The 72,089-nt window shown below is 38.8% G+C and overlaps 1 protein-coding gene across 2 annotated transcripts; it reads left to right on the forward strand.

The window, feature by feature from the left end:
• Window positions 1-3,264: 3,264 nt before the first annotated feature.
• UPRT (uracil phosphoribosyltransferase homolog) lies at window positions 3,265-35,902 on the forward strand. Of its 2 annotated transcripts, XM_049767314.1 has the most exons (8): window positions 3,265-3,659; window positions 23,727-23,769; window positions 25,475-25,544; window positions 28,111-28,173; window positions 30,316-30,384; window positions 30,789-30,950; window positions 31,686-31,784; window positions 35,643-35,902. In XM_049767314.1, exons 1-8 carry the CDS (start codon window positions 3,283-3,285, stop codon window positions 35,747-35,749), a joined length of 990 nt encoding a protein of 329 aa, XP_049623271.1. In that variant the 5' UTR covers window positions 3,265-3,282; the 3' UTR covers window positions 35,750-35,902. The 2 variants fall into 2 exon arrangements, with proteins under 2 accessions (XP_049623271.1, XP_049623272.1); XM_049767315.1 differs by lacking the exon at window positions 30,316-30,384.
• The last annotated feature ends 36,187 nt before the right edge of the window (window positions 35,903-72,089 follow it).

Here is a 72,089-nt window from a genome sequence, read left to right on the forward strand (position 1 = left end):
TTGGTACAACTGTTTAGTCACTTGCAAAAAAGTGAACTCAGATCTACCATCTAAGACCATGCACAAAAGTCAAATCCAAATGGATTAAAGACCTTGATATGAGGCCTGAAACCATAAGGTATATAGTACAACACATAGGCAAAACACTCCTTTACATTGAGACTAAAGGCATCTTCAAGGATGAAACAGCACTCTCTCTGTACAAGTGGAAGCAAAGATAAACAGATGGGAATAAATTAAGCTGAGAAGTTTCTGCACCTCAAAGGAAATAGTGCCTAGAATACAAAAGCCACCCACAGAATGGGAGAAAGTATTCACCCAATACCCTTCAGATAAGGAGCTAATATATAGAAAATATACAGGGTACTGACAGAACTTAACAAGAAAAACATCTAACCCCATCAAAAAATAGATAGAAGAAATGAATAGACACTTTGTTAAAGAAGAAATTCAAATGGCCAAACGGTACATGGAATAATACTCCACATCACTAATCATCAGGGAGATGCAAATCAAAACAACAAATCATCTCACACAACAGAGACTGAAATACATCACAAATAAGAAGAACAATCAGTGCTGGAGGGGATGTGGAGTGAGGAACTCTCATTCACTGCTGATGGAAATGCTGTCTCATTTAGCCTAAATGGAAAACAATATGGACATTCCACAAAAGACTGGAATTGAGCTCACATATGATCCAGCTATACCACTCCTAGGAATATACCCTAGGATCGCAGAAACACAATTCAAAAAATCCGTTCCTCACATCTATATTCATTTCAATGCTATTTACAATAGCCAGTCTCTGGAAAAAAATGAGATGTCCTTCAACAGATTAATGACTAAAGAAACTGTGGTTCATATACAAAATGGAATATTTTGCAGCTATCAGGAGAGATGAAGTCATGAAATTTTCCTATGTATTTATGTACATGGAATCTATTATGCTTAGTGAAATTAGTCAGCTGGTTAGACATAGACACAGAATAGTTTCACTCATCTATGGGTTTTAAGGTAAACAAAAGACATTATTGTAGCAATGTCCAGAGACAACAGAGATGAGTGCTGGATGAAGCTCACCATGTAGAGTGGTGAATTTAGTTAACTATCATGACAATGTTAATGAGTGAGAGATGTAGAATGCCTGTCTTGAATACAGTCAGAGGTTGGGGAAGGAGGGAGATGGGGTGTGTTTGTGGTGGAAGTTTGCACTGGTGAAGAGGGGTGTTCTTTTTAGGAGTGAAACCAACTATAATCAAGTATGTAATCATGGGGCTTAAATAAAGAAAAAAAAAGGAAAAACAAGACAAATGAAGAAAACTACTTGGTGAAAGATGCACAGATTTTCAAAAGTGTGAGATTACAGTTCTGGGCTGCAATTCTTATCATTTAACTGATTTAAAATATGTAATTGAGGGGCCGGAGAGATAGCATGGAGGTAGCACATTTGCCTTGCATGCAGAAGGATGGTGGTTCGAATCCCAGCATCCCATATGGTTCCCTGAGCCTGCCAGGAGCGATTTCTGAGTGTTGAGCCAGGAGTAATCCCTGAGCGCTGCCGAGTGTGACCCCCCAAAAAATATATGTAATTGCAACTAAAGTGTACTGACACAAAGCAGAGACAATGAGCGAAGAGATAATTACTATTATACCAATACAAAAACAACAAAAGCAGATAAAAATTCCAGATGAAGTCTCATTTTCCACATAAGGCATGGATATTCCTATTATCTGTCACTCATACTTCCCAGAATCTATGCTTTGCTTTTGTTATGTTTTTGTGTGGAACAAGGAATTTTAAAAACTGACTTTTTGAAAGAGAAAATATGATTACAGGATGTCAAAATCACACAAGCATTTAGGGGTCAAATAGTTGATACATCTCATCTATGAATGGAATGGACCAAGTACAGAGAGAGGGGTGGTATGTGTGTGGGGTGTGTGTGTGTGTGTGTGTGTGTGTGTGTGTGTGTGTGTCTGTGTCTGTGTACCAGAATTAGAAGATTTCTGAAGATTTTTATAGTCTGTGGCTCTATAAAAAGCGAGCCTGCATGGTCAATGAGAACTAATGTTTAAAACAATTCACAATAGATTGGTTGCTTGTTAAAAATAAAGCTGCTTAGAACCAATGTCAGCTCTAATGAATTAGATTTTCAAGGAAGAACATGACAATTTACATTTTTTGTGTGATTTTTGGGTCACACCTGGCAGTGCTCAGGGGTTACTCCTGGCTCAATGCTCAGAAATTGCTCCTGGCAGGCCCGGGGGACCATATGGGATGCCGGGGTTCGAACCGATGACCTTCTGCATGAAAGGCAAGCGCCTTACCTCCATGTTATCTCTCCGGCCCCGACAATTTACATTTTTAACAAGCACTTGTCCATATACAGAGTGACGTTGAAAAGCACCGCCATGAACATGGCTATCTTAAGCCTCTATAGGGTGTTTGAGCTCTAAACAAACAAAAACATACTTTAAAACCCGATGTAGTGGATCTGAAATATTTTAATTTAATTTTATTTCATTTTTGGTTTGTTTTTGGGTCACACCGGCATTGCTCAGGGGTTACTCCTGGCTCCACGCTCAGAAATCGCTCATGGCAGGCTCGGGGGACCCTATGGGATGCCGGGATTCGAGCCACCGTCCTTTTGCATGCAAGGCAAACGCCCTACCTCCATGCTATCTCTCCAGCCCCTGAAATATTTTAGGGGCGCTCAGGGATGATTCCTGGTTCTGCGCTTAGAAATCGCTTCTGACAGGCTCGAGGGACCACATGAGATGCCGGGGCGGCGTGGGGGGGGGGTAGATTGAACCGGGTCAGTTCCTGGCCCGCAGCGTGCAAGGCAATGGCCCTACTGCTGTGCTATCACTCGGGCTCCTCATTTCCTACAATGAATCACGTTGAATGTCTAGTTCTCCCTGCTTCTACCACTCACCCTTAGTACTGAATGCCCAATATTTTAGGATGCAAAAGACCCTAAACCTAGCGTCCACAGCTTCACCCCCACGTGCCCGGCTAGTCGTGGAAGCCCACATAGAGACGTGCTAAGGGTTAAAGAGTGGTGTTCTGCGGAGTGGCAAGGAGACGAGCCAATAGAAGGGCTGGGCACACCGTGGACCGTTGTAGGCGGAGCTGAGAAACGACGGGGGTGGGGGGAGGCCGCGGGGTAAAAGGGCGCGGGGGGAGGGGACTTTGGGGCGCGCACCGTTGAACGGTGTCCCTTTTCTTTTTTTTTTAATCTGGAGGCCTTGGTCGCGGGGCTAACCCGGACTCGGTGTATGGCCACGGAGTTTCGGCGTGTGGACCCCATGCCCTGCCACACCCCGCAAGTGAGATCGCTTTCCACCCTGAGCCTGGACGTGCCGCGACCCGGAGACCGACTCCCCGATCATGCCGAGGGGAACAGCGCCGCCGTCGCCAAGCCCGCTGTCTTCGCCGGGTACGCCCATTCCAGCCGGCCCGACCCGTGGGCCCCCGAGGCCTGCGGCGGCCCCGCTCTCGGCTCCGAGGGGAAAGGCGGCGGTGGCAGCGATGACGCAGTCGCCAGATACTTCTTCCTCGGCGACTGTGAGCTCTCGCAGCAGATCGGGACGCAGCTCAAGCTGCTCCCCATGAACGATCAGATCCGCGAGCTGCAGACCATCATCCGGGACAAGTGAGCCGAGAACGGAAGGGAAAAGGGAGGTGGGGGCCCCTCGGGACCGTCCTGGGATGGGAAGTTCAAGAGCGAAGTGTTTGAGTGTTCTTGATTTCGGGAAACTGAGGCCGGGAGCTCAGACATCCCTCCGCCTTTTTATTTATTGGGTTGTCATGATAACGGGCTCCAACCCTCTTCCTTAGTCCCCATGTTTAACTTCGCCTCGTGTAAGAAGGAGGGTGCCTTTTAGTAGCCTCAGGCTTCCTCTGTCTTCTGGGCAGCTTTCTCTGGCAGTTACTTGTTCCCCTGTAATCCTCGGATAAGGAAGCCCTACTGCCTAAGTAAACCATATAACCCCAAAATGGACACTCCCAGGGTTATGCTATATTTCCAATCACCACAGACTTACGCATAGAAATAAAGTATAATTACAGGGGAATTTTTATTGTGCTCCACAGCCATTCTGTCCGTTTAGTTTTGCTAGTAGCAACTATGTCATTTTGTAAAGCCTTACAAATTTGATTCAGTATTACCGAGTCATTTGGAAACTGATGAATCTTTCAGCTTTTATCCGAATTGATTTAATGTTCTGATCCCAGTATAGTAAGTGGAAGCACTATCGCTGACTCTCCCTGTCTTGCAAACCCATATGATTAAAACTTGTTAAAATGCCACTTTGAGGAACTATAAATTCATGTTGTCGACAGGGTTCCTCCATGGAAATATGTATCATGATTGAGTAAACTACAGCGGGTTTCTTTTCTGATTTTATTTTAAGAGAATAGTTACTGCAGGTCAAAGCATATGTTTTTCAGTAAGTTCTTTGATCCTGTAAAATGGCCACGAAGTCAGAATGCCACTCCCTGAATCAAACTAGTAACTCTCTCATGAAATTACTGTAATAGGCTTCTAATTTGTTTAACTACGGTTTTCCTCTCTTTCATATGTATTCTCACACTACAGCAAATCTTTTTTTTAACATAATACTTTGTTGAGTAACTGCCCTATTCAGCTGCCTTCTTTGTTTTCCCCAGTCTACCTTATAGAGTATATGGTTCTTATTTTATATTGGGCTACTTCTAATGTTTCCTAGGAGCTGTTCTGAAACATCCCCGCTTCTTCCTTTATATGAAATTCTCTTTAGTCTTCTGCATGTTCAAATCCTATCTATTAGTCAAGGTCTATCTCTGCCTTGAAGTTTTCCTTTACTTCTTTCTCCTTAAAGCTCTTCCCTGACCTTTAAAACACAAAAGTCAGCTTCCATTTTATAGTTACCTGTCCATCTCTATCACATACTAGATTTAAGTTTCTTCAGAGAGGAAATTAGAGCTTTTACATTTTTTTATCTTAATCATGCTTAAATATAATTCACTCATTGTTAAATTATTTTTTTGGGCGGTCACATCCGACAGCGCTCTGGGGTTACTCCTGTCTTCACACTCAGAAATGACTCCTGGCATGCTGGGGGGTGGGGCGGCCATATGGGATGCCGGAATTCGAACCGATGACCTTCTGCATGAAAGGCAAACGCCTTACTTCCATGCTATCTCTCCGGCCCCGTTAAATTATTTTTAAACACATTAAAATTAATGTAATTTTAATGAGCCAATATTGGAAACTGTTGTGGTGATGCTATCTAGTAGATGAAATGGAGTATTTATTTGGTAGTTGTGAGGGCTGCTAAAATAAAATTTGTTTGTAAAACAAATAAAGTAAGATGATGATTCTTCTTAGAGGCTAGAGCAATAGTACAGTGGGTAGGGAATTTGCCTTACACATGGCCCACCTGGGTTTGATCCCTGACATCTCATATAGCCCTCCAAACAAGTCCAGGAATGGTCCCTGAGCACAGAGCCAGGAGCAACCCCTGTACTGCCGGGCATGGCCCATGAACAAAAAAAAAGATGATTCTTGTTTTTATTTTTATTTATTTATTTTCTGGGTTTTGGGTCACACCCAGCAGTGCTTAGGTGTTACTTCTGGCTCTGTACTCAGAAGTTGCCCATGGCAGACTCAGGGGACCATATGGGATGCCAGGATTCAAACCACCATCCTTCTCTATGTCAGGCAAACACCCTACCTCCATGCTATCTCTCCGGCCCCTGATTCTTGTTTTTAAATAGCAAGTGTTACTAACCTTGAGTATTGAATCCCACAGCAACTGTAGATGAATTCCAGGTTTTATCAACCCCACAAAAATACCTGGAAAAAGTTTTTTAATTTAAAACATTGTCATTTATGGAGTCGGAGAGATAGCATGGAGGCAGGGCATTTGCCTTGCATGCAGAAGGACATAGGTTCGAATTCCAGTATCCCATATGGTTCCCCCGAGCCTGCCAGGAGTGATTTCTGAGCGTAGAACCAGGAGTAACCCCTGATTGCTGTTGGGTGTGACCCAAAAACAAAACAAAAAAAATGTCATTTACAAAGTTTTTCATAGTTAAGTTTAGACACATAATGTTTCGGCACCAGTGTCAACCTCTCTCTCACCAATGTTCCCAGATTCCATCCCATACCACTACAAACTTGCCACAGCTTGCCATCCTAAAAGGCACCTTTTTCAAGTTTGGTTGTTAAAGTTTGGCTCTAGTAATTTCATTGTTAGATACTCTGGCTTGGATATTTAATTCTGTCCTTTCTTAAAACCACTAAAGCACCTGGGTTTCCTTGTGCAATCATCATCACAGTTAATTTTAGAACATTGTCATGACCCTAACAAGAATCTATATAACAGTGAGCATCCCCAACCCACACAAAGTCCTACACAACTTATATACCTTTTGTCTATATTAACTTGGCCATTGTAGACATATTATATAATGGGCTCATAGAACTTTTGTCATTTACAATTAGTTTCATTTAGTTTATTTTCAAGATCATCCATTTTCTGTTAATGCACAACATTTTTTTTTTGGTTTTGGGTCACACCCGGCGGTGCTCAGTGGTTACTCCTGGCTGTCTGCTCAGAAATAGCTCCTGGAACACATGGGGGACCATATGAGATGCCGGGATTCGAACCAACCACCTTAGGTCCTGCATCAGGTGCTTGCAAGGCAAATGCCACTGTGCTATCTCTCTGGCCCCTTAATGCACAATTTTTTAGATGAGTAAAATTATATCATATGGATATGCTACATTTTTAAATCTACATCAGGTTATGGATATTGGGTAGTTTCTTCTCTTATGTATAATACTATTATGGATGCTATATATAACATAAATATAATATATAATGCTACTATAAATATTTGCATATATGTCTTTTAATGAGGAATGGTTCTGCTACAAAGCAGTCTTCATGATTATTTTCACTATGAACTATTAATAAAGGACTTGGAGAGGCTATGGCATTCAGCATTCATATTATAACGTTAATTCATATTATAATGTCAATGCCCTACTCAGAGACTGGCTTTCAATTATAAAATGGGCATAGGATCTGAAAAACATTTCTTTTAAGAAGATGTATAATAGACATAAAAAGGTGTTTCTCATCTTTTATTATTAGGAAAATACAAATGGAAACAATAGATACCACCTCACAAATGTGAAAAAGACTATTAACCAGCAAAACATAACAAACACATCTTGGACAGGATTTTGAGAGAAATCGGTTATAAGTTGGTTATAAGTTTCTGTGGTCATTATGGAAAGCAGATAGGAAATTCCTCAAAAATTTAAAATACAAAAGACCTGTGAATAAGTGATCATCAACAAAGGAATAGATAAATAAGATGTATTCTATATAATGGATTAATATTTAAAGATAAAGAGGGCCCGGAAAGATAGCACAGCGGCGTTTGCTTTGCAAGCAGCCGATCCAGGACCTAAGGTGGTTGGTTCGGATCCCAGTGTCCCATATGGTCCCCCGTGCCTGCCAGGAGCTATTTCTGAGCAGACAGCCAGGAGTAACCCCTGAGCACTACCGGATGTGGCCCAAAAACCAAAAAAAAGATAAAGAAAGACAAATTCCTGCTATTTATAATACCATAGACATAGAGGTTATTTATGCTTTATGAAACAAACCAGCAAAAGAAAAACACTATAGTGTTTTTCTAACATGTGGTATATAAAGAAAGCAAACAAATGATTTAAATGGGGTAAAAGTGAACTTTTGGATAAGACATATTAGTAGTTTGAAGAGGGGAAAGAGATGAGAGGGTGGGTAAATCAAAGACAAAGGGACAGATATTTTAATTGTCAGTATATCATTGATGTAACATTGCATTAAAGCTAAAAGTTTCAGATATATTTTATTGCAAATAAACATGTATATATGTATGTATATATAAAAGAATAGTTCACCAAGCAGAGTAAAATTCTAGCCTTTAAAACGTATCTTAGTTTCTTCACAGTTCTTTTGAGAATAATTCTTTAATAAATATCGAATTGCAAACTTCTCTTTCCATTAGAGACTTTTTAATTTTTCAGAAAAATGTATTCTGAATAGAGATAACTGAGTATAGTGAATTTGTATTTTTAATTTTTATTTATTTATTTATTTATTTTTCGTTTTGGGGTCACATCCAGCAGCGCTCATGGGTTACTCCTGGCTCTATGCTCAGAAATCGCCCCTTGAAGGCACAGGGAGCCATATGGGATGCTGGGATTCGAACCACCATCCTTCTGCATGAAAGGCAAACTTACCTTACCTCCATGCTATCTCTTCGGCCCCTGTATTTTTAATTTTTGAAGAATTTTCTACCTGCTTTCCATATGATGGCAGGCTGGACTGGGGGTGGTATGGGATAGATTCTGGGAATATTGGTGGAAGGAGGTTGACACTGGTGGTGGAATTGTTGCTGAAACATTGTATGCCTAAAACCCAAATATGAATAATTTTGTAAATTACAATAATTTACATAAAATGAAAAAAACTTATTATAGTTATTGATAAAATTACTTAGGTCAATATTTAGTATTTAGGTCTGTGTTCATATGCCTTTATCCTCAAAAATGAGTAATAGCACAGTTTGCCTTGCACTAGCCTCAAGATAAACCCAGATTTGATCTCTGGCATCCTATATGATCCCCTGAACAAATTATCCCCAGGAGTAATTTCTGATCACAGAACCTGGAGTAAACCCCTAGCACCTCTGGGTGTAACCCCCCAAAAAACCCCCAAAAATGACATCTCTTTATGCACATCAAGACATGTTTATCTCTTTTAGAGACCTGAACTAGGATGGCTATGATGAGAGGAACTGCATTTCTGCATAAGTTTTGTTATAGAATGTGCTATCAGTTATCATTACTCTGGGGTTTTTTTTTTGGGGGGGGGGTCTATGCTTTTCTATATTTTGATGTGACATGAATGTGAAATATGGAACTGTATGATAATAGAGATCACTGGAATACTGTTTTTTTTTTGTTTTTTTTGTTTTTGTTTTTGTTTTTGGGCCACACCCGGTAACGCTCAGGGGTTACTCCTGGCTATGTGCTCAGAAGTTGCTCCTGGCTTGGGGGACCATATGGGACACCGGGGGATCGAACCGCGGTCCGTCCAAGGCTAGCGCAGGCAAGGCAGGCACCTTACCTTTAGCGCCACCGCCTGGCCCCTGGAATACTGTTAAACCATATAATTCTTTTAATATTGATTATCTAGTTAGGAAATGCTTTCTTTTTATAATTATTTAAGTACCATGGTTACATGGTTACATGTTCATGATTAAATTTCTATCATACATATATACCAACCACCCTTCACCAGTGTCTACTTCCTGCCACCAATGTACCCAGTTTCCCTCCCATTCTCTCCCAACCTCCCCACTGTCTGCCTCTTGGAAGACATTTTACTTCTCTCTCTCTTTCACTCTCTCTCTTCCTTTTCCCCCTTTTTGACACTGTGGTTTGCACCATTGTTAATGAAGGGGTATGTATCATGTATATCACATTAGGGCATGGGTCTAAAACTCAATTTACCTGGGGGCCGCAGGAGGCAAAGTCGGGGTGATCCTTGAGTGCAAAGTCAGTAGTAAGCCTTGAACATTGGGAGGTGTGACCCAAACAACTAAAACAAAACAAAACAAGATTCCTCTAGGGCAGGGCCACAAAATGTACGGAGGGCTGCGAGTTTGAGATTCCTGCTATAGGGGAATGTGTTGTTTTTTGTTTTGGGGCCACAACTGGTGGTGCTCAGGGGTTACCTCTGGCTCTGCTCTTAGAAATTGCTCCTGGAAGGCTTGTGGGGACTATTATGGGATGTCAGGGATCAAACCTGGGTCTGTCCTGGGTTGGCTGCATGCAAGGCAAATGCCTTGCCTCTGTGCTATCACTCCAGCCCTTTGGGGAATGTTTTCTGAATTGACTCTGACATGGGATAGTGGGAGTTGAGACAGAAGAACTAGAAGATGTAAATAAATAAAGCAGGTAAGATTGAGAACATTGTCTACACTAATTTAAAATACCTTTTTAATGTAGAATATTTGTAACAATATTGGTTGCATTACTGAATATCAAGGAAATATTTTCTCCATTTAAGAATGAAAGAATAAAAAAAAGAATGAAAGAATATAAACACGGTGTGCTCAAAAAATTTATTCAGTCACATATAGGTCATTGGTGAATTTAGGAGGAGAAATTAATTCTTTTGTCTCCAGATTTTTTATCTGCAATGGTATAAAACACATAGCCTTTTTTCCTGAATCCTGTATATACTATACCAGAAAATTCTGAGTGTCATGCACTTGGCCTTGAATAAAGTTTATGATCTTATGTTTAAGGGAGTATAATATTTTCTTTTTTTTTTTCTTTTTTTTTAGTTTTTGGGTCACACCTGGCAGCACTCAGGGGTTACTCCTGGCTCTCTGCTCAGAAATCGCTCCTGGCAGGCTCAAGGAATCATATGGGATGCCGGGATTCGAGCCACCGACCTTCTGCATGCAAGGCAAATGTCTTTACCACCATGCTCTCTCTCCGGCCCGGGAGTGTAATATTTTTATCTCTCAGGGTTTTTTTTTCTTTTGTCTCCTGAAACATTTAAGCTGTTTCCATGAGCTTTAAATATTTTCTATATATATTTTCTACATTAGAGGGGCTTTGCCAGGGCATCAGCAAGAAGCATGAATGAAAGTTGAGCAATTTTAGAGAATGAAGTCTGAAATAGCACTAAAAAGGAATGCATTTGGGCCAGAGTGGTGGTACAAGCAGTAAGGCATCTGCCTTTCCTGCACTAGCCTAGGACTGATTGCAATGCAATCCCCTGGCATCCCATATGGTATCCCAAGCCAGGAACGATTTCTGAGCTCATAGCCAGGAGTAACCCCAGGTGTGTCCCCAAAACCAAAAAAAATAAAAGGAGTGCATTTAGCTGTGACCTTTTTTCCCTTATGGCATTCTTTTTCTTTGGAGAGGAGGCAATTAACCCCAGGATGATGCACATCATGTGCAACTCTAATGTGAGCATAATATAAAGTTCCTAACCAAGATGGTACACCTGACCTTCTGAGGGAATTTTTTTTTAATATTTTGGAGGGGATGGAGCTATAAGACAGCAGGTAAGGTAAGGTGCCTTGCACACAGCTGACCCAGGTGCTAGAGTAACTTCTGGGCATTGCTGAGTGTGGCATGAAAGTTTTGGGGCTCCTCTTCTTAGTTGTTTGATTTGTTTTGGGTGGAATCTGAATTCCTATATGTTACGATACTACAGTGCTGTATGGTTGTAACAATACCACAGTGCTGTGCCCTAGACAACTGTTTTTCAAAGGAAACCCCTTGTTCCTAGCATGGAACTTGCCAGACCTCAGGTTTTGGGAATAGGTAGGATCCAGGGATTCTGCCCATTAAACAAGTGGTAAATAGATTTTGGTCTGGCATCTGGCATCATCCTGTGATGGGAAGAATCTCAAATTTTCCCCTTCAACTTTATTTTGGGGGGTCACACCCAGCAGGGCTCAGGGGTTACTCTTGGCTGTGCGCTCAGAACTTGGCCCTGGCAGGCACGGGGGACCATATGGGATGCCGGGATTCCAACCACCATCCTTCTGAATGTAAGGCAAACGCCCTACATCAGGGGTCTCAAATTCAATTTACCTGGGGGCCGCAGGAGGCAAAATCGGGGTGAGGCAGGGCTGCATAAGGGATTTCGCTTACAGAATATTCGCAATTAAAAAAATCGCAAAAAATCGCATTAAACATTTGCATATCCTGAACAGAACTGCTCAGGGTATGTGAATGTTTAATGCAATTTTTTTCTTACTAATGCTATTTTTATTGCGATTATTCGGTAAGCGAATAATCGCGAATACTGCGATATTTGAAGGCCAACTACGGGCCACAAAATGTTGTACGGAGGGCTGCAAACGGACCGCGGGCTGCGAGTTTGAGTCCCCTGCCCTACATCCATGCTATCTCTCTGGTCTCTCCCCTTCAACTTTTATGAAACCAAATTTTCTCCACAGAAGAAAACTTAGATGTGTAAATTGTTTAAAACATGGACATAATTTTGCTTTTCCATATGAAGTTTCAACATACGTTTAGGTCAGGAGGGAGGAGTTTATCTCTAAGCTATACATGATGTACACATATTACATGTAAGAATGTAATATTCATTGAACATACATTAGCAGTATTTTGCTAACTATACTGGGAAAACTGGCTTGGCACAGTATATAAAAATAAAATAAAAATAAAATAATAAAATAAAATAATGGAATTACTGAGGGCACATGTGCTCCCTGGGACATGAACATGATCCCTGCATGCACATTGTCTCCATCATGGTCCCTCTTGAAATATATACTTTCCTACTTTATTTCTGGGTTATATACAGGGGCTTTCCACTTTTGAAGAAGCTCACACTCTCTCTTGAGCACATTACTCTCGCCTCTTCTTATCCTTTCCTTCTCATTCCTCAATACCTCCCCAAAAAACCTGTTTTTACTTTTAAAAAAATTGAATTACTGAGGTCTGTCTGGGTTTTAATATAACAGTGTTTTTTTCTTACCAAACTTTAAATTTTTGAAATCTGAGGTACAAGTGAGTAAATAATGCCACATTAATTTATGAACTGTTGAAAAGCTGTGGCTTTGATGACTTGCACTGGGCAAGTTGAAATAGCAAGTTTAACTTTTCACATCTGATTAATATTTTCCCAAAGGACTTCACTGTTGAGTTGTTTAGTTTTTGAGGGTAAAGGGAGGAGGAGAAAAATAATTTATAAGTTATCTGAAAACCATTAAAAGCCATGGTGCTAGTTTTTCATTTAATGATCACATAATTACAAATTATATAGCTATAATTATGCATGATCTTTATAAAGCATATTATACACAAATAGTGTTTAAAATTTTACTGACATTTTACTTGACTACCTTTATTTCATTTTTTGCAGTTTATATTCCTACCAATCTAAATCACAAGGAGGCAGGTATAATTAAATTAGTTTATGGGCTAGAGAGATAGTACAATGGGTAGGACTGTTGCATTGCATACTGTCGAGCTGGGTCTGATCCCAGCACCAAATAGGTTCCCTAAGTCCCACCAGGAGTAATCTGTAGACATAAAACTAAGAAGAAGAAAGTCCTGAGCATCAGCAAATGTGGCTCAAAACCTAAAACATGAATAAATACAGAAATAAATAAAATTAATCGAGAAGCTCTTTTTTTTTCTTCAGCGAACATTGCCTTACTTGAACTGAATATAAATAATGGTTTTGGTCAGGGACTGAGAGAGTTTCATTCAGAGTAGGAAGTACCCTGCAGTATCTCACCTCTCTGTAAGCCTCTTTTCCTTACTAAATAATAGTAATACGTTTTTATTTAAATGACAACCATAAAATCACTATTTCTTTTTTGTTTGTTTGTTTTTTGGGCCACACCCATTTGATGCTCAGGGTTTACTCCTGGCTTGGGGGGACCATATGGGATGCCAGGGGATCGAACCAAGGTCCTTCCTTGGCTAGCGCTTGCAAGGCAGACACCTTGCCTATAGCCACCTCTCCGGCCCCATAAAATCACTGTTTCATGTAATATATTTATAAGCTCTAGGGATTTTTGTGTGGATATTTTTATAGGACAATTCTGATTATGTATAGTCAAGTTTCTAATTTTGGGGGTTAGTTTTTTTGTTTGGAAGCACAGGCAGCAGTGCTCAGGAGTTACTTCTGATCTGAACTCAGGAATCTGGTGGGTTTGAAATCACTCCTGGAGGGCTTGGGTAACCATATGGGATGCTGGGGATTAAACCCAGGTTCGCCACTTACAATGCATTCACTCTACCTGTTGTACTACTGCTCTGGCCCCTCTAAGTTATTTTATTTAGTTGCATTTCCATCATACAATGTTCCAACACCCATCCCTTCATTTGCCATGACTAATTTTCCCAGTTACCTTTCCGTTGTCCCATCCCACCCCACTCCACCACAAAATTAAATACGCCAAATTGATAAAACCAAATTAAGTACCAATCCAATATTTAATTTATATACAATTTACTGTCCCCTAAGTGTCTGAATCACTAATGTCATTTTTTTTTTGGTTTGGGGATCACACCCCGTGATGCTTAGGGGTTACCCCTGGCTATGTGCTCAGAAATCGCGCCTGGCTTGGGGGACCATATGGGACGCTGCGATTGAACCGAGGTTCATCCTGTGTCAGCTGCATGCAAGGCAAATGCCCTATTGCTGCGCTATTGCAAAAGATTGTGTGGGGGGTGGGGGAATTTGGGCCACACCCAGTGCACTCAGGGGTTACTCCTGGCTCTGAGCTCTCTGGCCCCACAAATTCCATTTTAATCTACTTCCCAATTGTTTCAGTCCTCCATTAAAATATTTTTTAATTTTTATTTTGATCATATTGGCTTACATATCTTTCACAGTAGTATTTTAGGTACATATTAACATTGAAAAGATTAACCTACATTAAAATATTTTATTTGAAGCTCTGAGACAATTAGATAAGACAAATGTCCCTATGTAGTTTTTATTTATTTTTATTTTTATTTATTTATTTATTTTTTGGTTTTTGGGCCACACCCGGCGATGCTCAGGGGTTACTCCTGGCTGTCTGCTCCGAAATAGCTCCTGGCAGGCACAGGGAACCATATGGAACACCGGGATTCGAACCAACCACCTTTGGTCCTGGATTGGCTGCTTGCAAGGCAAACACCGCTGTGCTATCTCTCCGGGCCCCCTATGTAGTTTTTAAATGAAAGTTAGTCAAGTTCATTCTAAATAAAAGTATCAGAGAATGATCAAATAGTATTAATTTTGCTTTAGGAATTGAAGTTGTAATTGTCCTGGGGAGGATTCTTCTAACACCTTAGATGGTCAAGTTGTGGTCCAGGTAGTAGCGGTATTAGTGGGATTCAAGAAATTTTGTTGAAACATATACATGTTTTTAAATGTATGCAATTGCTGTGATCACTCTTGAGATTTTATAGTGCTATATTGACAGTCTTAACATAAGTAGAAAAAGTCAGTCTTACAAACACTATAATAAAGTAAGGATTTGATTTATAATATCATTTGCATTATTTTTAGTAAAAAAGACTTCTTTTTTAAAATAGTTACCTTTGTTTTCTACTTTATTGCAGTAGACCTATGCCATTTATTGGGCAAAATGCTCAGAAAATGTATGTTACAATATATGATTGAATATGTTTTATTAATTCTTTTTGGAATTTGTACAGTCCTGCTCAGGTTAACAGTAAATAAGTTTACATCTCAGATTTTTTGATTGCCTGGATAATACTATTTAAACACTTGATGTTTGATCTTTTGAATATGTTTCATAAATTACAAGTAGTACATCAATGTGTTTGCTGCTTTGTGAAATTTTGCATTAAATTTTAACTGATTAAAATTATTATTTGGGGGTTTGGGGCCACACCAGCAGTGCTCAGAGGTTACTTGTGATTTGACACTCAGAAATCACTCCTGGCAGGCTCAGGGGATATATGGGATATGCAAGATCAAACCCGGGTCTGTCCCTGGTTGGTTGCATGCAAGGCAAATGCCCTACCGCTGTGCCCCTGATTAAAATTATTTTTAAAAAATTAAAAAAAATTGGGGCCAGAGAGATAGCACAGTGGTAGGGCGTTTTCCTTACACACAGCCGATCCAGGTTAGAGAGTGGTTCGAATCCCGGCATCCCATATGGTGCCTTGTCCTTGCCTGGAGCAACTCCTGAGTGCAGAGCCAGGAGTAACTCCTGAGTGCCCCCGGGTGTGACCCAAAAACAAAACAAAACAAAAATTTGAAAAAATGTAAAGCATTATTATCTGGATAAAAGATTTGGAGGGGAGTCTACTAATTTTATTGATAGAAGGTTTTATAATATTGTAACTTCTGAAACTACAACACATTTTAAGAAAATAAAAATAGAAAATAAATGTTGAGATAAAAGTGACGAGTTAAAATTTGAAAGTGTGTTGAGTGAATTAGATAGAGTTTGTTTGCATTAAAACATCTGAATTGGGCAAGAGAGATAACTTAGCATGTGAGACACCTAAGTCTGAGCCCTGACACTGCATGGTCTCCTAAGTAGCACCATATGTGATCTCAGCATTGAAAACAAACAACCTCCCCTAAATATGTATTAACAAATATTTTATTCCATTGTTGAGCCTAAAATAGTGACTCAAAAAGTATGTGCAGCTTTACTGATCCAACATCTGTTTTATGAAACTCTAGTGTTAATATTAAGGATTGACATGTATGTTGAAGATCACTATGGATTTTTGAGTGCCATCAATTTGTATTCTAGTTGTAGTTTGTTTTTTATTAAAAAATTATATATTTGGGGGCCAGAGAGATAGCATGGAGGTAAGACATTTGCCTTGCATGCAGAAGGTCAGTGGTTCGAATCCTGGCATCTCATATGGTCCGCTGAAGCCTGCCAGGAGTGATTTCTAAGCGTGGAGCCAGGAGTGACCCCTGAGCACTGCCGAGTGTGACCCAAAAACAAAAAAATATATATATATATTTAAAGAAAATGTATCACAGAGTTGACATAACTGATCATAATAGATTTGTTTCAGGATGACAGACGGCGAAGTTATTCTAAAATAGAAATTAGAAGATCAAAAGAAAAAGAAATGAAAAAAAACGGGGAGAGTTTATTAGCAGTTATATTTGTGAAATTTGTTGTATCACCAATAAAGTCATTAATACAATAACCGAAGGTTTAGAACACTCTTTTTTCTAAGATATGAGATACGCTTAAAAAATGAAATGATGTGTGTTTGTGGCAGTTATTGTTGTTTGCATAGGCACAGCAAAATATGGAAGAAATTGAAAGGAAAAACCTTTGGCCTAAAAACAGTATTTTGGCATAAGACTGACTCCAGGCTTTAGGCATACTGTTGTTGAACCTCCTAGTTGATCTCTGTGATCCTAGAAACAGCTGTTCACCATCACAGTTGTTGCTGTCAGGTTTCTGTAGTTATAGATCCTGGTTTCTGTACAGGTCTTTTGTCGAAATTCCAGTGGTGTGTAGCATCTTCTTGTTTCTTTTCACCATTAGGTAGTAGTAGAGAGAATTCTGCCCTGAAAGCAGACTATTGCTGTTCCTAGGTTGTCAGAGTGTCATAAGGACCATCTTTGGAGTAAGTCAGTCCATGGTGTGGTGGGGTCTTCCTTGGTAGAATTTTTTATTCCTGGTGATGGTATAGGAGACCCTGTTTGTTTCTATAGATGGTATCCATGGTTCAGAGGTGAATTGTCAATGCCCAATAAACAGAAGTCTAAGACAAGCCACTATGCCAAGTGTTCAGGATGTAGGATCTCACTGCAGTATAAAATGTTGTGTTCTTATTTCTATTAGGTGAGAACTTGTTTGTATATGTAAACTTTTTCTATTTTAATGTGCCTATGCAAAAAGTAACACTGCCACAAGGTATTACTAGTGCATGTGGGGACCGAGGTATCAGGACCAACAATCCCCATAACCTTTCTCTTACTTACATGACCTCTAAGCAAAGACATGTCTACTAGAATTCCATACTAAACAGATCCTGAGGATGGGGGAAATTGGCACTATATAAGAAGATATTCAATAATGGTTATGCCTATTAAAGAAATGTATCTAAAGAGATATACAAAGGAGATTTGTATGTCCTAAGTCTTTTGAAGTAGGCAGGGAAGTGCTAAGATCTGGAGTGCAGCTTCAGCCTGTGATTTGGTTTTGTGGAGTATAGGGAAGATGGTTCCCAGCAGTCACATATCAGAAAGTATCCTCAAGCATGGGGCTTTTCAGCCCCTGACTTTGGTAGCAAGCAAAAGTTCATGGTGAAGGGAGGTGAAGGGACAGGGACCGCCAAGAGCAAATCAATAGCAGCTGAATGTTGGTTTCTTTTCATGTTAAGAATCTATTCATTTTGGAACCTGGTTGGCATCTAGCTGAGGTGAAGAGAATGTTCTGCTTCGTGAGGAGTTAAGGACAGAATGTAAAAAAGATTAAATGTGGAGAAATAACATGGAGGGCTAGAAAAGGGTTTGTGGGCCGGGAGAGATAGCACAGCGGCGTTTGCCTTGCAAGCAGCTGATCCAGGACCAAAGGTGGTTGGTTCGAATCCCAGTGTCCCATATGGTCCCCGTGCCTGCCAGGAGCTATTTCTGAGCAGACAGCCAGGAGTAACCCCTGAGCACTGCCGGGTGTGACCCAAAACTAAAAAAAAAAAAAGAAAAGAAAAGGGTTTGTAAGGTGGTGAGCAAAAGGGAGAAGGAGAGGTTATCTATGATTGAGGGGAGAACACTATACAATATAGACATTATATCTATTGTAAACAGAGATTAAACTGACATCCGCATGGCTAACACATGCACCCATACACATACTTCGGCAGCCACAGAAGACTGATACAGGGATTACATTTGAAAAGTTGACCTAGGTGATATGGGACAGAACACTTAACGAGAAAAAAAGAAAAGAAGTAAAAAGAGTAAAGCTGGGCCCAGAGAGATAGCACAGTGGCGTTTGCCTTGCAAGCAGCCGATCCGGGACCAAAGGTGGTTGGTTCGAATCCCGGTGTCCCATATGGTCCCCCGTGCCTGCCAGGAGCTATTTCTGAGCAGACAGCCAGGAGTAACCCCTGAGCAACGCTGGGTGTGGCCCAAAAACTAAAAAAAAAAAGAGTAAAGCTAGCAAGTCTGATGTAAAAGTTTTCCTTTCTTCTTTCCTTAGGCCAATTATGGTTGGTGAGGGTAAACTTGACTGGAGAAAGGCTTCATATATTAAGTTCTGTATAGAGGATTCTAAAAAACAATAAGTTTTCAAGTCTAAAAATATGAAGTGATATGGTAATGAGCACTGTATGGGGAGACTCTACCATGCATTGATATTATATTTATTACAGACTAACATTAAATAGTCCTTGGTGTGGCAACATATACACTCATACTTGTAAATCAACAGACCCTAAGGATCAATCCATAGGTTACCATTGAAAAGCTGACCTGGGTGAAATGGGACCAGTCTGCCTAAGCTGGGCTGCCGATGGTCCTATTAGAAGGCTTAGTTCTGGGGGACTGTCACCTCGCTCCCCAACAGAGGCTTCCCCATCCTCAGTTGAGAGAAGATTCTGTGCTGGTACTGGTGCTGAGTTTGGGGGCCTGTGTGAAAGGTCGCTTGGAAGGCTCGGCTCCACCCTTCTAGTTGTAATTTAAATTTAAAAATTATTTAAAGTAACAGGATAGATCAGATCAGCAGGAGATAGTATTATTGTTTGAAGTGGAAGGGCCTAAATAGTGAGCACATAATTGAAAATAAAGCTATCAGGAGATGATAGATTATAGTAACTTCTCATAGTTTATCTTTTTATTTTAGCGCCACACCTTGAGATGCACTTGGCAGATGTCTTACTTCTTGACCCCAGTGTTATTTGGAGGAACCATATGGTGCCATGCATTGAACCCAGGCTTCCCTCTTTACAAAACATTTACTCAGTCAACCACCACAGTGTGTGGCTTTTTGGAATATAGAGAAGTTGCTAAAGTTATAAACCAGGATGATTTTTGAGAGACTATAAAGGTGTTAAAATACTAAAATAACAAATGTGGATAACTGATCTCCTAACCAAATAAAGCCTTGCTGTATAGTACATTTATTCATAGCTAGTCAAAATTTTAAAACAAATAATTCAGGTGTTTTTCCAAGATATAATAGATATTACTTAATGACAAATACAAATTTTCTTCGATATTTGAATACTGTTTTCTAGATGCCCGGACAACTTTGTATAGGTTTAGCAATAAGGAGAGCAGGTTGCAATATTTTTTTCTTTGAAAAGTACATGAAGATTATAGAAATGACAACTTTAATGTTTTAGTTTCATTTGAAAACCACAGTATGTAAAACTTTTCTTTTAAAATAGAGTCTCTGTGGGCTGGAGAGATAGCACAGAGGTAGGGCATTTGCCTTGCATGCAGATGGTCTGTGGTTCGAATCCCTGCATTCCATATGGTCCTTTGAGCCTGCTAGGAGCGATTTCTGAGCATAGATCCAGGAGTAATCCCTGAGCACTGCTGGGTGTGACCCAAAAACTAAAACAAAAAGTTCGAATCCCTGCATTCCATATGGTCCTTTGAGCCTGCTAGGAGCGATTTCTGAGCATAGATCCAGGAGTAATCCCTGAGCACTGCTGGGTGTGACCCAAAAACTAAAAAAAAAAGGCTCTCTGCATGTATAAGTAGGTGGTATAGATAAGCTTTCTGAATTTAGGGAATATCTACATATAAATAATTGTTGTATCAAATAATTAAAGATGGATCTGGATGGCGATGGATGGTGAAGGATTTCTCTCTGCCATCCCAGGCCACGTGGCTCCACAACCCCCATCAGCTGGCGGGTCCCAGGCCCAGGTGAACGGCGGAATCAGACTCATCCAGAGACAGGCATCAAGAAGCATCAACTTTATTCATCCCTATTCACCACATGTGTGTGGCCTATCTTATAACCTTTCAAGCATTGCTATTCTTAGCCCTGCATCTTAACTTCTTTCAGCCATCTTTCCTTTGACCTCCATGCTGGTCAAAGCCCAAAAGAGGCAAAGACCCAAAAGCCAGAGAGCCCAGCAAGGCAGAGGACCCCTAATCCCCTGGCTCAAAGGCTTATCTACCTTTTCCAAGACCCCTCCCAGGAATGGGCGGGGTCTTGCAGGTAAAGTCACACATAATATCTGGTTCCCAAGACCCCTCCCAGAAATGGGTGGGTCTCAGGTAGCTACACCTAAATCCAGGGTGGAGTTACAAATAATGAAAGTTTACTTGACATTGCTCAATTGTGGTACAAAATTTAAAGAGTTAATAACTGTAATATGATAGATCTATGGTTAATTTAAGAAACGTAAGCTCATTTGTGATAGGGTTATTTCATTACTTTCTCCTGTCAGTGAAAACAAATGCAGTTTGGAAAAAAAGAGTTAATAGTAGGCAGGTGGGGCGTTTAAAGCATATAAACTGTAAATCAGTCTGTTTTAGTCAGATCATCTATTTTATATGGAGAAAGTAGAGGAACAGTACCAGATTTTTATAGCGAGAGAAACAATAAACTTTTTAACATTCTTTTTTTAATCACAAATTGATTAACAGATTGTGGGTAGGTAAAACCCTAGATTATTATTACTTGAGTATTTCAGTATAGAAAAGTATTGATCAAAAACTAGAGCACAGAGATTGTATAGCCTGTGATTCTTTTTTTTTGTTTTGTTTTGTTTGTTTTTTGGGCCACACCCGGTAGTGCTCAGGGGTTACTCCTGGCTGTCTGCTCAGAAATAGCTCCTGGCAGGCACAGGAGACCATATGGGACACCGGGATTCGAACCAACCACCTTTGGTCTTGGATCAGCTGCTTACAAGGCAAACGCCGCTGTGCTCTCTCTCTGCTGGCCCAGCCTGTGATTCTTACCCCCAAATGCACCAGCAATATAATATGGCACCATTCCCTTCTGCAAAGGCATACTAAAAAGGGGGAAATCATAGGTATAGAAACAAGCTCTTATCTACTAGGGATAAGAACCCAAACATTTTAATTCAGGGGCATCTCCCTCCCTGAACATGTATCATGTGGACCCAACTTAGACTCCATGAGATCAGACAGCAACCGTCCAATCCCAAACCCTAGATCCAGATCCCAGACATAGAACGGACACAGTTTCCTGCAACAACACTAGGAACGAAACTCCCCCTGAGAAATTCCCAATACTGCTCTGGCATCAACTTACACTAGTTTTGATATGACATCCTGACAAGGAGGAAATGGCAACAACTTGATCTAAGAGCAGGTTGCCTATCTCATCACCTAAAGGTAAGATGAAATCAGAAGACACGTCTTTTGATCTGTGCAAAAACCACGATCCATAACTACAGAAGACTGACTTTGACAACCATGACTGGGCAGAACTTATCCTTGGACCAATAAGAAAGATCCTAGCCTCTGCTTTGGCCTAGGATTTGTATAATAACCAAGATCTGTAATTCCAGAGGTCTGACTTTGACAACTGTGATAGAGCAGAATTTTTGGAACCATAATGAAAAACTATCCTATGCATCATCCTAGCATGTGTGCAAAATCCAAGACTATTAATTACAGAAGACTGATAATAACAAAAGTGATGGAACAGAACTTCTAGAATCATAAAAAAAGACTATCCTAGGCTTTGTCCTATGACCTGTGCAAATACCAAGATCTCTAAAGAGGCCTGATTTTATCATCCACAACTTAGCGGAAAGTTTCCTGGCACCATAAAAAGACCTTAGGTTGTGAAAATGAGCGTGTATGGAGCCTGTGGTCATTCCCATGACAGTATGCTTCAAGGGTGGAGAAATCAATTCCCTTTCTAATTTCCCCCAATACTTACTGTGTCTTTGCAAAAAAAAAAAAAAAGCACAAAACTTTGCCACACCAGTCATCCTCCCCTTTTCCCCCCTTTGTTCTCATGGTTATTATTTGATTATGTTTTTTTGTTGCTGTTGTGCTTTTTTGTAGTTTCTGGTTTGGGTTTTTTGTTTGTTTTTATTTTTTTGTTGTTGGCGGTGGTAGTTTGTTGGGGTTTTTGTTATTTTTTTCTTTTTTCCCTTTCTTCTTTTAAATTGATATTTAGAACATCTTAGATGAACTCCTCCCAGTTTTTTAACACCAAACCCAAACTCAACAACAGAATTGATACCCAATCTACAACAAGCTATACAAGAGGGGACCAGTTACACTAGCAGTCTGGGTGGCAAAGGAGGGAAATAGGGGATGCATGCAGAGAACAGTGGTGTAGGGAGGACAACACTGGTGGTGGGAATGCCCCTGATTCATTGCCACTATGTACCTTAAATATTTCTATGAAAGATTTGTAATTTATTTTGGTCATAATAAAATTATTTAAAAAAATAAAAGTATTGACAAAAAAGAAATGAACAGAAATGGTAGAGAAATCTAGTGAATAAAGAATTTGAAGAAAGAAAAAGATGTAAGTAAAAAAATCATGAATAGTTTGAGAAAGGAAGTCTTGGAAATTAGTTAATGTGATATTTAAAGCAGTGTCTAAAAGATAATTTATTCAAAAAGAATTAAGTACAGCATAGATGGATAACTTATTTTGGCAAGGTGGGTTTTAGATCAAGGTAAACTGATTGGAGGGAGGGACAGGGAATTGGAGAATCTAGTTTTCTTACTGCATAATTTTCTCTTAATTTGTGGGTTTGCTGTTACCTTCCAGGGAGAGGCTCATTCATCTCCTAGAAAATAATTAAAATATTACAGTTTTGGGGCCGGAGAGATAGCATGGAGGCAGGGCATTTGCCTTGCATGCAGAAGGACGGTGGTTCAAATCCCAGCATCCCATATGGTTCCCAAGCCTGCCAGGAGTGATCTCTGAACGTAGAGCCAGAAGTAAGCCCTGAGCACTGCCAGGTGTGACCCAAAAAACAAAAACAAAAAAAATACAATTTTAAAAATACCCATCTCAAGGTTTATATCTAAGTATTTATGTCATTCCATTCCAGTTTCTATTTCCTTGTGAAAAATATCTTGCCTTGGTAATAATAAAATATTTAAATGTTTAGTATGTAATGGATCTTAATATCATTAGTATATACATTGAGAGATATTTTACCTCAAAACCTTAATCTACACTAAAATTTGTACTACTTTATTTTTAGGACAGCCAGTAGAGGGGACTTCATGTTTTCTGCGGATCGTTTGGTAAGTGGAGGCTTTTCATTTTTATTCTGTTGTTCCTAGTGATATAATCATAGTACACTTAAAGGGCATTTTTGTACGGCAGAATTCTGGAAGTGAAAAAATTTTAAAGTAACCATCATGTTGCTGTGCTTTTCGAATTTTGTTGTTAGTGTTATATCAGCTCTACTTTAACTCATTTTATCTTAAAGCATTGTCCATGGATTTATTATTTGTAACTCTGAAGTACCATTACTTTTCAATGGAATTTGGTAACTTGAAAAACCAAGAAAATCTGGTAGTTAGTACCCTGTGGTACCATCTAATGCACAAACAATAATACTCCTCTCATACTTTACATTGAGAGACAATAATTTATGTTTCCTCTTTTTTGTATTATACTTGCATGTGAAATATTAAAGTAGATTATTTGTGTTTTCCTTGGGGACTTATGTTAAAGTTTGGCAAGGCTGTTTCTTACCTAGTGTGATCTGAGATGTTCTTAGGCCAAATTGAGTTGTCCTTAGACTAAGAACTGTATTTTTTTCTTATTTGTGGTCAGTGTTTGGGATGAGATTGACACATTTTCTGCTCTGATTATTAATGTTTGCCCATTAAAATACTGTAACTGGCTAGGACTTACAGTAGTACAGAATGTTGACACAGTTCTTGATCTTGTGGAGCTTACAATATAAACACTATTGTATTCAGTTGAGGAAAAGAAATTAAAGTGTCTTGTTAACCATAAAAATATAATCATATAGTAGAAGATAACTTATTAAAGTGAACATTGTGATCAGGAAGACAAAAAAATGACACTTTTTTGTTTGTTTTGGTTGTGGAGCTACCTAGATCCAGCAATGCCCAAAGGTTACTCCTGTCTCTGCACTCAGGAATTACTCCTGGCCCACTTGGGGAACCATATGGGAGGCCCAGAACTGAACTCAGGCTGGCTCCATGCAAGGCAGATTCCCTAGCTGGCCCAAAAATGACACATTTTTTAATTTAGATTTTCTCTTGGGAAATTCTCAATTCCAAATAGTGTAGAAAATTCCTATTTTATTTTTTACTTAAATATTTTTAGTTCAGAGGCCACCTCTATTTATAATTATTTTAGTATGTATATGCAGTCAATGACCCTTTCATCACATATAGACAATGTTTTATTTTTTATTTGCTTGATTTTTTGGACCACACTCCGCAGTGCTTGGGTTACTCCTGGCTCTGTACTCAGAAATCACACCTGGTAGGCTCAGGGGACCATATGGGATGCTGGGTCAGTCCCAGGTCAGCCATGTGCAAGGTAAACTCCCTACCCGCTTCGATATTACTCCAGCCCATAGACAATACGTATTTAACATTCCCAGGATTATACATTATTTTGTATATTGTTATCAAAGCAAAGGAGCAGGTTCAACAAGGAAGAAACCTATGTCAAGTGTGGTTCTGGGTAAACAGAGATTTTACTTGGTGTTCTCTGGTAGGAAATGGTTTCTCTTCCTTGATTTACTTCTCTTGTGCCCCTTTTATTTAGAAAGTACCAGTCAAATTCATTGTTACAAACATTTTAGAATGAGTCCCTGAAAGGCAGGTGTTACATGTTAACCAAATAACTGATGAACCACCCTTTGTCCTGGGTTGGCTGCGTGCAAGTCAAACACCCTACCGCTGTGCTATCTCTATGGCTCCAGTAATAAATTCTTAATTTATTCTTCTTTTAAATCTCTAGATCAGACTTGTTGTGGAAGAGGGATTAAATCAGTTGCCATATAAAGAATGCACGGTGACCACTCCAACAGGTAATCAGAACTGTTACTTTCATTATCTCATACTTAAGAGATAGAATTTTGGGAAAATGGGAGGAACATGTATGTACATCAGTATATGAGGAGTCTAATGGAAGTATTTGTTTAAACAAATACAATTTAAACTCACACATTTATTAATTTACACAAATATTTTTTTGTCAATGGATTGCTTTTAAATTCAAGTTAAAGGTTAATAACCTTTGGGTTAATAGCCTTCAGTTTAGAGGTCTTACCTCTGATGACAGTTCTTTGGAACCAGAATTAAGAAATGTTGGCAGGGGGCTGGAGAGATAATACAGCAATAGGGCTTTTGTTTTGCACTCGGACAACCCAGGACGGATGGTGGTTCCAATCCTGGCATTCCATATGGTCCCCCAAGCCTGCCAGGAGTGATTTCTGAGTGCAGATTCAAGAGTAACCCCTGAGCACCGTCGGGTGTGACACAAAAACAGAAACAAACAAAAAATGTTGGCAGCTTATCTTTTCCTCTGTGTGAAAGCTGCTGGTATGCTGGTGTTAACAAATTATTGAGGCTTATCTAAGTTTGAAACTTTAGTTAAAAGAACAAGAAGTCTGGTTATTTTTAATCCTGTAATTGCTTATTTACAGTGTATGAAGTTCACAATGAAAGAACAAAACAATGAAAAAAGTAGAAGTTTAATAAAGAATAAAAGAAAAATTTGATAAGGTGCTTTATTCTCCTAATAAAAAGCAAAGGTCCAGTTTCAGGGATTTGAAATTCTAACTTTATAATTTATTATATAATAGAATCTGATGCATTCAGAAGTTAACATTATGAAAACTGGGACTGAAATTGCTTCATCTTAGCTAACACAAATTCAGAATGAAAACAGGTGTGGTCTATAACTTGGTAACAAGTACTTCAGCCTGTATCTCCTACTTTTTTGGCAAATGTGGGGTGGTGGTAGTTGAGACACACCCAACGGTGTTTAGGGTTTACTCCTGGCTCTGTGCTCAGCGATTACACCTGGTAATTTTTATGAGGGAACATATGTGGTGGGTGGGATTGGCACTGCTTGCAAGAAAAGCAAGTTTGTACTATCTCTCTAGCCCTGTAATCTGCTTATTAAGGCAAATAGAGACTCACAGAAACAGAACAGAGGGAAGTGGCTCACAGTGGGAAACGGATTTGAATTGATGGTGCTTTTTATGGGTTAACAATTAAAGTTCGTATCTGATGCTTTTAGAAATTCAGTAATTTTTACATGCTTAATTTTGTACATACATATACCATACATAGACATTGAAACTGTTGTATCCACGTGACTGCAGCAACTTCTTTTTATGCTCAACAACTATTTTTTAAATGTTCAAGCCAGAAGTTTTGGGTGAATTTGAAGGCATACGATTTCTACTTTGCAAACAATGTAGACACCCATCTGAAGAATGTTGTTTATCTTTTATGAACATGATTTTCAAAGTCAACTTGGCATTAATACTCAGCTTCTAAAAGGAGTAATGAAAAAAGACAAAATGGTTTCATTAAGGCTTCCAGTGGTCCTCAAACTATGGCCCACAAGCCACATATTGTATTTGTATCTGTTTTGTTTCTTCATTGCAAAATAAGATATATGCAGTGTGCATAAGAATTCGTTCATAATGGGGCCGGGCAGTGGCGCTAAAGGTAAGGTGCCTGCCTTGCCTGCGCTAGCCTCGGACGGACCGCGGTTCGATTCCCCCGGCGTCCCATATGGTCCCCCAAGCCAGGAGCGACTTCTGAGCGCATAGCCAGGAGTAACCCCTGAGCATTACCGGGTGTGGCCCAAAAAAAAAAAAGAATTCGTTCATAAGTTTTGTTTTTACTATAGTCAGACCCTCCAGTGGTCTGAGGGACAGTGAACTGGCCCCCTGTTTAAAAAGTTTGAGGACCCCTGCAGTAAGCCTTAAAGTGAAAATGTTGCAAGCATGAAGGGAGCAATGATCCTCCTTTATATACAGTTTGAAGAATCCGTATTTGAATATAAGTCCCGTTATACTTGATGAAGTTCATCTATCAATTATCTATTTAGAGTGCTTTAAAAGTTTTCAATGTCATATTTGTATACAAAAGTGTAAATATTTATGCTTTAACATTCCAATGTTACCATTACACAGCCAACACCGAAGTGTCAACATCCTACCCACAAGTTTCTTATGAAGAATTAAGAAATAAAATGACACTTTATTTTCACTGAGAATCTGAGATATACTATGTCAATACAATTATGTTGCTATATAAATATCCATGAACTATATATAGATCATAGCTTCAGTAGTTAAAGCTAAATTTTTGCTTTTTCCACGGTGTCTAAAAGGAAAAAAAAGGAAGACTGAGAGAGTGAGAAGAAAAAAATCTGCCAAAGAGGCAGACAGAGGGATGGTAGGAGGAGAGCTGGAAGAAAAATGGGAATGTTGGTGGCAGGAAAAGTGCACTGGTGAAGGGATGGATTGGACACTGCATGGCTGAAACGGAATCATGAACAACTTTATAATTGTATATCAAGGTGATTCAATTTAAAAAGTTATTTAAAACATCTTTGGTTTTATTCCCTAACAGGGTACAAATATGAAGGAGTGAAATTTGAAAAGGGAAATTGTGGGGTCAGCATAATGAGAAGTGGTAGGTTTGCATATATGTAATTTCTCTCTTTGCATGCCTAGATACAGTTGTTGTTTTTCATGAAAGAGGTGAACTCACGTGCCACTATTTTAGCCTACATTAGTTTTCTCTTAGAGTCATGATCTGTATGTTGCTAACTTTCATTAATTTTATTTTTTTTGTTTTGTTTTGTTTTTGGTTTTCTTTTTTGGGTCACACCAGTTTGACGCTCAGGGGTTACTCCTGGCTATGTGCTCAGAAATCGCCCCTGGCTTGTGGGGACCATATGGGACGCCGGGGGATTGAACAGCGGTCCTTCCTTGGCTAGCGCTTGCAAGGCAAACACCTTACCTCTAGCGCCACCTCGCCGGCCCCAACTTTCTTTAATTTTATTTATAGAGTATCATTATGGACATTTTGAAGGCCAAGCTGTCAAAGAAATTGAGTAGCAAGGTGTAAGGATAGAAAGATGTTATAATGCTGTCTTGGGTTAAATGGGATAGTTCGAAGATTGATACAACAGGGCACAAATTTTAACGTGACTAGAAATATCTAACTCAAAATGCCTCTATTTTACAAGTCTTATGGAGTAGTCCTACCCTGTCAGAACTTGGGCTGGATGTTTTGTTATTTATTTTTTAGTTTATATTTAATCAGTATTTGGCCAAATAGGCAAAAACATCCACTGTCATTAATTTCTAATTGCTGGTCTTATAAATGTTGTATAAATCATATGTCTTAACTATCCTATACTTATCACTTAAACTTGTCACATTGGGATGAATATCATTAACATCCATTAATGGTTAGTTCATTAAGTGACTTAATTAACAACGTGGCTCAAGATTCAAAATATGATAGAAGCCAATTTGTACTGGAAATAGGAGGGTTACTTGTAATCCCTTACCTTCTCTTATTTGGAAATTCTGTTTGTGAAAAATTGAATATATTAAGGAAGGTAGAAACTGCTAGCTGTTATAGAAGGTTGCTCTTCATCAATGATAGAATTCTCAGGACATTGTTCAACCTCTTAAATGAAGACTGTTTCAGTAAGGCTCTTTCTGCCTGAAAGGAAGCAGCACAGTCCTTCTCCTCTAGTGTCTAAATCAAATGATTTGTGGTGATGCAAGACAGCTAGTTTGCAACCAAAAAAAATGGGGCAGAGGTAAGGCGTCTGCATTGCATGCAGAAGGACGGTGGTTCAAATCCCAGCATCCCATATGGTCCCCAGTGCCTGGCAGGGGCGATTTCTGAGCATAGAGCCAGGAGTAACCTCTGGGCGCTGCTGGGTGTGACCCAAAAACAAACAAACAAACAAAAAAGACAGCTAGTTTGCTTTTATTTTAAAGTCTCTGATGATTTTCTTAAATTTTGAAGTTATTTATGGTTGTGTTTTAGGCATGCAATTTTCCAATACTAGTCATTTAACCAGTGCCCATTTTCTCTACTAGTGTCCCCAGTTTCCCTCCCACACTTTGCCTGCCTCTATGGCAGGCAATTTTTTCTTACCTTTCCTTTTCTTATTTTTATCTTTGGGAGCACACCTGCCAGTGTTCAGGGATTACTCCTCAATTGGGACTCATATGGGGTGCTAGTGATCAAACCTGGGTGAATTGTGTACGAGGCAAAGTGCCCTATCTGCTGTACTCTGCTGTATTCTGATCCACCTGCCAGGTAGTTTATAACCTTTCTAATTGCACTGGTTGTTTTTCATCACATTGGAAAATTTTATGTTGGGGCCAGAGAGATAGCACAGTGGTAGGGCGTTTGCCTTGCATGTAGCCAATTAAGGACAGATGATAGTTCGAATCCCGGCACCCCATATGGTCCCTTGAGCCTGCCAGGATTGATTTCTGAGCACAGAGCCAGGAGTAACTTCACAGTGCTGCAAGGTGTGACCCAAAAACCAAAAAAAAAAAAATTCTATGTTTATGCTAGTGATACAAAACTTCATTAAATAATAAAAACAGTTAATTTCAATAAAAATAGTAGATAAAATATATTACTAGGTATTTAGAGTCTTGAAGATAGCATAAAAATAAATGAATTTTAACAAATACTTTCTTTTAAAAATTTATACACAAAAAATGGTTTTGTGTTCAGAATTTAAGGTTCTTGTTATATCTTTTCTGGAGAAAAAATATTTTTAAAATTGTTTGCCAGGAAGCTACATTGCCACTGAAGTCGTCTGCTATGTCCCTGTGAGGCCTTGCTCTAAATGGAGCTTCTTTGGTCTGTAGCCTCTATTACATAAGTCTTTATAATTTTTTTCAGATTGAATTTAAAAGTAGGCATTTTAAATACTTCTTTAAAATAATAGCACTGAAATGTTTCTTATGCTTAAAAAGCCCAAGGAGCAGCTTAACAAAATTCTTTACTTCCTGTAGTTATGGAAGCCTGGCAAATCTAGAACTTGTAAGCCAGCAATAAAACTCGCTTAGCTTAGTATTACTAACTAATCTTTACTGACCTGTTAAATAAGTATAAAATAAGAGGGTATCAGAAATAAAAGTTGTTAGCTTAAGCAAAGTTGCTTTCATCATGAGAGTGTTCTTTATCCAAAATAGCAGTCAGAAATATAGCTTTGACCTTTTGGACTTTCTATCTCAACTAAATGATTTTATTCACTTTTTAAGGCGAGGCAATGGAACAAGGTTTACGAGATTGCTGCCGATCTATAAGAATTGGAAAGATCCTGATTCAGAGTGATGAGGAGACCCAAAGAGCCAAAGTGTATTATGCCAAGTTTCCTCCAGATATTTACAGGAGAAAAGTCCTTCTGATGTATCCAATTCTTAGTAAGTGATTTAAATTTAATTTGTAGCCATTGGTTAGGGTTTAAATTCAACAAAGTTTCTGTTTTTCTAAAGGTAAAAATCTGTTTCTCAGTTGAATTTGGAGTTCTTCAAATAAGTTCACTGGGGAATTATTATTTGAAAGAATATGTGTTAATCAATTTTTATTAGATTTAATGGGCTGTCTTTTTTTTTTAATGGGCTGTCTTAACACATTGACCTAATGATGTAGAATTTGTAGGACACAGAAAATATTGAAACATTTATCCTCTCTAGAGGTAAAATTTTTCCTATTATATTTTCTCTTAAGCTGAGATCATACATGAAACCTTGTGGATCTCAATACATAATAAATTTAGAGACTATTTTGCATTTGAATACTGAAAAGTATTTCCCATATTCTTTATTAAAGTAACATTCCTGATATAAAATAGTAACAAACAAATGAAGCTTTGCCCAATAATATTTTATCTTTTTTTGGGAGGTGGGGTCATACCTGGCGGCGCTCAGGGTTATTCCTGGCTCTGCACTCAGAAATCACTCCTGGCAGGCTCGGGGGATCATATGGGATGCTAGGATTCGAACCGGGGAATCAGTCCTAGTTCAGCCGCATGCAAGGCAAATGCCTTGCCACTGTGCTATTGCTTCAGCCCCTGCTAAACTGTTCTTAAAAACTTTAAACATATTTTAAAATAAATATTAAAGTTGCTAATGCATTTGTTTGTTATTGGATTTCAGGCACTGGAAATACTGTAATTGAAGCTGTAAAGGTTCTTATAGAACATGGAGTTCAACCCAGTGTTATTATTCTTCTCAGTCTATTCTCTACTCCTCATGGTGAGTTCAGCACAAGACATTAAGTGGGGCTCCACTTGGTTATGAAAGATTATGAGACTAATATTAACTTGATACCAAAAGCAGATGCATGCATCAATAAATAGGAAAGTTGCAGACCAATAATCTTCATAAACAAAGATCTAAAAATATCTAAGATACAAAGATTCACACTACTGGGTATCCTCCCCCAAACACTTCTCTCCAGTCTCTAAGGTAAAGTTTATTTTCCTACAAATTAAATCTGAATATAATATTTATCAGTAAAAGTTTTGTTTTGTCATCTCCAAGCTTAGGGACAATATTACATACCATTTTATAGTTTAAAGTATGGATTAATTCTGCTACAGAGGGTTGAAATTGCTTTCTTGGTTTCCCTCATTCTTTGGGAGTCGTTGTATCCTAATTACTGTTTCCTTTGAAGTGCAGAAGCTTCTCAATTTAATGTAGTCCCATTTGTTTATCTTTGCTCCCACATGCTTGCAGTGTAGTGATTCATTCTTGAAAATATCTTTAGCTTAAATATCTTGGAATGTTCTGCCTATGCACATTATGGCTTCCTGTCTGATATAAAGGTCTTTAATCCATTTTGATTGGACCTTTGTGCATTGTCTTAAAGAGAGCTCTCAATTCACTTTTTGCATGTAGTTGACCAGTTTTCTTTTATCACTATTTCAAGAGGCTTTCCTTGCTCCACTTTCTATTTCTTGCCCATTTATCAAAGTTTAATATATCATATACTTGGGGGACAATCTCAGAATATTTTTTCTTTTCTTTTTTTAAATTAATATATTTATTTAAGCACCGTGATTACAAACACTGTTTGTAGTTGGGTTTCAGTTATAAAACAGAACACCCTCCTTCACCAGTACAACATTCCTACCACCAATGTCCCATCTTGTTCCTCCCCTCTCTGCCTGTATTCGAGATAGGCATTCTATTTCTCTTACTCACTATCATTGTCATGATAGTTGTCAGTGTAGTTATTTCTCTAACTAAATTCACCACTCTTTGTGGTAAGCTTCATAACATGAGCCAGTTCCTACAGCCCTCATCTCTATTGTCTCTGGGTATTATTACAATAATGTCTTTTATTTTTCTTAAAATGCATAGATGAGTGAGAATATTCTGTGCCTCTTCATCCTGTGTAGAACATACTGCATTCTATTCTGTGTCTCTGTCATCCTGCAGCAATTACAAGGTGCAGGCTTCTGGTAACTGATGCCTTCAACTTTGAAGGGACAGTACACATTTATGGCTGACCATAGACCATATGAGTCTATTTCCTTATAGACCTATTTTTGGTAAGTTGTAGTTTGAGGACACCTGCCCAGGAATAAGAGAAGTCAAGAGAGAAGGAGGGGAGTCAGAGAGTACAGCACACATCCCACACATGTATACTGCAGGCCTGGGATGATTTGGCGGCTAAGCTGGACATGCAAAATGGCAAAAACACCTGGAGGGCCAAATAAATTTCCTCAGCAGTCTGCATGTGGCCTGCAGATATAGTTTGAGGACTCCTATTCTAGAACAAGGAACAAATTGCTAAGCTCTGAGTTATGAATACAAAGAGAGGGGTGAACCCAATTAATGTTCCCAGAAAATTCTGTAAATTATTGAGTCTTTTGAGGTCTTTCCTGGAGATGGAGATTTTCTGAGGATGTACTGTAATGTGCTCGAGAACATAACTCATATATTCATATGGGGCAACATCTGAATTTTTTTCTGTTTCAATGTGTAATCCAGCTGTTGATAAGCATTTTATCTCCCTGGTGATGAGTCACATGGGTCGTTTTTTCATGTGCCTTTTGGCCATCTGTATATCTTTGAGGAAATATTCGTTCATTACTTCTCCACATTTTTTGATGATGTTAGATGTTTATTTCTTATTCAGTTATGTTAGTACCTGATTACACTACACTATACTACACTACACTACACTACACTACACTACACTATACTTTGAGTATTAACCCCTTATCAGATGCATTTTGAATGAATAGTTTCTGCCATTCCATGGGTGGCTTTTGAATCCCAGTCACTGTTTCCTTTGTGGAGCAGAAACTTCTCAATTTAATATAGTCCCATTTGTTTATCTCTCTTTCAACTTGTTTGACCAGGTGTTTTTTTCCTTGAAGATGCCTTTAGTCTCAATATCATAGACTGTTGTGCCTACATTTTCTTTTATATACCTTATAATTTCAGGTCTGATATCAAGTTCTTTAATCCATTCTGGTTAGACTTTTGCACATGGTGTTAGAAAGAGGTCTGATTTCACTTTTTTTGTATGAGGTTGACCAGTTTTCTGAACACCACTTGTTTAAGAGGCTTTTCTGCTCCATTTGAGTTTTACCCCTTTATCAAAGATTTATTGATTATATGCCTGTGGTCACTTTTTTGAGTACTTAAGTCTATTCCATTACTCAAAGAATGTGAACAGATGAAAATAGAAGTCTTTGATAAGCTCAATAGAAAGAACATAAGAATCATTGGAGTTGCAGAGACCCAAGAAGAAAATCCCCAGGAAGAATCAACAGTCAAGGACATCATTACAAAGAAACTACAAGAGCTAAAGACTATATGCAACCAAATCCTACATGCCCGAAGAGTACCAGCTAAAAGAGACACAAGGAAAAGCACCACAAGACACATCCTAGTCACAATGACAAATCCCACAGATAGAGACAGAATACTGAAAGCACCAAGATCAAAAAGGGAAGTTACATTCAAGGGAGCATCCTTGAGATTTACAGCAGACCTGTCACAAGAAACACTCAAGGCAGAAGGCAGGGGTGGGACATAGGGACAAAACTCAATGAAATAAATGCTTCACCTAGAATAGTGCACCCAGCCAGAATCACTTTCAAGTTTGAAGGAACTATACATAGCTTCACAGATAAACAACAGCTCAGAAACTTTGTAGACTCAAAACCAGACTTAAAAGAAAAACTGAAAGGTCTACTATAAGACAATACTGACTAACAGACACACCAAACTTCTACACTCATCTATGGGTTTTAAGAAAAACAGCAGAAACCAGCTTTACTGTCTGTGGGCAGGACTTCTCACCTCCTAAGAAGAACCCTTAGGGAACAGTGGCAGAGCAGATCAAATACCTGGCCACAGTACAGCAGAAAGAAGGCAGAAGACATCTGCTGTGTTTACTATTTCTTCTTTTTAAGGCCAGTGTTTCTTTATTGATTTGACTTGTTGATCTATCCAGTGGTGAGAACATATGCTTCTTTCCCCTCTTGCAATTCATATCTTGTTTAGTTGTGTATGTACACATGTGTTGGGGAGGGGGTAGTTTGGTCACACTAGGCTGTGATCAAGGCTTACTTCTGGCTTTATGCTCAGGGATTACTCCTTGCAGTGTTTAAGGGATTCTTTCTATGTCATCTAGCGATTTAATGTAAAATTATTTTTAACCTGGAATACTACATTTCTTCTTAATTTCTTTACATACATGTCACTCTTTAATCAAGAATATAAGGTCACCTTCTTACCACTCAATACTAGGAATTTTGTGAGTCATATATATTTACTCCCTTTCCTCAAAAATTTTGAGTTCATTTTATTTATTGGTAATGGGAGATTGTGCTTTCAAGGAAGCAGCAAGCCACAGAAATGATTGAATGTTGAATATATGTTGAGTATATGTTGAATGTGCTCTTTTAAAACATCTCTCTCGTCTTTCTAATACTGTATGCAGTGTTACTAGAGAAAAGTACATTGCAGTGACAAACATAGAAACATTCTTATAAATAGTCTCAATTTATGGATGAATTTGATGAATATAAAATTCTTGAATTCCATCTATACCAAGAATTCTGACATAACTTTTTTTTTAATTTTCTGAAGGTGCCAAGTCAATCATTCAAGAGTTTCCAGAGATCACAATTTTGACTACTGAAGTTCATCCTGTTGCACCTACCCATTTTGGACAGAAATACTTTGGAACAGACTAAATTATTTAAGGGAATTTAATTAGTTTGTGTAACACCATGCCTATGTTTTGAATTTTACCTGTTTTGTAAATTCCCATGAGGAATGGCAGAGAAATTTATGTTAACTTGCATTGTAATTTTTAGAAGTGAATATAACAAAAAGATATATTTCAATTTACTTCTTTTATTTCTTGACTTTGGCAGTGTTTCACAATGAAGTATATGAGCTCATAGAAATTGTTTGATAATATATTTATTCAAATTTATGAATGCTCAGTACTTTGACACTGTTCTTTGACAAGTGAAACTATTGGTTTGAAGGTTGCTTTCCATCCACAAATATAATTCAGTCGGGATTGATTCTTTGATCCACTATTATTCACATTTCAGGTTGCCTTTAGTTCAAGAGAGGTTTTGCATATGTGGTTATTGTTACTCCCCTCTTTTTGCTTTCTGATATTGTACATGCTTGAAAAGTGAATACTATGAAAAGTAATGCCTCATGGGGGCAGTAGCAGTGTTGCAAGCAGTAAGGTGTCTGCCTTGCACATGCTAGCTTAGGGTGGACCGCAGTTGGATCCCCCAGCATCCCATATGGTCCCCCCAAGCCAGGAGCGATTTCTGAACGCATGGCCAGGAGTAACCCCTGAGCATCATCAGATGTGGCCCAAAAACAAAACAAAAAAAGTAATAATGCCTCATGAAATTTTATATTTTCTTTTACAGTTGGTAAATGGAAATATTTGGTTAATTCTTCACTTAAGTCATTAAATTTTTCCTGGTTCATTTTCAACACTGCATTGTTTGTAGGTGCTTTGCAAAATATAATGCAGTGGAAAATATGATGGGGTACTTCCAGCAACTTGACCTTTTCATTATAATTTACATGGATTAAACCAGGAGTGTTTGGATATTAACAAAGGCGCAGCTTTAATGACTCTTAGTGGTGTTAGTGCCTTGGGAAATTATTTACGGTGACTTTTTTCTGAGATTTGGATGAAAGGATTTGTTATATTAATTATTACTTATAACGTCCTAGTGGTGCATGGAGTTGATGGAATGTGAGGCCTTTCTCTACCCAGCCTGCAGCTTCTTTGGCCTGGCAGGTCTGTAGGTATCAGGGTAATGGTGAGAAAATGATCCACACAGATTTTGGGAGACATGAAGTTTTATTAATAAGTCCCTAACCGTCATATGCATACCTCACATGGCTTCTAAAATAAGCAGGCTCTCTGCACCAAACCTGTGTCTCTTCTCTCCATGCTGCTTCTTTCTGCTAAGCCTCTGTGTCCCCCCCACTTTAATTAGCAACCACAGATCCCTCCCAGCTGTGGGCTGTTCTGACCAGCAGGTAAGATTAGCATTTGGCTTTGGGAAGGGTAACATCTCCCCTTTCCTTGTTTAAAAAACAAGAGGAGGGGCTGGAGAGGTGGCGCTAGAGGTAAGGTGTCTGCCTTGCAAGCGCTAGCCAAGGAAAGGACCACGGTTCGATCCCCCGGCGTCCCATATGGTCCCCCCAAGCCAGGGGCAATTTCTGAGCGAGTAGCCAGGAGTAACCCCTGAGCATCTAACGGGTGTGGCCCGAAAAAAAAAAAAAAAGAGAGAGAGAGATGCACCTGAAACAAAATTATGATGCAGGAGCTTTTAAAAATCGGCTTTTCAGTTTATCTCTGATTGGCTGTGTTCTCTCCTTTTTTTCTTTATTTTTCCCCATCACCAAGTTGTCCAGATGCTGGTAAGCTGTGGGTATCCCCAGGGTGTATGGGCTGGCCAGGTGGCTTTGGCTCTGCATAATCCTGGGTCCTGGGCTGGAGCCACAAGTGCCCCGCCGCCTGGGAGTTTTAAACAAAGTAGTCTTAACCTGAAAGTCCCTTAGTTCCAAAGCCAGAATCCATGTCTCGGGCTGTTGGTCTCATCCAGATGTCAGTCCGCCATCAATGAAGCCTTTTCTTTCCAGTCTTTTTCCAATCAGTGACCTCTATATATTTCTGCAAATTGGGAGGCCGAGGTCCTTGGATAAAGGACCTTTTGTAGAAAAGTCGCAGTCCTAGGCCTCTGAAGGGAGTGCTCCAAGATTCCAGCTCCGCTCCTTCTCTGCCCCTTCTGCCCCACAATGTTTAGATTAGGCGTCCTGTGGTGCAGCCTTTTGGGCTCTCCACTCTCACTCCAGCTGAAAAGAGCCAAGAAGACCAGAAGACCAGGACTCCACTCACCATCTTGACTATGGTCTTCTTGGGTCCAAGGTTCAAATCCATGTTCAAGCACCAATATGTTGTATTAATTAAATTAATAAGAGTCCTTAATGGTGGTGGAGTGGATGGATGGATCTCGGCCCAGCGCCTACAACCCGTTTAGGTAAGTGGGTCTGAGGGTTCAGGATAACAGCAAGGAAATGATCCACAGCAGTCAGATTTCAGGAGACATGAAGTTTTATTAATAAGGCCCTAACCACCATGTCTATATCTCACGTGGCTTCTAAGCTAAGCAGCCTCTCTGCACCCAACCTGTGTCTCTCCTCTCCATGCTGCTTCTTCCTGCTAAGCCTCTGTCACCCCTCCTCAGGCCACTTTAATTAGCAACAACAAAACCCTCCCAGCTATGGGCTGGTCTGATTAGCATTTGACTTTGGGAGGAGTAACAGGATCCTTTCTATATCTTATGGCCCATAAACAAACTAACATGCTTCATTTTCAATTAGTATGTTTTTACTGGATGCCTTTGATTTGGAAATTAGTTTCATTGCATGTTTATCAAGTTATGTGCATTAAAATACTATGATTTTTCAAATTCCTGAGATTTATATGTGATCATAAAACTTCAAAAAGGAAGAGAATCTTTGAGGAATGTTTCCTGAAACTTACTTATAGAAGAGCCTGTTCCAATGTTATGATATTACAATTTAATAGTGAATGCTGACTGATTACCTGATTAATAACAGTCTCATAGCCTTACAGAGTTAATGTGGCCTATAAAGTAAACCAATAAAGCCTATAAATTATAGAAGGCAATGCTCTAGTATATAAGCTGATAAAATCAGCAAAGATTGGGTGATAGCAAGGAAATTTTCTAAAGAATGGGCAGTATCTCCCCTATATGCAGAGTAATTAAAAAGATATTTCTCTCTTAGTAAATATTTTTCTTTGACTTTGAAGATAATTATAATAGAATGATCCATACAGATATTACAATTTTTTAATCATAAATGGAATTTTTATATTCTTTTTTGAACCTTTTTGATTGATTTATTAATTGATTAATTGGTTTCTGGGCCACACCCAGTGGAGCTCAGGGGTCTTCCTGGCCCTGCACTCAGAAATTACCACTGGCAGGCTGGGGAACCAAATGGGATGCCAGGAGTCCAAATGGGTTACCCCCAGGTTGGTCACATGCAAGGCAAATGCCCTACTGCTGTGCTATCTCCAGCCCCAATATTTATGTTCTTATTGCAAGCCTCATCTATGCTTGTAATTGAAGTATATTAATATAGATGTGGCTTTTGTTTATTCCTTATTAGTAGCAGCTATAACAAAAGATCATTAAAACAACATTATCTCCTTGTTTGAGAAAATGATATGAATTGACAAAATTTTTTTGATATTTTTTGTTTTGGGGGCCACACCCAGTGGTGTTCAGGGATTACTTCCGGCTCTGCACTCAGGAATTATTGTGGCAGGCTAAGTAGACCATATGGGTTGCCAGAGCTCAAACTCAGATTGGCTTTATACCAGGCAAATGCCCTATCATTCCAACTTGAACATAAATTTATTTTATATTACATACTGAACTAGATGATTACGTAATGCCTGTCTCTATAAGGGACAATGCGTCTGAGTCCATGCTTATATTAAGAAATTATTAAGGGGCCGGGCGGTGGCGCTAGGGGTAAGGTGCCTGCCTTGCCTGCGCTAGCCTAGGACGAACCGCGGTTTGATCCCCCGGCTCCCCTGGCGTCCCATATGGTCCCCCCAAGAAGCCAGGAGCAACTTCTGAGCTCATAGCCAGGAGTAACCCCTGAGCGTCACAGGGTGTGGCCCAAAAACCAAAAAAAAAAAAAAAGAAAAAAAAAGAAATTATTAAGTTGTTTAAAGTATTCTAGAATATCAGAAAAATTCATTTTCAGTATAAATATAAAACTATTTCAAGTGAATTATTTTTATCACCCACCTAGATTTAATATACCACCACAGTGGAAATTACTCAATGAGGCAATATTTCCCATAGTTGCTTGAGTTCTACCCATTCGATAATTTTTAAGAAATATTGTAAGTCCATCTACTGAAATATGGGTATTTTTAGCAAAGGATACATTATTTTTATGGTTAATCACTTGCAGGATTCTTTAGGCCTTGAAATTTTTCTGAGACACAAAAGTACAAAATTGTCCAAAAACAGAGTGATCCCACCTCACCCCTCCAGTAACACTGGGCACCCAAATGACTATCACCCTCCAGCAGAGCAGCATATCAACATAGCAGAACAGACTTTGCCATGAAGGACTTTAGCTTCTAGTAAATGAATGCCAGCAAAACATGTAGAAAACACCACATTACATGTGTGACAATAGGGAAAAAAACAGGCCTAAACTATTCTGACAATGAAGATGTCAGATCTGATGGCCCAAAATGTACTAACCACCTAGTTAGCCTCTTAAATAAGGACTTTAGAGAAGAAATATGGAGTATGTTTATAGAACTCAAAGCATGAAATAAAGTGAATGTTCCACAAATTAAGAATCAAGAGGATATGAAAGTAAAAATGAGAAAACTTGAAATAACATGACTAGAAAAACTTAGTAGGTAAAATGAAAACCTCACAGGAAAGCTTCTACAAGACTAACAGCTGCTGAGGACAGAATCAGTGAGCTGCAAGATGAGATGAATAACAACTCCATATAACAGAAGAGATTACAAAAGAGTCTTAAGACAGGGGCTGGAGGGCCCAGAGAGATAGCACAGCGGTGTTAGCCTTGCAAGTAGCCGATCCAGGACCAAAGGTGGTTGGTTCGAATCCCGGTGTCCCATATGGTCCCCCATGCCTGCCAGGAGCTATTTCTGAGCAGACAGCCAGGAGTAACCCCTGAGCACTGCCGGGTGTGGCCCAAAAACCAAAAAAAAAAAAAAAAGACAGGGGATGGAGAGGTAGCATGGAGGTAAGGCATTTACCTTGCATGCAGAAGGTTGGTGGTTCGAATCCTGGCATCCCCTGAGCCTGCCAGGAACGATTTCTGAGCATAGAGCTCAGGAGTAAACCCTGAGTGCTGCTGGGTGTGAGCCCCCCCCCCCAAAAAAAAAACAAGAGCCTGAAGACAAATGATTAGGAGCCGGAGAGATAGCATGGAGGTAAGTCGTTTGCCTTTCATGCAGAAGGAAGGTGATTTGAATCCTAGCATCCCATATGGTCCCTAGAGCCTGCCAGGGGCGATTTCTGAGCATAGAGCCAGGAGTAACCCCTGAGCGTTGTGGAGTGTGACCCAAAAACCAAAAACCAAAAAAAAAAAAAAAAAAAAGAAAAAAGACAAATGATTAGACAATGGAAAAATCCTCAAAGAATGTGAACAAAAGATGAAAGATGTCTTTGATAAGCTCAATAGAAACAAAATAAGAATCATTGGAGTCCCAAAGGCCCAGGAAGAAAACCAAAGAAAAGCACCTTAAGATACATCCTACTCATGATGTCAAATCCTACTGATTGGGATAGAATACTAAAAGCAGCAAGATCAAAGAGGAAAATTATATTCAAAGGAGCATCTGTAAGATCTACAGCACATCTGCCAATCAGCACTCATAGCCCAAAGGCAGTGGTAGGATAAACAAAAAAGCAACAATGTAATGAATGTATTGCTAAGAGTAATTCATTCAGCAGACTTGCATTCATATTTGTAGAAAGGATATACAGCTTCACAGATAAATAACAGAAACTTTACAAAATCAAAACCAGCTTAGTGGATGAACTTAAAGGTCTACTTTAAGATAAAACAGACCAAGAGACACAACAAACTACAGAAGGATGGCACTAAATGCCAGAACAATGATCTCATTCAATGTCAATGGATGAAAGGCTACAGTTAAGAGACACAACATGGCAAAAATGATAAAAAAAAAAACCTGAAGACAACGTTTTGCTGCCTACAAGAAACACATCTAAATACTCAGAACAAATATAGACTCAAAATCAAAATTTGGAGGACAATCGACCAAGCAACAACTCACTAAAAAAGGTTGGAGTGGCAATATTAATATCAGATGGCACAGACTTTAGACTTAAAACAGTTAAAAGGGACAGAAATTGACATATCTTAATACTCAAGGGATAAGTAGAACACAAAAAAATTACACTTTTAAACATATACATCCCACTGAGTGACCAGCAAAATATTTAAAACAATTGATGAAAATTTGAAGAAAGACATCAATTCAAATACAATAATAGTGGGAGACTTCAGGACCACCCTGTAAACCCCTTGATAGGTCAAACAGTCTAACAAGAATATACTGTTTTTGAGGGGAGAAATAGAAAAGAGTGCCTTAGTAAATATTTATAAGGCTCTTCATCCCAAGAAACCTGATTACACATTGTTCTCCAATAGGCAGTAGTCATACTCCAGGATAGACCACATGCTGGCCCTTAAAACATACCTCCATAAAATCAAGAGGATAGAAGTTCTCATATTATAGTGCAGTGAAATTAGAAGTGAATTAAAAACAGATATAGAGGGAAAACTTTAACACATGAAAATGAAACAGATCACTACCAAACAACCAGTGGGCCAGAGATGAAATCATGGAGAAAATCAAAAGAGTTTTGGAAACAAATGAGAACAAAGACAAATTATCAGAATTTATGGGACACAGAGAAAACAGTACTTAGGCAAATTTATAGATTTGCAAGCACTCATCAGGAAGGAATAAAGGGCCTATGTAAAGAACTTAAAGTAACAGCTTAAAAAATTACAAAGTGATCAACAAAATGAACCAAACACAGGAAATAATAAAGCTAATAGCAGAAATTAGTGAATTGGAAATGCAACAGACAGTTCAAACGATTAATGAAAGCATGAGTTTTTCTTTGGAAAAACAAAAACAAGATTGATAAACATTAGTAAAATTTAAAAGAAAGGGAAAGAAACAAACATAACAAATTAAAAGGGAGAAATTACTACAGATAGTACAGAAATTTAAAAGGTAACCAGAGACTACTTTGAAAAACTCAATGCTACAATGCAAGAACCTAGAAGAAATGGGTAAATTCTTGGACTCTAAACAAATCCATTACTATTGAGGAAATTAAAATAGTAATTAGAAGCCTTCTCAAAAAGAAAAGTCCAGGCCCAAATGGGTTCTCTAATGAACTCTTTCAAACCTTTCAAGAGGACCTACTGAGTTATTTTTCAGAAACAGAATTGAAGAAACAGAAGCAGTCCCAAAAAGTTTCTATGAAGGTAACATCACTCTTATAACAAAAGCTGACTGAGCTGCCACAAAAATAGTGAACTAGAAAACAGTATCCTGATGAAGAGATGCAAAGGTTCTCAATAACATGATAGCAAATGGGACACAACTCCTCACTAGGAAGGTCATAAAACATGACCAAGTTGGTTTCATTCCAGAGATGCAATGATTGTTTAACACAAGGGTCCTCAAACTTTTTAAACAGGGGCCAGTTCACTGTTCCTCAGACCACTGGAATGATGGATTGTAGAAAAAAATTATGAACAAATTCCTATGCACACTGCAAAAATCTTATTTTGAAGTGAAAACACAAAAAGGGAACAAATACAATATTTAAAATGGAGTAAAATTAAATCAACAAACTTACCAGTATTTCAATGGGAACTATGGGCCTGCTTTTGGCTAATAAGATGGTCAATGTCTGGCTCCATATTTGTTCCTGCTATTCATAACAAATGATGCAAATGTGCATCCATTAGTCTTCATCTGGTGGGAGATTTTAAATGTTTCATTCTAGAAAATGTCTGTGCTACCAAAGACGGTTGCCATTTTGAGTGCATTGTTCCTGAGATGAGGATATGTCTCAGAGGGGAGAGCTGCATAAAAATTAAGAAGGCTGTTGACTAGAATGCATCTTTCAGAATCACATTCTGCAGTTCTGCCAGTTTTATTTGGTGAATTGTATCCACGTTTACAATGTCAATAGAAAATGGGTTACAAAAAAGGTGTACATTCTGTTCGTGGAGATGAAGTGCTTTAAATCTAATTTGGAACTCCCTTTGCAATAATTCCACACATGTTTTGTTTGAGAATGCAACCAACGGTTTTTCTGCTAACAGATTTTGAGTTGTGGAAAGATGGCAGAAGTTTTCCTCCACTTGTTTGATGAGGAGGCCTAATTTTACTTCAAATGCTTTGATATATGATTGCATTTCACAGATGAGCTTCTCCTTTCCTTGAAGTTGCACATTGAAATTATTGAGTAGCTCTGTTACATCTGTCAGAAAGGCAAGGTGCCATTTCCATGCTGCATCATTGATCTCTGGCACTTCTTTGTTTTATTAAAGCAGAAAAGTTGTAATCTGTGGAAGTAACTCATAGAAACATTTCAAAACTCTCCAACTCAGCCAATAGAGGTCTCTGTGATGCAGAATATCTTCATAGTCAAAATTTAGCTCAGACAAAAATTCCTGAAATTGTCTGTGGTTTAGCATGAGCTCTAATGAAGTTAACACAAGATACAACAATTTTCATAACGAAGTCCCACTTCAGTGATTTACAACACAGCACTTGTTTGTGCGTTAGGCAGTATATGGCTATTAGGATGAGAATGGTTATTTTTGTCCATCTCTTGATTAATGCGAGCAATTACTCCTTTCTTAAACCCCACCAAACTAGGAGCACCATCAGTTGTCATGCTGGTTAGTTTAGCCCAGTTCAGCAACAAACCATTCACAGTTCGACAAAACTTTTTATAAATATCCTAGTCTGTAATTGTTGCTTTGATGATTTGCAGTGCAGAAATCCCTTCTGTGACTTCAAAATAATCATTTGTCCCACGAATGAAAATTAGGAGTCATGCAGAATTACAAACATCATTGTTTCTTCCAGTGCCAAAAAAAAATGAACATTTTTGGTGGAGTCTTGCAAATGATGATGCAAATTGTCTCCCATTTCTTCAATCATCTGTGTAATTGTAATTGTACTAAATAAATCAGCCTTCTCTGAATACCTCTTTGGCAACAGAAAGAGGGCATTTTTTATATATTTTATTTAAACACCTTGATTACATACATGATTGTGTTTGGGTTTCAGTCATATACTATACTCACCTATACTCTAGACAGGCTTTCCATTTCCCTCATACATTCTCATTATTAGGACAGTTCAAAATGTAGTTATTTCTCTAATTAAACTCATCACTCTTTGTGGTGAGCAAAATGAGGTGAGCTATAACTTCCAGCTCTTTTCTCTTATGTATCTGAAAATTATTATTGCAAGAATGTCTTTCATTCTTCTTAAAACCCATAGATGAGTGAGAACATTCTGTGTTTCTCTCTCTCTCTCTCTCTCTCTCTCTCTCTGACTTATTTCACTCAGCATAATAGATTCCATGTACATCCATGTATAGGAAAATTTCATGACTTCATCTCTCCTGACAGCTGCATAATATTCCATTGTGTATATGTACCAAAGTTTCTTTAGCCATTCGTCTGTTGAAGGGCATCTTGGTTGTTTCCAGAGTCTTGCTATGGTAAATAGTGCTGCAATGAATATAGGTGTAAGGAAGGGGTTTTTGTATTGTATTTTTGTGTTCCTAGGGTATATTCCTAGGAGTGGTATAGCTGGATCGTATGGGAGCTCGATTTCCAGTTTTTGGAGGAATCTCCATATCGCTATCCATAAAGGTTGAACTAGACGGCATTCCCACCAGCAGTGGAAAAGAGTTCCTTTCTCTCCACATCCCTGCCAACATTGTTTATTCCCATTCTTTGTGATGTGTGCCATTCTCTGTGGTGTGAGGTGGTACCTCATAGTTGTTTTGATTTGCATCTCCCTGATGATTAGTGATGTGGAGCATTTTTTCATGTGTTTTTGGCCATTTGTATTTCTTTTTTGTCAAAGTGTCTGTCCATTTCTCCCCATTTTTTGATGAAATTAGAAGTTTTTTTCTTGTAAATTTCTGTCAGTGACTTGTATATTTTGGAGATTAGCCCCTTATCTGATGGGTAGTGGGTGAATAATTTCTCCCACTCAGTGGGTGGCTTTTGTATACTGGGTGCTATTTCCTTTGAGATGCAAAAGCTTCTTGCTTAATCTATTCCCATCTGTTAATCTCTGCTTTCACTTGCTTGGAGAGTGCAGTTTCCACCTTGAATATGCCTGTAGTCTCAATATCCTGTAGTGTTTTACCTATGCGTTGTTCTATATATCTTATGGTTTTGGGTCTGATATTGAGGTCTTTAATCCATTTGGACTTTACCTTTCTACATAATGTTAGCTGGGGGTCTAAGTTCAATATTTTGCAAGTGGCTAGCCAGTTGTGCCAACACCACTTGTTGAAGAGGCTTTCTTTGCTCCACTTATGATTTCTTGTTCCTTTATCAAAAATTAGGTTATTGTATGCCTGGGGAACATTCTCTGAGTATTCAAGCCTATTCCACTGATCTGAGGGCCTGTCCTTATTCCAATACCATGCTGTTTTGATAACTATAGCTTTGTAGTACAGTTTAAAGTTGGGGAAAGTAATTCCTCCAATATTCTTTTTCCCAATGATTGCTTTAGCTATTCGAGGGTGTTTATTGTTCCAAACGAATTTCAAAAGTGCCGGATCCACTCTTTGAAGAATGTCATGGATATCTTTAGAGAGATTGCATTAAATCTGTATAATGCCTTGGGGAGTATTGCCATTTTGATTATGTTAATCCTGCCAATCCAGGAGCAGGGTATGTGTTTCCATTTCCGCGTGTCCTCTCTTAAATCTTGGAGTAGAGTTTTATAGTTTTCTTTGTATAGGTCCTTCACATTTTTAGTCAAGTTGATTCCAAGATATTTGAGTTTGTGTAGCACTATTGTGAATGGGGTTGTTTTCTTAATGTCCATTTCTTCCTTATTACTATTGGTGTATAGAAAGGCCATTGATTTTTTGTGTGTTAATTTTGTAGCCTGCCACATTGCTATATGAGTCTATTTTTCTAGAAACTTTTTGGTAGCGTCTATAGGGTTTTCTAAGTAGAGTATCATATCATCTGCAAACAGTAAGAGCTTGACTTCTTTCTTTCCTATCTGGATTCACTTGATATCTTTTTCTTGCCTAATCGCTATAACGAGTACTTCCAGTGCTATGTTGAATAGGAGTGGTGAGAGAGGACAGCCATGTCTTGTGCCAGAATTTAGAGGGAAGGCTTTTAGTTTTTCTCCATTGAGGACAATATTTGCCACTGGCTTGTGGTAGATGGCCTTAACTATATTGAGAAAGGTTCCTTCCATTCCCATCTTGCTGAGAGTTTTGATCAAGAATGGGTGTTGGACCTTATCAAATGCTTTCTCTGCATCTATTGATATGATCATGTAGTTTTTATTTTTCTTGTTGCTGATGTTGTGTATTATGTTGATAAATTTAAGGATGTTAAACCATCCTTGCATTCCTGGGATGAAACCTACTTGATCATAGTGGATGATCTTCTTAATGAGGCATTGACTCCTATTTTCCAGGATTTTGTTGAGGATCTTTGCATCTGTATTCATCAGCGATATTGGTCTGTAATTTTCTTTTTTCGTAGCGTCTCTGTCTGGTTTAGGTATCAAGGTGATGTTGGCTTCATAAAAGCTATTTGGAAGTGTTTCCGTTTGTTCAATTTCATGAGAGTCTTGCCAGAATAGGTTGTAGTTCCTCTTAGAAACTTTGAAAGAATTCATTAGTGAATCCATCTGGGCCTGGGCTTTTGTTTTTGGGCAGACATTTGATTACTGTTTTAATTTCATCAATGGTGATAGGGGTATTTAGATATGCTACATCCTCTTCCTTCAACCGTGGAAGATTATAAGAGTCCAAGAATTTATCCATTTCGTCCAGGTTCTCATTTTTAGTGGCGTAGAGTTTCTCAAAGTAGTTTCTGATTACCCTTTGAATCTCTGCCATATCAGTAATTATCTCTCCTTTTTCATTCCTAATACGAGTTATCAAGTTTCTCTCTTTCTTTGTTAGTTTTGCCAGTGGTCTATCAATCTTGTTTATTTTTTCAAAGAACCAACTTCTGCTTTCGTTGATCTTTCGGATTGTTTTTTGAGTTTCCACTTCGTTGATTTCTGCTCTCAGCTTTGTTATTTCCTTCTGTCTCCCTATTTCTGGGTCCTTTTGTTGAGCTTTCTAGTTCTATTAGCTGTGTCATTAAGCTACTCAGGTAAGCTCCTTCTTCCTTCCTGATGTGTGCTTGCAAAGCTATAAATTTTCCTCTCAGTACTGCTTTTGCTGTGTCCCATAAGTTCTGATAGTTTGTGTCTTTATTGTCATTTGTTTCCAGGAACCTTTTCATTTCCTCCTTGATTTCAACTCGGACCCACTGGTTATTGAATATGAGGCTGTTTAACTTCCAGGTATTAAAGTTTTTCTTCTGTGTCCCTTTGTAGTTCACATATAATTTCAGGGCCTTGAGGTCAGTGAAGGTAGCCTGCAAAATTTCTATCCTCTTGATATTATGGAGGTATGTTTTATGTGCCAGCATGTAGTCTATCCTGGAGAATGACCCATGTACATTACAGAAGAATATGTATCCAGGTTTCTGGGAATGGAGTGTCCTATATATATCCGCTAGGCCTCTTTCTTCCATTTCTCTATTCAGGTCTAGTATATTCTTGTTGGGTTTCAGTCTGGTTGACCTATCCAGCATTGACAAAGCCGTGTTGAGGTCCCCCACAATTATTGTGTTGTTATTGATATTATTTTTCAGATTTGTCAACAGTTGTATTAAATATTTTGCTGACCCTCATTCAGTGCATATATGTTTAGGAGAGTTATTTCTTCCTGCTCTACATACCCCTTGATTAATATAAAATGTCCATCTTTGTCCCTTACAACTTTCCTGAGTATAAAGTTTGCATTATCTGATATTAGTATGGCCACTGCAGTTTTTTTATGGGTGTTGTTTGCTTGGATCATTTTTTCTCCAGCCTTTTATTTTCAGTCTATGTTTGTTCTGACTATTCAGGTGCATTTCTTGTAGGCAGCAGAAGGTTGGATTGAGTTTTTTGATCCATTTAGCCCTTCTGTGTCTCTTAACTGGTGCATTTAGTCCATTGACATTGAGAGAAAGAATTGTCCTAGATTTAATGCCATCTTTATATCAAAATTTGGTGTGTCTTTTGGTTATTCTTGTCTTAAATTAGGTCTTTCAGTTTTTCTCTTAAGACTGGTTTTGAGTCTGTAATGTTTCTGAGCTGTTTTTTTTTTTTTTTTTTTTGTCTTTGAGACCATGTATTCTTCCGTCAAACCGGAAAGTGAGTTTTGCTCGGTACAGTATTCTAGGTGAAGCATTCATTTCATTCAGTCTTGTCAAAATATCCCACCACTGCTTTCTGGCCTTGAGTGTTTCTGGTGACAGGTCTGCTGTAAATCCCAAGGATGCTCCTTAAATGTAATTTCCCTTTTTGATCTTGCTTTTTTCCGAATTCTGTCTCTATCTGTGGGATTCCTCATTGTGACTAGGATGTGTCTTGGGGTATTTTTTTCTGGGGTCTCTTTTGGTTGGTACTCTTCGAACATGCAGGATTTGATCACATATATTCTTTAGCTCTGGAAGTTTCTCTTTAATGATGTTCTTGACCGTTGATTCTTACTGGAAATTTTCTTCCTGTGTCTCTGGGACTCCAATGATTCTTAAGTTGTTTCTGTTGAGCTTATCATAGACTTCTATTTTCATCTGTTCCCATTCTTTGACTAATTTTTCCATTGTCTGTTCATTTGCTTTAAGTTTTTTTTCCAATCTCTCCCGCTGTATGGAATTGTTATGTATCTCATCTTCCACAGCACCAAGTCTATTCTCAGCTTCTGATACTCTGTCCCAGAGCTTATCCATTTTGTCTCTCACTTCATTTACTGAGTTTTTCAGGCCTGTTAGTTGACATGTTATTTCAGTTTGGAGTTTTGTGATTTCTGTCTTCATATTTTCTTGGTTCTTATTAGTGTTCTGTTCAACTCGATCCATGGTTTCTTTGAGTTCGTTGAGCATCTTCCATATTGCTAGTCTAAAGTCCTTATCTGAGAGGTTGATTAGTTGGTTGGTCATTATCTGGTCATCAGAATTGTCATCTTCATTCTCTATGTCTGATATTGGCCTGCATTGTTTCCCCATTGTCATACTTGTATTTTGGGTTTTTCTACGTGTTGTGGTGGTATTCGTTGGCTAAATGATGCAGGCAGAATACTCCTCTGGCTCCGCCCTTTCTGGATGGGTTGACTTACCTCCAAGGGAGGGGAGTCCTCCGTGGATGAAGCCTCACACAGGATCAAATCTTAGGCCCGAGCACGCAGCAGAGAAGACAGTCCGGAGAGAAATGCTGGGCTTCAGTGATCCAGCACAGTTCTTAGTGTGATTTTTTCTTCTTGTTGTGATGGTGTTCTTTTCTTAGAAAGAGCGCACGGTAGCGAAGCAGAGCTAAGTGCTCTTCTGGAGCCTCTTTTCGGCCCACTCCCAAGAGGTTCACACAAGATAACACTAGACAGACACACAGGCAGCACTCACAGTTTTTCACAGTCGGGCTCTACTGGACAGGCATAGTTTCGTGGGTTTTCCCAGCCTGACGTCACAAACAGGGGACCTGGCTTCTGCAAAGTACTGCTTATAGCCGGTTTTCACTTTATGGAGCAGTTCCTTGGTATTCCCACCCTAGAATTGGCCTCTGGGAAAGCAAGTTTTCTGGAGCCTCTTTTCGGCCCACTCCCAAGAGATTCATGTAAGAGGACAGTAGATTAACAGGCATCACTCACAATTTTTCACAGCCGGGCCCCACTGGGCAGGCGGAGTTTCATCAGGCTTTTTTTTTTTTTAACAAATTCTGCCCCCCACAAATGGTTTGCCAGTGCATGCTATTAGCTTGGCAACTTGAAAACTTGCTCGCAGTGATGATATATTTAGCTACTTTTGCTTCACTAAAGTATATTTCTGAGTTTTCAGTGTAGTTTTCAGTTATAATATTTTATCTTTTCTCACTTGTCTGACCAAACAATCATATATATCTTTTGTTGAGTTTCATAGTGTTGACTCAAATTGTATTCTTTCAACAGAGACATTATTTTCTGGCATATCAGACACACAGCTCTTTTCTTGTACTGCATGAAAAAAACAATTAAAAGTCCACTGTTCTTTCACTATCCTACACTCTGAGTCAATTTTTATCTTTCTTGATATCATTGGGGATTTCAAATTACTATTAGTAAAATACCAATATATATATCTATTCATACATATACAGTACTACAAAAACAATATACCAGCAATGCCCACACAGAGACATACAGAATGCAATGCAGAGATTCACAATCAGACTGCAAAGCAAGTAAAACTCTGCTTTTACCTCAGGCTCACACTGACGCAAGTGCCATTAACCACTTGACTTCTGCAGGACTTTTTTTTTTTTTGGTTTCTAGGGTCAAACCCAGCAGAGCTCAGGGATTACTCCTGGCTCCTTAGTGATTAGGACTTTGTTTTTTGTTTTTGGGGTCCCACCCAGCAGTGTTCAAGAATTACTCCTGGCTCCATGCTCAGAAATTGCTTCTTGGCAGGCTCAGGGGACCATATGTGATGCTGCGATTTGAACAACCGTCCTTCTGCATGCAAGGCAAATGCACTACCTCCATGATATCTCTCCAGCCCCTTGATTAGGAAATTTTAAGAAATTTTGCACTCTAAGACTTTAAAAGTTTATTGCACAGACATAACGCATAGTACAAGCGATCAGGTCAACATCAACACACTTTCCCCACCACATTTAGAACTCTCATTTAAGACTATTTGATCGCTTCTGTGACTTCTATTATTTTTGTAAATTAACAAAAATGTATAGTAAGTGTTAATTATTTTATTACCATTTTTACAATGCAGCAGTTCCTAAGCAGTGAAAAAGTTAATTATACCTGCAACTTTGTTCATAGGTCACAACAGTATAAACTGGGGTTTACACAACATACAATATATAACATACAAATGAATACAAATGCACTCATTGTATTTTCAATTAGGTTTTGCTAGTCCTCAGCTGTTTGTCACTGACCAGCAGGGGAGAGCAACAGGCAGCCCGTCCAGAGATCGAAGTTCAATCTGTTACTACCCTTCCAGTTTATCATCTTTCTTTCTCTCCTCCTTTCTACCTTTCCAAGTTTCCTGCTTTTTCCTCTTTCCTTCTGTTCTTATTTTTTTCTTATTCATACCATAACTTCTTTCCTCCTTTCTACATTTCCTTCTGTCCATCTTTCAATATTCCCTTTTTTTTCGCCCTTAACTATATTTCTTCTTTTTCTTATGCACAATTCTTTCTATTACTTCTGGTAATGACCATAGGACTCACCTCCTAATAATGCTGCCAACTAGCTCTAAGCTGCTTCTGTGTTACTCCTCTGTCTCTTGTGCTCTCCCTCCTCTCTCCAATTTTCACTATTCACAAGCCACCGTGCAGGTCATCCTACCAAATGATTCCTCTGAATTCTGGGTAGTTCTAATTCGGCAGTGATGTTTGGATCCTCTCACCACCTGAAGGCCAAACATTGATTCCCATAATTTCCTGCCCCCCTCTCCAACCGATGGCTGTCCTCCTGTAAAAAAAATTACAGGCAGCAGCCAGCCTGGTAGGCCAGCAGTCCTGATAAATATCCTCAGCAGTCTGGATGTGGCATACAGGTCATTCTTTGAGGATCCCTGGTTTAACACATGCAACTTAATCAATGTAATACACCATACCAGCAAAAGGAAAAGTAAAAAAACATATGAATTTATCAATTGATGAAGAGAAAGAATTTGTAAGTTACAATACCCATTCATCAAAACACTCTTAACAAGATGGAAATGGAAGGAAGTGATGACAAGCCCATGACAAATATTATACTCAATGGAAAAAAACCCATTGCCACTCTTATTCAACATACTACTGAAAGTATTCTCTATAGCAATTAGGCAACAAAAATATATCAAAAACATCCAGATAAGAAAGGAAGAATTCAAGCTCTCACTGTTTACAGTTGACATGATACTATATTTGTAAATCCTGAAGAATCTAAAAATTATATAAACAATAGATTTATATAGTAAAATAAAAGGAAAAAAATTAATATAAAAATCAATGGTCTTTTATTTAAACACCTTAATTACATACATGATTATGTTTGGGTTTCATTCATGTAAAGAACACCACCCATCACCAGTGCAACATTCCCATCACCAATGTCCCAAGTATCCCTTCGCCCCACCCGACCCCCGCCTGTACTCTAGACAGGCTCTCCATTTTCCTCATACATTCTCATTATTAGGACAGTTCAAAATGTAGTTATTTCCCTAACTAAACTCATCACTCTTTGTGGTGAGCTTCCTGAGGTGAGCTGGAACTTCCAGCTCTTTTCTCTTTTGTGTCTGAAAATTATTATTACAAGGGTGTCTTTCATTTTTCTTTAAACCCATAGATGAGTGAGACCATTCTGCGTTTTTCTCTCGCTCTCTGACTTATTTCACGCAGTATAATAGATTCCATGTACATCCATGTATAGGAAAATTTCATGACTTCATTTCTCCTGACAGCTGCATAATATTCCATTGTGTATAAGTACCACAGTTTCTTTAGCCATTCGTCTGTTGAAGGGCATCTTGGTTGTTTCCAGAGTCTTGCTATGGTAAATAGTGCTGCAATGAATATAGGTGTAAGGAAGGGGTTTTTGTATTGTATTTTTGTGTTCCTAGGGTATATTCTTAGGAGTGGTATAGCTGGATCGTATGGGAGCTCGATTTCCAGTTTTTGGAGGAATCTCCATATCGCTGTCCCTAAAGGTTGAACTAGACGGCATTCCCACCAACAGTGGATAAGAGTTCCTTTCTCTCCACATCCCCGCCAACACTGTTTATTCTCATTCTTTGTGATGTGTGCCATTCTCTGTGGTGTGAGGTGGTACCTCATAGTTGTTTTGATTTGCATCTCCCTGATGATTAGTGATGTGGAACATTTTTCATGTGTCTTTTGGCCATTTGTATTTCTTTTTTATCAAAGTGTCTGTTCATTTCTTCTCCCCATTTTTTGATGGGGTTAGATGGTTTTTTCTTGTAAAGTTCTGTCAGTGCCTTGTATATTTTGGAGATTACCCCCTTATCTGATGGGTAGTGGGTGAATAGTTTCTCCCACTCAGTGGGTGGCTCTTGTATCCTGGGCACTATTTCCTTTGAGGTGCAGAAGCTTCTCGGCTTAATATATTCCCATCTGTTAATCTCTGCTTTCACTTGCTTGGAGAGTGCAGTTTCCTCCTTGAAGATGCCTGTAATGTCCTGGAGTGTTTTGCCTATGTGCTGTTCTATATATCTTATGGTTTTGGGGCTGATATCGAGGTCTTTAATCCATTTGGATTTTACCTTCCTACACGATGTTAGCTGGGGTTCTAAGTTCAATTTTTTGCAAGTGGCTATCCAATTGTGCCAACACCACTTCTTGAAGAGGCTTTCCCTGCTGCATTAAGGATTTCCTGCTCCTTTATCAAAAATTAGGTGGTTGTATGTCTGGGGAACATTTTCTGAGTATTCAAGCCTATTCCACTGATCTGAGGACCTATCCTTATTCCAATATCATGCTGTTTTGATAACTGTTGCTTTGTAGTACAGTTTAAAGTTGGGGAAAGTAATTCCTCCCATATTCTTTTTCCCAATGATTGCTTTAGCTATTCGAGGGTGTTTATTGTTCCAAATGAATTTCAAAAGTGTCTGATCCACTTCTTTGAAGAATGTCATGGGTATCTTTAGAGGGATGGCATTAAATCTGTATAATGCCTTGGGGAGTATTGCCATTTTGATGATGTTAATCCTGCCAATCCATGAGCAGGGTATGCGTTTCCATTTCTGTGTGTCCTCTCTTATTTCTTGGAACAGAGTTTTATAGTTTTCTTTGTATAGGTCCTTCACATATTTAGTTAAGTTGATTCCAAGATATTTGAGTTTGTGTGGCACTATTGTGAATGGGGTTGTTTTCTTAATGTCCATTTCATCCTTATTTCTATTGGTGTATAGAAAGGTCATTGATTATTGTGTGTTAATTTTGTAGCCTGCCACCTTGCTATATGTGTCTATTGTTTCTAGAAGCTTTTTGATAGAGTCTTTAGGGTTTTCTAAGTAGAGTATCATGTCATCTGCAAACAGTGAGAGCTTGAATTCTTTCTTTCTTATCTGGATTCCCTTGATATCCTTTTCTTGCCTAATCGCTATAGCAAGTACTTCCAGTGCTATGTTGAATAGGAGTGGTGAGAGAGGACAGCCTTGTGCCAGAATTTAGAGGGAAGGCTTTCAGTTTTTCTCCATTGAGGATAATATTTGCCACTGGCTTGTGGTAGATGGCCTTCACTATATTGAGAAAGGTTCCCTCCATTCCCATCTTGCTGAGAGTTTTGATCAAGAATGGGTGTTGGACCTTATCAAATGCTTTCTCTGCATCTATTGATATGATCACGTGGTTTTTATTTTTCTTGTTATTGATGTTGTGTATTATGTTGATAAATTTACGGATGTTAAACCAGCCTTGCATTCCTGGGATGAAACCTACTTGATCGTAGTGGATGATCTTTTTAACGAGGCATTGAATCCTATTTGCCAGGACTTTGTTGAGGATCTTTGCATCTGCATTCATCAGTGATATTGGTCTGTAATTTTCTTTTTTGGTAGCGTCTCTGTCTGGTTTAGGTATCAAGGTGATGTTGGCTTCATAAAAGCTATTTGGAAGTGTTTCTGTTTGTTCAATTTCATGAAAGAGTCTTGCCAAGATTGGCAGTAGTTCCTCTTGGAAAGTTTGATAGAATTCATTAGTGAATCCATCTGGACCTGGGCTTTTGTTTTTTGGCAGACATTTGATTACTGTTTTAATTTCATCAATGGTGATGGGGGTGTTTAGATATGCTACATCCTCTTCCTTCAACCGTGGAAGATTATAAGAGTCCAAGAATTTATCCATATCTTCCAGGTTCTCATTTTTAGTGGCGTAGAGTTTTTCAAAGTAGTTTCTGATTACCCTTTGAATCTCTGTCATATCAGTAGTGATCTCTCCTTTTTCATTCCTGATACGAGTTATCAAGTTTCTCTTTCTCTCTTTCTTTGTTAGGTTTGCCAGTGGTCTATCAATCTTGTCTATTTTTTCAAAGAACCAACTTCTGCTTTTGTTGATCTTTCGGATTGTTTTTTGAGTTTCCACTTCGTTGATTTCTGCTCTCAGCTTTGTTATTTCCTTCTGTCTTCCTATTCTTCGGTCCTTTTGTTGAGCATTTTCTAGTTCTATTAGCTGTGTCATTAAGCTACTCAGGTAAGCTCCTTCTTCCTTCCTGATGTGTGCTTGCAAAGCTATAAATTTTCCTCTCAGTACTGCTTTTGCTGTGTCCCATAAGTTCTGATAGTTTGTGTCTTTATTGTCATTTGTTTCCAGGAACCTTTTGATTTCCTCCTTGATTTCATCTCGGACCCACTGGTTATTGAGCATGAGGCTGTTTAACTTCCAGGTATTAAAGTGTTTCTTCTGAGTCCCTTTGGAGTTCACAAATAATTTCAGAGCCTTGTGGTCAACGAAGGTAGTCTGCAAAATTTCTATCCTCTTGATCTTATGGAGGTATGTTTTATGTGCCAGCATGTAGTCTATCCTGGAGAATGTCCCATGTACATTGGAGAAAAATGTGTATCCAGGTTTCTGGGGATGGAGTGTCCTATATATATCCACTAGGCCTCTTTCTTCCATTTCTCTCCTCAGGTCTAGTATATTCTTGTTGGGTTTCAGTCTGGTTGACCTATCCAATGTTGACAAAGCAGTGTTGAGGTCCCCCACAATTATTGTGTTGTTGTTGATATTATTTTTCAGATTTGTCAACAGTTGTATTAAATATTTTGCTGGCCCCTCATTCGGTGCATATATGTTTAGGAGAGTGAATTCTTCCTGCTCTACGTACCCCTTGATTAATATAAAATGTCCATCTTTGTCCCTTACAACCTTCCTGAGTATAAAGTTTGCATTATCTGATATTAGTATGGCCACTCCAGCTTTTTTATGGGTGTTGTTTGCTTGGATCATTTTACTCCAGCCTTTTATTTTGAGTTTATGTTAGTTCTGACTATTCAGGTGCGTTTCTTGTAGGCAGCAGAAGGTTGGATTGAGCTTTTTGATCCATTTAGCCCTTCTGTGTCTCTTAACTGGTGCATTTAGTCCATTGACTTTGAGAGAAAGAATTGTCCTGGGATTTAATGCCATCTTTATTTCAAAATTTGGTGTGTCTTTTGGGTAGTGTTGTCTTAGATTAGGTCTTTCAGTTTTTCTCTTAAGACTGGTTTTGTGTCTGTGAAGTTTCTGAGCTGTTTTTTGTCTGTGAAACCATGTATTCTTCCGTCAAACCGGAAAGTGAGTTTTGCTGGGTATAGTATTCTGGGTGAAGCATTCATTTCATTCAGTCTTGTCACAATATCCCACCACTGCTTTCTGGCATTGAGTGTTTCTGGTGACAGGTCTGCTGTAAATCTCAGGGAAGCTTGCTTGAACGTGATTTCCCCTTTTGATCTTGCTGTTTTCAGAATTCTGTCTCTATCTGTGGGATTTGTCATTGTGACTAGGATGTGTCTTGGGGTATTTTTTTCTGGGGTCTCTTTTGGTTGGTACTCTTCGGGCATGCAGGATTTGGTCACATATATTCTTGAGCTCTGGAAGTTTCTCTTTAATGATGTTCTTGACCGTTGATTCTTCCTGGAAATTTTCTTCCTGGGTCTCTGGGACTCCAATGATTCTTAAGTTGTTTCTGTTGATCTTATCATAGACTTCTATTTTCATCTGTTCCCATTCTTTGACTAATTTTTCCATTGTCTGCTCATTTGCTTTAAGTTTTTTGTCCAATCTCTCCTGCTGTATGGAATTGTTATGTATCTCATCTTCCACAGCACCAAGTCTATTCTCAGCTTCTGATACCCTGTCCCAGAGCTTATCCATTTTGTCATTCACTTCGTTTACTGACTTTTTCAGTCCTGTTAGTTGACATGTTATTTCAGTTTGGAGTTTTGTGATTTCTGTCTTCATATTTTCTTGGTTCTTATTAGTGTTCTGTTTAACACGATCCATGGTTTCTTGGAGTCCGTTGAGCATCTTCCATATTGCTAGTCTAAAGTCCTTATCTGAGAGGTTGATTAGTTGGTTGGTCATTATCTGGTCCTCAGAATTGTCATCTTCATTCTCTATGTCTGATGCTGGCCTGCGTTGTTTCCCTATTGTCACACTTGTGGGTTTTTCTACGTGTTGTGGTGGAATTCATTGTCTATATGATGCAGGCAGCACACTCCTCTGGCTCCTCCCTTTCTGGATGGGCTGACTTGCCTCTAAGGGAGGGGAGTCCTCCGTGGATGAAGCCTCACACTGGGTCAAATCTTAGGCCCGAGCATGCAACAGAGAAGACAGTCCGGAGAGAAATGTTTGCTTCTGTGATATAGCGCCGTTCTTAGTGTGATTTTTCCTTCTTGTTGCAATGGAGTTTTTTCCTTAGAAAGAGTGCACGGCCGCGTAGCGAAGCGGAGCGGCCGTGCTCCACTGGAGCCTCTTTTTGCCCCACTCACAAGAGTTTCACGCAAGAGGACAGTAGACAGACATAGACAGGTCACACTCACAGTTTTTCACAGTTGGGCCCCACTGGGCCGGTGTACTTTTGCGGATTTTCCCCACCTGGTGTCACACACAGGGAGCCGGCTTTTGCAAAGCTTTGCCGGTTTTCATGCTCTATCAATGGTCTTTTATACAAAAATAATGATAGAGAAGAAATAGAAATTAAAAAATAATTCCATTCACAATAGCACCACAGAAATTCAAATATGTTGGTGTTAACTAAAGAGGTAAAGGATTTATATAAAGAAAATTACACGAAAGACTTCTTCACTAAATAAAAGAAGACACAATGAAATGGAGACATATGATGATAACCATCATTAAAATGGTAATACTTCCCAAAACATTGCATAGATTTAATGAAATTCCTTTAAGGATACCCATGATAATCTTCAAAGGAATGGATCAAACACTCCTGAAATTCATTTGGAACAATAAACACCCAGAAATAGCTAAAGCGACCTTTAGGAAAAGATGAGAGGCATCACTTTCCCCAACTTTAAATCATACTGCAAAGCAATAATCATTAAAACAGCATGATTTTGGAATAAAGGCAGACCCTCAGGTCAATGTAATAAACTTGAGTATTCATATAATGTTCCCCAGACATACAATCATTTAATCTTTGATAAGGGAACAAGAAACGCAAAATGGAGCATGGAAAGGCGCTTCAACAAGTCATATTGAAACAACTGGTCAGCCACATGCAAAAAGCTAACTTGGACCTCACCTAATACCATGCACCAAGGTCAAATACTAATAGATTAAAGGCCTTGATATTAGACTGAAACTATAAGGTATACAGAAAAACATGTAAGTACAACATTCCATGACATTGAGACTAAAGGCATCTTCAAGGAGGAAACAACACTGTCCGAACATGTGGAAGCAGAGATAAATAAATGGAACTATTAACTTGAGAAATTTCTTCACCTTCAAATAAATAGTAGCTAGGATACAAAGGCCACACACAGAAAGAGAGAAACTATTTACCCAATAACCATCAGATAAGAGGCTAATAAAAGATATACAAGATATACAAATTCCTGACAGAACAAGAAAAAAATCTAGACCCATTAAAAATTGGGAGAAGAAATGAACAGACACTTCCTCAAATAAGAAAGACAAATGGCCAAAAGGCACATAAAAATGCCCTAGGAACAAAAAAAAGTAAATACAAAATTGCCTTCTGCATACCTATATTCACTGCAGTGCTGTTTATAACAGCCAGAATCTGGAAACAACCCAGATGTCCAAAACAGATGAGTGGCTAAAGAAACTGTGGTAAATATACACAATGGATACTAAGCAGCCATCAGGAAAAATGAAGTAATGAAATTTTCCTATATGGACATGGAAACTATTATGCTGAGTGATGTTAGTCAGGGAGAGAGATAGTCACAGAATAGTCTCACTCATCTGTGGGATTTAAGAAAAATAGAAGACATTGTAATAACACCCAGAGACAATAGAAATAAGGGCTGAAAGGACTGATCCATGATATAAAGCTTACCACAAAGAGTGGTGAGTGCAGTTAGAGAAATAACTACACTAACAACTATCATGACAATGATAGTAAGATAAATTGATTTTTGTTTGTTTGTTTGTTTGTTTGTTTTTGGGCCACACCCGGTAACGCTCAGGGGTTACTCCTGGCTATGCGCTCAGAAGTTGCTCCTGGCTTGGAGGACCATATGGGACACCTGGGGATCGAACAGCGGTCCGTCCAAGCTAGTGCAGGCAAGGCAGGCACCTTACCTCTAGCGCCACCGCCTGGCCCAAGAGAAATAGATTTTCTACATCAAATACAAGCATGGGGTGGAGGAGGATAAAGCTGGGGGGAGGGGCATTGGTGGAATGTTGCACTGGTGAATAGGTTATTCTTTTTTTATAACTGAAACCTAACTACAAACATGTTTGTAATTATGGTGCTTAAATAAAAATATTATAAAATAAAGAAACCATATGCTTTAATGAGACCTAAGTGCTTTGTTTGTTATTACTCTTATCCTAGAGATCACTGATTTAATCTCCATTTTTGTCTATTGCTTTTTTCACAACAGCATTGGGTAAAGAGGTTCATACAGCATCCCATGTTAATAAATGTTACAGAATGTTTCCCTTGATATGCATGAACAAGAGATGATGGATAGAAAATTAGATGCCAAAATTGATGCTTTAGAGGACATAATCATATGGCTTGGAAATGAAATACAGGACCTCGAATTTCAGTTGTCCACTCATTGCCATGCAGAATGGCCTCACTGGGTTGCAACTGGAATTGTTCTTTTGATTTTAGTGATTGGCATTATACTGGCTCGCTTATTATTTTCTGCCATTAAAAAAGAGGGAAATGCTACATCATATCCCATATAAACAGACTCTGAGACCTAGGACGGTACCAAGTTTGAAAAGTCCTTAACTACCTGAGGGAGAGTTTTTCTTTTTTTTTAAATATATTTTTATTTAAGTAACATGATTATAGTTGGGTTGCAGTCACAAACAGAACACCCCCTTCACCAGTATAAATCCCCCCTCCCAATACCCCCTCCCCCTTTCCCATCTTCTGCCTGTATTCGAGACAGGCATTCTACTACAGTTATTTGTTTTTAAGTTCAGTAAATTGGTTTATAGGATAAGGGTTAAAAAAAATAATAAATGTGTGACAGTGGCAATTGCCGTTGTTTGCATAGGCCCAGAAAAATATGGGGAAAATGGGGAAAAATCCTTGGCCTGATTACAAGAAGGCCTCACCCCCCAAAATTTATTGGCATAAGACCGACTCTGGGCTCCAGGCATACCAGTCTGTCCAATCCGAGTCATTCTCCATAGTCTCGGTGAAACTTTTTCACACTTTAGCTGTTGTTGTTATCAGGTTCCTATATTTAAAGATTCTGGATTCCATTCATTTCTTTCATCGAAGTCAGGCTGATGTGGAGTATCCTCTAGTTTCAGTACACCATTAGATGCGGTACACCATTAGATGCGGAGCAATCTGTTCTGCAAGCAGGCTATAGCTGAGTCATCTGGGTGTTGAGAGCACTCTTTGGAGTAAGACAATGCCACAGCAGTGGTTGGTCTTCCTGGTAGAGGTTTGGATCCTGGTAATGTTATAGATGATTGTGCTTGTTTCCATGGATGTTATCCATTGTTCAGGGGTGTATGGACAATGCCCATTCTTCTGAAGTGTAAGCTAAATCATTATGCCAATGTTCAGGGTATAAGGCCTGTGTTCCCATCTCTATTAAATAAGAAATTGTTTGCATATGTATTATTTTCCCATTTTAATGTGCATATGCAAAAGAGAAACAATGCCACAAGATATTGTTGGTGCATCTGGGGGCCGACGGAGTTTTTCAAAAGCTGTCTACTATTGTGGAATCTTTTCAAAGTAGCCTGTATTCACAGAGGGGGTGTATTAAATAAACCACCTATAAGAAAGAGTGCTGGGGAAATAACCTGTACTCACAGGCATTAAGGTCCTGAAAAACCTTGGTTGCCTATCTATGAAGCACACATGAAAAAGGTGATGTAGCATAAAAATTAAATTGAGACATTATTTCAGCTGACATTTTAAAGATTACTCAGATATAACATTTGAATATTTATATCATTGAATATTTAAATGCTTAAATATTCTTTATCTAGTCTTACAAAATAATTATTACTCACTTAGAGCATCACTTAAAAATTACTCAGATTTGAGATGCCAACACCCCTATCTGCCAGTCTTCTGTGCTGTGCTCCATTTTCAACCTGATTTCATCCTGTGTGTGGTTCATCTGCAGACGGCTCACCTTCCCTGGAGCCTTTCCTGGAGGTGAGTCTACACGCTCAGAAAGGGGAAGCCTCTAAACTCTGCTGGAACTCAGATGCTAGCACCCCTATTTGCCTGTCTTCTGTGCTGTGCTGCATTTTCGGCCTGATTTCATCCTGCATGTAGCTCATCTGTGGATGGCTAGCCTTCCCTGGAGGTGAGTTTACATGCCCAGAAAGGGAGGAGCCAGAGGAGCGTGGCCGCTCCGCTTCGCTTCGTGGCTGTGCACATCATTTAGCCAATGAATACAACCACAACACGTAGAAAACCCCACAACACAAGTATGACAATGGGGAAACAACGCAGGCCAGCGCCAGACATAGAGAATGACGATGGCAACTCTGATGACTTGAACATGACCAACCAACTAATCAGTCTCTCAGATAAGGAGTTTAGAGTCGAAATATGGAAGATGTTCAAAGAACTCAAAGAAAGTATAGAAGAGAACACTAATAAGAATCAAGAGAATATGAAGATAGAAATCAGAAAACTCCAAACTGAAATTTCAGGTCAAATAACAGGTCTGAAAAACTCAGTAGATGAATTGAAGAAAAACATGGTTGAGCTTTCCCAAGGGTTAACAGCAGCTGAGGATAGAATTAGTACACTGGAAGATGAGGTGAATAACAATTCCATACAACAAAATAAATTGTAAAAAAGCCTTAAAGCAAATGATCAAACAATGGAAAAATTACTCAAAGAATGGGAACAGATGAAAATAGAAGTCTATGATAAGCTCAACAGAAATAACTTAAGAATCATTAGAGTCCCAGACCCAGGAAGAAAATCTCCAGGAAGAATCGACGGTCAAGAACATCATTAAAGAAAAACTACCAGAGCTAAAGAATACATGCAATCAAATCCTGCATGCACGAAGAGTAACAATTATAAGAGATCCCAGAAAAAAACACCCCAAGATACATCCTAGTCACAATGACGAATCCCACAGATAGAGACAGAATTATGAAAGCAGCAAGATCAAAAAGAGAAATTACATTCAAGGGAACATCCTTGAGATTTACTGCAGACCTGTTACCGGAAACACTCAAGGCCAGAAGGCAGAGGTGGGACATAGTGACAAAACTCAATGAAATAAATGCTTCGCCTAGATTATGCACCCAGCAAAACTCACTTTCAGGTTTGAAAGAACAATACATGGTTTCACAGACAAAGAACAGCTCAGAAACTTTACAGACTCAAAACCATTCTTAAAAGAAAAACTGAACGGCCTACTTTAAGACAAGACTGACCAACAGACACATCAAACTTCGATATAAAGATGGCACGACCTCCCAGGACAATTCTTTCTCTCAATGTCAATGGACTAAATGCACCAGTTAAGAGACACAGAGTGACTAAATGGATCAAAAACCTCAATCCAACCTTCTGCTGCCTACAAGAAATGCACCTGAATAGACAGAACAAACATAGACTCAAAATAAAAGGCTGGAGGAAAATCATCCAAGCAAACAACACCCATAAAAAAGCTGGAGTGGCCATATTAATATCAGATGATGCAAAAATTATACTCAAAAAAATTGTAAGGGACAAAGATGGACATTTTGTATTAATCAAGGGATACGTATTGCAGGAAGAAATAACTCTTCAAAAACTGGAAATCGAGCTCCCATACAAACCAGCTATACCACTCCTAGGAATATACCCTAGGAACACAAAAATACAATACAAAAACCCCTTCCTTACACCTATATTCATTGCAGCACTATTTACCATAGCAGGACTCTGGAAACAGCCAAGATACCCTTCAACAGATGAATGGCTAAAGAAACTGTGGTACATATACACAATGGAATATTATGCAGCTGTCTGGAGAGATGAAGTCATGAAATTTTTCTATACATGGATGTACATGGAATCTATTATGCTGAGTGAAATAAGAGAGAAAGACGCAGAATGTTCTCACTCATCTGTGGGTTTTAAGAAAAATGAAAGACATTCTTGCAATAATAATTTTCAGACACAAAAGAGAAAAAGACCTGGAAGTTACAGCTCACCTCAAGAAGCTCACCGCAAACAGGGATGTGTTTATTTAGAGAAATAACTACGTTTTTTTTTTTTTGGTTTTTGGGCCACACCCGTTTGATGCTCAGGGGTTACTCCTGGCTATGTGCTCAGAAATCGCCCCTGGCTTGGGGGGACCATATGGGACGCCGGGGGATCGAACCGAGGTCCTTCCTTGGCTAGCGCTTGCAAGGCAGACACCTTACCTCCAGCGCCACCTACCCGGCCCCATAACTACGTTTTGATCTATCCTAATAATGAGAATGTACGAGGGAAATTGAAAGCCTGTCTAGAGTACAGGCAGGGGTTAGGTGGGGAGGAGGGAGATTTGGGACATTGGTGATGGGAATGTTGCACTGGTGATGGGTGGTGTTCTTTACATGACTGAAACCTAAACACAATCATGTATGTAATAAAGTTGCTTAAATAAAAAATATTTAATAAAAAAAGAAAAAAATTAATCAGATTTCTGGCCGGAGAGATAGCATGGAGGTAAGGCTTTTGCCTTTTATGCAGAAGGACAGTGGTTTGAATACCGGCGTCCCATATGGTCCCCCGCACCTGCCAGGAGGGATTTCTGAGCATAGAGCTAGGAGTAACCACTGAGCGCAGTTGGGTGTGACCCCCCCAAAAAAAATTACTCAGATTTATACAGACACCTTATGAGGAACAATTGCTTAGGTCCAAGTATTTTCTACTCAGTCTTAGAGAATAATTACCGTCAAATCTATTTTTGTTGTTAGTCTACATGCAGTCACATCAAGGGGTTAATATGTCATTCTCCAGCTTAGAGTGAATAAACTGGAATAAGACCAAAACAATACTAACTAATCTTGCTGGCTAGGGACCTTAGATAGCAAAACGTGAAACTGTCCTGCGTCAGAATATGTCTTGAACAATTTGCCCCTGTGGCTTTTTTGGTAAATTAATTTTGACTGAAAATTATGACTTGTCAAGAAATTGAGTATAAATATTGCACCTTTTCCTTTAACTAAACGGAACAGAGTTGACCCCAACTTGACTCTATAGCCTGTCTCCCACAGCCAACTCTGTGCACCCATCATTCAAGGGACCCCCCAGAAGATTCCTTAGTGTCAGGACTAATCAGTTCGTAACAAGGGGGTGAGTTTTATGTCTTAAATTCCCCCTTAATCCTGACTTCAGGAGTATCAATGCTGAGATTTCTTGAGGTCTCTGAGTTTAACCTGGTTGGACCTGGGTAGTCAAATGTATTGTGGGGTACTTATGTTCCTTTAAACCATAAGCCACATATCCTCAACTCTATGCATTGAACTAAGACAGTTTTCTTTTATTTATTGAATCACTGTGAGATACAAAATTACAAATTTGTTCACAATTGAGTTTCAGTCATATAATTTTTTACTCTGCCTTGGACGTTTTCGTAAGAAAAGGACACTACAGAGATGTGGAAGAGTGGGTGGTTTAGAGACCAGTTTTCACAGTCGAACAGAGCCAGAACAGCAGTGGGTGTGTAGTTTCTAGGAAAGGACTTCAGTCTGGAGGTACAAGAGAGGCAGAATTGCTGTGTACCATGGCATTGTTCATTGCTTTAGCATCAGCAGATGGTGCTGAGAATCTTCTTACCAGAGCCAGTTATTTAAAGCAATCACCTACAACCACAGAGATGAGGCTCTTTCTCCTCCCAAAAGAACAGTTCAGTTGTATCAGTGTGGGAAACATGTGTCCTTTATCACTCTCTGTGGGATGGTGTCTTTCTACTTTTATAGTTCGATCAAAACTATACTATATAATAGTATAGTCACCCATTAATGCAATCACATATATCAAATTTGACAGTGCCTTGATTACAGTTACAGTATTTAATCAGTGTTTTAAGACACTATTCTCTCTGGAATTGCCATCATGAAATAATCACAGTGTATAACTACTTTCCAATAACTTTTATTTTCTTTCAAATATGGTAACTTTGTATAGGAAATATATTTTTAAAATCTAAAATTATGACATACAATAAAGAAATGCAAATTTTGTCTTAGTTCTGGTAGTTCTCTATAATATAATATTCCCTGTAATATATATATTCTATAATATGCCTTTTCTGTCTGTACTGTGCTATAATCATGGGACAGTAGGATCAAAGAACTGTTGGAGCCTTTGGGCAGTGTATTCTGGCAACTTGCTTCTGGGTTCAGGTTATTTGGTAGTTTATTACAGGCCACAGTAGTCTTAGTATTTCATATCACCATATTTTAGGGTACTTTTATCTCTGATCGCAAGGAGAAACTTAGTCTGTTAACCCTTCAGAGAGAATCATCCCCAGGCTCCAGTGCTTCCTTCTTGCCTAAGTGAGAGTAAATGCCAGCCCTTCAAAACTGCCACCTTCTCTGAAGGCAGGTCTCCCCACTGCTGTCTTAGAGCTATTGAGTTCAATGTCTTGAATATTCTGGCCAAGTTCTCTTTCCAAAGGTGATTTTAGTTATCAAAATGTTCAGCAGATTGTGAGTGACTTTCAGGCAAGAGATTTCCTCTTTCCTGTTAGTTCAATTATTTGCTTTTGCCATTTTTAGTTTGTCTTATTTTGTTACTAATGCCAGGCAAATATTCATCTACTTTTTGACATTACAGATTTTCTGGCAATCTCAATAATTTTAGATACATAAAAGCATCATTCTTTACTTGTCACATTGATTTAGTATTTGTTTATAACAATATTTTTCAAAAATACTGATTCAAGTCTCTTCAAATTAAAGTTTCACAACATACCTACCACCAAATTTGCAATTATTACCCACTACTATCCAATGTCCCTTCTCTTTATCCCAAGTTTACTTTTACTCTGGTAACCAAAAACATAAAAGAATATTTATGTACCTAAATAAGTATAAGTATTTTAGATTCTACTAATGATTGATCACAAAACCAGGAGTAAATTGTGGGGGAATCCTGCTCAATGTTACCTAGATTGCAAGGAAAGACTCATTTTCATAAACGTTCATGGCTGTAGTAGGTGAACTCTATGGCCCCCATGATGCATTATTTTTTTTGGTTTTTGGGTCACACCCAGCTGCGTTCAGGGGTTACTCCTGGCTCCAGGCTCAGAAATAGCTCCTGGCAGGCTCGGGGGACCATATGGGATGCCGGGATTCAAACCAATGACCTTCTGTATGAAAGGCAAATGACTTACCTCCATGCTATCTCTCCGGCCCCATGATGCATTATTTTAAATAAGATTTATTTTCAATTTGTTATTATAGCAAGTGGAGGATATAATATGATATTTCCTTATAACTAATTGTAAAAATACATTTTATCACATGAAACTATCTCTATATCTTGTAGTGGGAAGATTGAATATTTTATTGCAATCTTTTGTGTATAAATACAGACACTAAAGCAGTATCCATAAAAATACTTTTTGGTGTTTTTTTTCTTGTTTGTTTGTTTGTTTGTTTGTTTTTTGGTGTTTGGGTCACACCTGACAGCGCTCAGGAGTTACTCCTGCTCTATGCTCAGAAATCACTCCTGGCAGGATCGGGGGATCATATGGGATGCCAGGATTTGAACCAATGACCTTCTGCATGAAAGGCAAATGCCTTACCTTCATGCTATCTACCCGACCCGTTTTGTTTTCTAATAGGAGACCATACTGAGTGATGAGCAGGGGTTAATCATGGCAATGCACTTAGGAATTACTCCTGACAGTACTCAGAGGACCATATGGGGTGCAGGGATATAACTGGGTTAGCCATATGCAAGGCAATCACCCTACTTACGGTACTATTTCTACCAACTCTTTGATATAAAGCGAATATTCTTTTTATTTTTAGGATAAAATACTTTATACTTTAAAAGGCTTCGTCTTATCTTCTAATTTAAAATTTTTAGCTCTCTTCACTCTTAATGTTACATTGCAGGTTTAACATATGTCACATAGTATCTAAAATTTATCAGCACAGAATCTTTTAAGTATATTTGTGAAAGGAAAGACATGACTGTTACCTTACTTTAGGTGATGACTGTATAAAGGGTCGGCCCATTTAAGAAAGAGCAGCTCCAACAACTACCACCACCCCCTTTTTAAAAATATGGAACGCTACCACCCCTTTTAAGAGCTTCTCCAACTGCTATGGCTAAAAAATTAATAGCTTCACCAGGAATATTATGCATCCATCAGGAAAGATGGAATCATGAAATTTTTCTCCACATGATGTAAATAGAATCTATTATGCTGAGTGAAAAAAGTCATAGGGAGAGAGATAAACACAAAGTAGTTTTACTCATCTATGAGGGTTTTTTTCGTTTGGTTTTTGGTTTATGGGTCACACCCGGCAAAGCTCAGAGGTTACTCCTGGCTCTATGCTCAGAAATCACTCTTGGCAGGCTCGGGGAACCACATGGGATGCCGGAATTTGAACCACCAGCCATCTGCATGCAAGGCAAATGCCCTACCTCCATTTTATCTCTCTGACCCCTTATCTATGGTTTTTAAGAAAAATAAAAGATTTCATTGTAATAATGCCCACAGACAATAGAGATGAGGTCTGAAAGGACCAGCTCATTATATGAAGCTCACCACAAAGACTGGTGAGTGCAGTTAGAGAAATAAGTACACTGACAACTATTGTGACAATGTCAATGAGTGATAGAAGTATAATGCCTGCGTTGAATACAGGTGAGGGTGAAAGAGGGAGATGGGGGTCACTGGTGATGGGAATGTTGCACTGGTGAAGGGGAGTGTTCTTTTTATGACTGAAACCCAACTACAATCATGTTTGTAATCAAGGTGCTTAAATAAAGATAATATTTTAAAAAAGAGTTTTGCCAACTGCTATTGGCCATAGAGACATATAAAAAATCCCCTCCCCAAGGAGGTCATAGAGCAGTTAGTTCTTTGTCAGTTGAAGGAGCAATTTGGATGGCTCACGGCAGACTGTTTCCACTCCTGGCCACGATTTTTCTCTCTGATTTCAGCTGATTTTGAACTGGTTACCTTTTATTTTGAACACTGGTTTCTTTACCTGGCCCTCAACCTGACCTTACCCTGATCCCAAACCTCTCTCTCTCTCTCTCTCTCTCTCTCTCTCTCTCTCTCTCTCTCTCTCTTTCTCTCTCTCTCTCCCCCCTCTCTCTCTCCCTCTCTCTCTCTTTGTCTCTCTCTCTCTCAGCAGAGGGATTTGTTATAAGGCCCCAGTGCTTCTCTATTAAAACGGCTTGAAATATCTTGTCATAGTCGTACCTGCAAGGCTCCCGTGGACCCCAGCAGCACAGGCCCCTCACTGACAGTAGGGCCCTGAAATGGTTAAACAGGTATGTTTTATTGAATATTAAACCTAATGACCCAGTGGATTCAGGCAACGATTTCACCTTATCTTAAAGCCCTACTCTACTGTGGTTTAAATCACTTCTGATATCCTAGTTCCTGGATAGTATTGATATTAAGACTATAATATAACACAGACAGCCTGGACCAGACACAAAGGGGTCACTGAGTTCCTCCAGGAAGATGGATGCAGGAGTCAGCGATGGAACAAAGATCAGACACTCAGAAGTGAGCTTGAATCTTGCCCATTTATCTGGTTACAGCTGAATACTTATAGTAAATTTTTTGGCAAGTCAAACATACTTGAATTTTAAAACTTCTAGTTACCACACTCTACCAGAAAAATGCATGTAGAAAAGGAAGAACTGAAGTTCTCGCTGTTTGCAGATGACATGATACTGTACCTAGAAAATCCTAAGAACTCAACAAAAATGTTTCTAGAAACAATAATCTTGTGACTTAATGTGACAGGCCACAAATTTAGTACACAAAAAAAAATCCATAGTTTTTCTATACATAATGAAAGAGGAAAAATATATATTAATGCTATTAACAATTATACCTCAGAAAATTAAGTACCTTGGAGTCAGTTTACCTAAAGAGGTGAAAAACCTATATAAATAAATGTATAAAACACTAGTTCAAAAAATAAAAGAGAACAGTAACAAATGTAAAAAAAATACCCTACTTAGGGTTTGGGAGCATTGCCATCATTAAAATGTCAGCACTCAATTAAGCATTTAATGATTTAATACAATTCCTATAAGAATACCCATGAGACTTTTATTTTCAAAGAAGTTGATCATACACTGGTGTAATTAATATGGAGTAATAAACACCCATGAATGGCTAAAGAAATCCTTGAAAAATTAGATGGGAGACTACTTTTCCCAACTTTATCACTTTTTATCACTTTTCTCAACTTTAAACTATACTATAAAGCAATATTCATTAAAATGGCATGGTTTTAGAATAAAGACAGACCCTCAAATCAATTGAACTGACTTAAATATGAAGAGATGGACCCACAGGTTTATAATCAATTAATTTTTATGAACAATAAAAATACAAAGTTGAGAAAATAAACTTCTACAACTAGTTGTGCTGCGAAAAATGCTAAACTGCATGCAAAACATTGAACTCAGACCCCTATTTACTGCCAAGCACAAAGGTCAAATTAAACTGGATCAAATACCTTGATATCAGACCCAAAACCATAAGGTACATAGAGGGAAATATAGGCAAAACACTTCCTAATGTTGAGACTAAAGGCACCTTCAAGGAGGAAACATTTTCAAGCAAGTAGAAGCAAAGATAAACAAAGACAAACAAACACTATACTAAGAAGCTTCTGCACATCAAAAGAAATCATGACTAGAATACAAAGGCTATCCACCAAATGTGAGAAACTATTTACCCAGTACCTATCAGATAAGAGGTTAATATAAAAAATATACTACAGGGGCTGGGCGGTGGTGCTAGAGGTAAGGTGCCTGCCTTGTCTGCACTAGCCTTGGACGGACCGCGGTTCGATCCCCCGGTGTCCCATATGGTCCCCCAAGCCAGGAGTGACTTCTGAGCACATAGCCAGGAGTAACCCCTGAGCATCACCGGATGTGGCCCAAAAAACAAAAAAAAAAAAAAAATACTACAAGGCACTGATTGAACTTTGAAAATAAAACATCTAACCCCATCCAAAAAATTATAAGAAATGAAAGACATTTCCTCAAAGAAGAAATACAAATGGCCAAAAGACACATGAAAAATGTTCCACATCACTAGCCATTAGGGAAATACAAATCAAAATAACAATGATATATCTTCTCACACCACACAGACTGGCACACACAACAAAGAACAAGAAAACCAGTACTGGGGCTGGAGAGACAGCATGGAGGGAAGGTGTTTGCCTTTCATGCAGAAGGCCATTGGTTCGAATCCTGGCATCCCGTTTGGTCCCCCGAGCCTGCCAGGAGAGATTTCTGAGCATAGAGCCAGAAGTAACCCCTGAGCGCTGCCAAGTGTGACCCAAAAACCAAAAAGAAGAAAAAAAGAAAAAGAAAACCAGTACTGATGTAGATGTGGGGAGAAAGGGACACATATTCACTGCTGGTGGGAATGCAGACTGGTACAGCCTTTTTTAGAAAAGAATATGGACATTCCTCAAAAACCTAGAAATCTAGCTCCCATATGATCAAGCATTAGCACTCTTAAGGATATATCTAGGAACACAAAAATACAATACAAAAATGCTCTCTACACTCCTGTATTCGTCACAGTACTATTTACAATAGCCAGAATCTGGAAACAACCCAGGTGTCTGACAACAGATGAGTGGCTAAAGAAACTTGGTATATCTACACAAGGAAATACTATGCAGCCATTAGGAAAAAGGAAGTAATTGATTTGCTTATACATGGA

This window comes from Suncus etruscus, chromosome X, assembly GCF_024139225.1.
Source record: "Suncus etruscus isolate mSunEtr1 chromosome X, mSunEtr1.pri.cur, whole genome shotgun sequence".
Taxonomy (NCBI): domain Eukaryota; kingdom Metazoa; phylum Chordata; class Mammalia; order Eulipotyphla; family Soricidae; genus Suncus; species Suncus etruscus.

Excerpts from the sequence above, each read along its gene's own strand:
- UPRT (XM_049767314.1), top strand. The coding sequence starts at position 3,283 with ATGGCCACGGAGTTTCGGCGTGTGGACCCCATGCCCTGCCACACCCCG. Across the intron at positions 23,770-25,474 it reads TGTTTTCTGCGGATCGTTTG|ATCAGACTTGTTGTGGAAGA; the intron begins GTAAGTGGAGGC and ends TTAAATCTCTAG. Across the intron at positions 30,951-31,685 it reads TCTGATGTATCCAATTCTTA|GCACTGGAAATACTGTAATT; the intron begins GTAAGTGATTTA and ends ATTGGATTTCAG.